Raw genomic sequence first — 72089 nt, 5'->3', positions numbered from 1 at the left:
GATTTAATGAAATATCCCAGAGAAGATGGTTTAGAATATCCTCCTACTTGAACTATCAGTTATGCATTTCACTTGAACTAATTCATCATATATTAAACACTGACATAATACGACACAAGGTTACAGTACATGCTAAAATACTGTATATAACTTGTAATAAAGCTCCCTCAGGACACACACACACACACACACACACACACACACACACACACACACACACACAGACACACACACACACATATATACTAATACATATCTATACATCTCATTATACTATATTATCATTTTGGATTCAAACATTGTTTGGTCTGAGCGTATGCACCTTAGTTTCTGAGTGAAAAAACAAACAAACAAACAAAAAAACCCAGTTATTTGCTCAAAAACTGATTTGCATAAGCTCACATCAATGAGACCTACGATAAATCAGTTCCAAAAAGAAATACAAAACCTGTGCTGACTGAAAGATAACGAGTTGATAAAAAATAATCTAATACAATATTTGAAAATAATATAGCATAACAAGAAATGTTTATGCATTTTTTTTTTGTAGGCTGGTCATGTTTGAGCACCAATAATGTAACAAATGGGGGTGGGGGTTTGGGGGGTTGTATACCATGTGTGAGCTAAGTCAGTAGGTTTTCAGGAACTAGTAACTAGCATGTTCAGGAAACAGAAAAACTTCTCCAGGTCAGAATGATCATATCAAAAATTAGGGATATATCATAAATAACCGAGTGGGCCAATTAAAATGCAAAATTATGTCAAAATTATACTCTGTTTTTGTCTTTGGGGTGCATATTTCAAATAGCTCAGTTTCAATTTCAATTTCAATTTCAATTCAAGTTTCCAGTGTATGTATTAATGAAGGAATTTAACCTTCAGCACTAATCAGATGGTTATTGTTTCTCAAGATGATGTCTGTACAAAAGCATTTGCATAGCTCTTCCATGTTCTCAGTTCTCTAAAATGGGCATTCTCTGTGCCAAATACCCAAATAACCTGTAAAAGTGTCAAATAGCAGCCAAGCGGAGCTTAGCAGTGGTCATAAAAATTTTCATACATTTAAACTCAGAGACAAATTAAATTAACACAAAGACTTGGTGTGAAAAACAGCAGGTCATCTTAAACAGTAATTTTCTCCAGCAAAAGTATTCGTATTTTCCTATTTTATTCCTATTCCTATTATTAAAAGAGACTCTGCTTCACAACAGACATTTAAATACATTACACTTATGCATTTTGGCATTTTATTTGTCATTATGCTTGTTATTGTTTGTATAATTATTTGTTGTTCCCTCTGGTATATTGCCCTTGTCAGCTGACAGTGACATCTTTCTTGGTTTATACTGCATTCTGGTTTACTGAGGAACTACATCTAGTTCTGCTCCACTTACACTAGAGGGATGACAATAAAATAAATACATTCGCAAACTCTTTGACTTTTATCACTTTCTATCTACAGAGACCATAAAAAAAGACATTGTGGATAAAAAAAAAAGAAAAGAAAAAAGAAAAAAAAAGGCATATCTCCCAGAAATGACACTGCCAAGATAAAGCAACTTTAAATTTGTATGCTTTTGTAGTTCATTACATCAAAAATTCTAGATTGCTTTTCAGCATTCCTGGCAAAGACTTACACCTAGAGACAATTATCATGAGCTCAGCTGTTATTTTAATGTTGATAAGAAAATGAAGTTCTTGCTGATTCCCATTGTTTGCATTCAATGGATATCCCCAGGTAAGACAAAGTTTACAAGCAAAGAGATGAGACAATTACATCTCCTGATGAGCACAAAATGCGTGGACACAATTTTTTTTATGGAAAGCTTTGTAGATAACATTGGAAATCTTTGTTAATGTTCTATTCAAACACATATTTTACATTGCAATATTCCATGACCATAAACTCCATAAAGTACAGTTTTATAGAAAATTATTAAACATCACTTTGTGATGTTAAGCATCACATTTTATATTTGTATTTCTTATATAATGTTATAATAATAATAATAATAATAATAATAATAATAATGTTATAAAATAAAAGAAAATGCTGAATTATTTGTTTTATTAAATTAAATGTATCATATTTAAATACATAAGAACATTTATTTAAAAGCATTCTTACTTTAAACTTCAAACTTTCTTTATTAGAGATGAAATACATTAAGTTAAATCTGAAATTTAATCTCTGACCCATGAACAAACTTTGATGTGAAAATTTGATCTTTGGGCACTAAATAAGCTAATATTTGCACAGCTTATACTTTCCACCCACACCATTCATTAATTGGAACCCAATCTGACACAAATGTCAGAAAAATTGTAGACCTCTAAACTAAAAATCACTTTTAAAAATCTTAGTTTTTTATTTTTTTATTTATTAACATAAAAGACTTACATTGTACAACAACAAAAAAAAATTAGCATTTGTTAGTGTATTCTATTGGAGGTACAGACATCTCAGCTTGACATTTGGACTGTTTCTCCTGTTTCACAAAGTTTTAAAAGCTATTGTTCTTTGAGTGCAGTTTGCAGTTGCAAAAGTTCATCAGATCTGCAATGAATAAATCATCATGCATGTTCTGGATTTGCTGCTCAGCCCTGAGGGTGATGCTCACTGAGCCTGGACTGCAGGTGTAGGTTGCTCTTTTCCTGTAAGACAGGAGGTAAAATAAAGCACAGGTCCAGTGTGACCTAGTTATCCATATCCCTGCTCTTACCATCTCTCACCCATTTTATCAATCCAGAGATCTGAGACACCTGCCACAGTTGCCCAGAAGACACAGGTGTCTCAAAGTCAGTGTAGTAGTCACTTGTGGCAGGCCAGTCCCCTGACGTATTTTGGAATAGTAATTGGACGGGGACCAGACGTGTCTCTGAGAAGCTACCACATGAATCAAGCTGTACAGGGCAGTCCTTTTAACAGGATATAACACTTTGGGTGGTCCCAGTCGCCCCAAATGTTCCATTCATCTTTCTCCAATGCTCTCTTTCTCTCACACATTTTCTCCTTCTGGTTCTTACCAAAATAACTCTGTCAAGGTTGTGAAATAACTAATTTCCTGATGTTTTCTAATGGCATTGTAAAAAAAAAAAAAAAAAAAAGAAAAACAAATGCTGTAATCCAACACAGAATCATTGGTCAAATTTACAGGCCCAAGATGAATAGACTATTATCACAGGGCCTGGGACAATGGTTGTCCCCCTGACGACGGTCCTGATTACCCCAGAAAAAGTCTCAGGAGTAGAGCTACTCTGCTCCCAGATCGAGGACAGCTCTTCCAGATGGCCTTCTGCTAAGTTCAGAATAATTAGCCTTAAATATATAAGGAGTTTCCCTTAAATTGGCCGTGTGTATTTAACAAGGGAATTCTCATAATAGAGGGAGGCCGCCCAGCCAGCCATAGTGGACAAGCAGTGTGATGGTAATTACTTTTCAGACGTGGAGAGGAGAATGCAAATCATATAGAGCAAGAAATATGGAACAGAGCCTGCTCAATATTGCAGAACTTCATTATTAAATTGACAATTAGATGTGACAATAAATTACTATGAGGAGAGGAAATAAAATAAAGAGAGTATAATGAAACCAGGGTGTTTCTTCAGCTGTTAGCACTTTTGACTGCGGAATCAAAAACCCCAAAACACACTTTTTAGACTCTCGCTGGTTTCATTTGTCCATTAAAGCAACTGTAGTTTTGTGTATTGTAGTTTGAAGTTTTGTGTATTTTTGCAACTTTGGAGCCCCCTACAGTTAAGCCAGTGGAATACAATGTCGTAAATACATTGTTTTCATAATCAACAGTGGATAGCCTATTTTTTATGCATTGTTTTCGCAGAATTTCCTACCGATTTACCACACTTACCTTTTGTAGCTCTCCCCCTTTCATGCACTGCATTCATTATCTTCTGTATTCCACTTTTATTTCAACAGCGTGAATGTAAGTTCGTACAAATTTATGAATTTAAGAACTCCAGAATAAGTAAATCATTATCTGGTTTGTTTGTCTGACAAAAATTGCAGCTTCGGAATTATGATTGGTCAGATCGCCTGTCAGTCAAACCAGAATTCTAATGATGGCTGGCGTGTTGGGAAGAAACAGAGACAATTCGCCTTATTAGAAGTCTATAAATATATATTGCAATTGTAATGGGAGGAGCCAATGCCAGACACAGTGGGCGTGGTGTCAGGCTTCGGAGAGGTTTTTATTAACAGAAAATAAAGCAAAAGAGAGTGATAAAAGTGGCCAAAAGGGGTGTGTGCAAAATAAACAGGGGACCTGGGTCCAGGTAAGGAGCGGAGTCCGGCGGCTGAATGCGCTCCCCTCTCCAGTCCGGGGCGCGAGGGGCGGCGGCTTCTTCTAGCGGCCATGTCCTTCTCGTAAAAAAAAAGAACATTATTTGGTGTAATGCCATGTGTTTATGTGGTTTAAGGTTAATAAATACATTATTTTCCACATACTGTACATTATTGTTTCTCCTCTATGCCCCATCTTTCTGAAATGCATCGATCTTTACAAAGCTCATCATTCTGAAAAGTGAGGTATATGCTGATTAGCCAGCTATCCAGAAAGTTGTGATTGGCCGAATGCTTTAAGTGTATGATGGAAATGTTACGCCACTTAACACTGTGTGTCCTGGTGCAATGAGACAAAACCAATAAAACCTATTACAAATGAGGCATTTGTTGCATCCATTGGTGACATAATTACTGATTATAATGACTTATACTGTCTTTTATGCATTACGTATCACGCTGCATAAACATAAAACCATGTCTGCATTTATGATCGGAGAAACGACAAACAACAAGATCTAACAGTTACTCTACACTGCTCAAAACTCGAATTTGAATCATCAGTGGCAAATCCTTTACATAAGAAAACTTACTTACAGACTGTGTGTCAGAAGACTGTCCTTGTAAAGTTGGAATTGCTCCATTTTACAGAAACAGACACTGGCATTGTAGGCTACAGTCACAGGAAACAGTCCTTGTCCTCTGCAAAATGCACTGCACACATCTGAATATTTGGGTTGAACTGTACTGGAACAGTTTTGTAAATACAACTTAACCATTGATTTCTAGTTGTGCCCTCTTTTGGAAGGCCAAACAAAGAATTTCTGTTTGGATTTGAGACTTTAGTCTTTGCAACTTTACAGATCTTCTTTATGCACCAAGAGTTTGTAACACTCGAAAGAGAAAGGAAAAATTGAAATCACATCATACAATTATGTTAAAAGGGTGAAGTAACACTTAGGAATAAAATACATTTGAAAAGTGGCAAAAAAAATAAATGATAAGGCATATAAAGTTTTAAAAAAAATATACAAGGTAAATATGATATTAGATTCTTATGACAAAAAAAGAAAAAGAGAAATTGTTTTAATAAAATTCACCAAGAATTTAGAAGCACCCAGTTGGTTGAGATGTGCGGGTTTATTTTCTGTACTCAGTATTTTCAGTATTTACCGAAAAAATGAGACATAATTGCAAACTTTCTGACCATAAATACAGACTCAAGACTCAAGGTGGGAAGAATAAATACACATAGGTCAACAGCAGTTAACAGCTGTAAAATAACGTATTGACAGCATCCACTATGTATAGTTGAAACCTCCCATAAAGCATCCCAAATTGGTCATTCCTAACAGACGATGTAAAAAAAAAAAAAAAAATTTTTTTTAAATGTATGGTTTTGGTTTCCCACAAACATTCTGCAAATTGTCTGTTCATTACTGTACAAGGGAAAACCCTGGAGATGGAAGTGTTTCAGCAGCCACTCAAAAATTTAGTTGTCATGGTCACAGCCTATAAATTGTCAACCCTAAAAAAGTGCAGCCCAGTCCATTAAAATGTTTCCTTCTTATGTTTCAGTTTTGCAGGAGAAACGTGACCATTTCAAGTGCCAATTAGGCATTGCATTTATCTCTCTGAATCTGGCACTAAACCCAACTGCCTGAATGAATGCCATGTGCACCAGGCTGTGTCAAGACAAGGAACCATGTGCAATCCATCTAATGCAGCAAATCTGCCTCTGATTTTTACTCGCTGTCCATTGGGGTCTGGCTTCTACTAAAAGAAACCGCAGGCACACGGACTGGCAGTTCCCTGAACAATCAATGTTGACTTCCAGGCCTGATCTATTTTAGGGGCAGTCATGCTGCAAACTATAGATCTCTAGGATTACTAGACTTTACTCTTCTCGCTTTGAAAGTACTGTCTATTCTGTGTGTGCACAGTACTCGCAGTTCCATCAAAGCTCAGCTGGTGTTGTTTGTGTGGCTACAAATTCAAATATATTGATAGATCGTTTTAAAATGCATGTGTCTCACAACGATCCCAACCATTACACAACAGTTAGTTCTAGTCCTTGAATCTGATCAAGCAGCATTCAAAGAGTGCTAATAACAGCACTTTTGACTTCACTGTTTGTATCAATGTACGGGTCTGTTTACCTGCAGTGCATAAGTGATAGGGATTTTTCAGTGACTTCCTGTAGGTCAAATTAATGCACCAGTAGGTGGAGACAAGTCACTGTGCTTATGAGTGAGTCAAAAATTTTATCATTCAGTCATTCGATTAATTTAAAAATGCTGATTCATTCAGAAACCAAACAAGTTGGGGTGTATTTAACTTCACTTTTAGACTCGCTCATAAAACTTTCCCAATCCCAGACACCATCTTGTAGTGTGTTCCACTTAATCAAGTGGATAAGAGAAATTTAAATGATCATACCCAAACACAATAAAACAAGTAAATCATTTGGTCAAATGAATCATTCAACAATGCAGAATCGTTCAATGATGAAGCATTTGGCGTTCTTTATAAAAGAGTCTTTGAATCATTTCCTTTCATTAATTCAAAAACACTGATTCATTGCTTTGTGAGTTCATAGATGCAAATTGATTCTTTGACTTTGTTCCAATGTATTTTCATGGACCGCAAGAACAGACAAAGAAATGCCAATGTGTTGTCTAAAAGGTACGTTATTCAATATTAATTTTGTTTTCTGAGCTGTTGTTTAAAAGAAATATTGCAGTCACAGTTGAACTTAAATCCACAAGTATATGTCTCTTATCCTCATGATGTAGGCTAATTTTAATCATCCGAACAATCCACACACTGTCCATGTTCAGTCCGATTTTTGTACTATTTTGTCCATGGACAACAGCACAGGTGTGAGTGAAAGTTGCTTGAAAATCAAAGCTCCTCTTGGTAGTGCACAAGCACCAAACATGCCCATCCATGCTCACTGTCAGTGGAGTGTACTTTGAATGGCATGAGACCCTATGAAACCCTATTTTTTCTGCACAAAATGTATTTCGGCAAAGAAAGAATACTGAAAGTCTTCTAGTATCTATAAGCTGACCACAGCAATTTTACTGCATATGCAAGAAGAACTTCCTCAACTCTGTAAACAATTTCCAAATAGTTCACAGATATAGAGAAAAATTGGTTTGGAAAACATTTCCTTCACAGGCTCTCGACAGCTCAGTGAAGCTGAATGATTTCTCTCAAGCACTGCTGGATCAAGTTAAATGTCTTGCTCGCAAACATCAATCCTGTTTATCGCATGGGGGCTAGGAGGTGTTTGTGCACTGCTGTTTAACACATCTCTCCCTCACAGGCACAGCCTCTGAAAAAGCACAACGGCGGAGTGGCATTTCCCTCCCCTCCCCACCACAGAGCTGCTTGCTCTCAGCACACATTTATCTGTGATTGATACGCAACTCTCACAAGACGCATGAAACCCAGCTATCATACTGTGTCAGGCCACTATCAAACAAATTGTGTTCATTTCCCGGACAGTTTCCAGCACTTTTGTCAATTGCGAGGTATATATGACTAGCGATGATGAGCTAAATCCCTCCAAAAACATCATTAGCCAGGGGTGGTCCTCAGAAACTGTTTAGACGGGTTTCCTAAAGGAGAACAAACAGTTAGCACACTAAAGTGCTATTAAAAGAACCAATGATTCGTCTCGGAAATTCTAACGTTCCATTAAGCTTTTGTAGAAAACAAACTTCCGCCTACCTTGAGTAAGTGAATTTACAGGAAGATATTTCTAAAAATATTTTTGTAATTATCCCCATCCTTGATTTTAATGGGTTTAAATGAGTAAATGACCCTTGAAAAGTTCAGTGAAGTCCTTTAATTTCACTCTTTCGATTCATTATAGAGTGTGGGATGTTGGGTCACCTCATACCAATTAACAGTGTTACATTTTGTGCCAAGCCAATTAAGTCTTATCCACTGCCTTTTTGCGTTCTAGGGAGGATCACTGGGTCAAACTGGGTAGGATGATGTTATTGTAGGAGGATTTATGCACTTTTTATCCCATATGTTTGTTGTATAGTATTTATCTGTATAGACTCAGGGGTTTTCATCTCTTGCCCTCGAGGTCCACTTTCCTGCAGAGTTTACTTTCAACCTTGATCAATCTCACCTGCCAGTAACTTTTTAGTAATCCTGAAGACCTTGATTAGCTTGTTCAGGTGAGTTTATTTTAACACTGCAGGAAAATGAACCTCGAGGGCCAGAGCTGAGAACCCTTGCTTTAGAATGACATTCGGAAGTTTTGGCAATAGCTTGACGTGTCTTTATTTTTTAAATTTATTTATTTTGATAAATAAGTAAATGTCTTGTCATAAATTTGCAGGTTTAGCCTCAGTGTAGTTGTGTTTACGCACTGCAATATCTGAAAAAATAAAATAAAAATCTCCTACACATGATCAGAGGGTCCATTTGTCTGTGTTACCTTTTTCCTGCATTATTGGTGGCATGTTGCATGGTAGATTACCAGAAGCTTGGGAAAGATTCGTAAATTCATAGTGAATCAAATTTAGAAAAAAGTTGCTATGTTGCTCAACCAGCTATAAAGCTTGAATTTCTCTTGTCATGCCCCTGTAATACTACATCGTTAATGGAGATCATGACATTTTCTGCTAGCTGCCCGACAGCCAGAGCGGCTGGTAATACTGGAGGGTTGAATGTTTCTTTTAACTCAGGCACTTTGAGCCATTTTCCAAGCCCATTTGTGGTGCCCAGATGCAGTTGTTATTTGTCCAGCTGGGTGAGAGGGACATCCTTTCAGGTCAAGCCTTTGTTGATGCAGCATCTCAGTGGGTTGGATACCTTTCAGTGCACACAAGTAATAAATTACACTTTTACTAGGAATAATCACAGCTGGCTTAACCATACAAACACTATCTTTTGTGAAAATTAATGCATTCTAATCTATGTGGTTATCCATGACTTACTCTAGTGATTATAAATCTGCAGAATAGAAAATGGTAATTAGCGGCTTTTAGAATGTGAGGTTAAAATAATAAAATGTGAAGTTAAAATAATCCCTGTACTTGGTTCACACCATTATGCTAGCTCTCTGAGTGGACATATCTCATCGTTGGAGGTCCCTGCAGCATTTAAATCTCTTCATATTTATAATTTAGATAATCATTTGTAGCCGCACTGGATTGTACATTATAATTAACTCAAATGATATATAGGGAATTTTAATAATTAATCAGGAATATGATTAATATATATATCTCATATGACAGTTACATTAAGATTATTGAAGATGAAAAATAGGTCAATTGTATATATCAATAACTCATTACAAGGCACTGTAATTTACTCATTAATATGTCAATATTCCATTCTTCATATCAATTATAGTGATATCTCTTACTGTGAATTAACGCAAATCAAACAGTGGTTTGTCCAGCAAATGGCCGTAAGATTAACTTATCGACGTTCAATCGGATTATCACTTCTTGTAATTCAAGGAAAAATAGTCTCTGGCCATGAAAACATTTTCTTATCATTATGAAATTTCGGTTACTGAAAAGTAACGAGCTTGTAGCTAAAGATCAGACATTTCATTGACTCGTGATGTGAGCGTTTTGGACAGAAGCAATCATGAATTTATATTGGTTTTTAATAATTGAACTAATAATACATCAAACTACAAATCACACAGAGTAAATACGCGTACGACAATACAGACAGTAAACTTTGTGCAAGACATAACGGAATCTAAATGAGGGAGAGAGAGAGAATGAGTGAGAGAGGATGAGAGAGAGAGGTGAGAGAATAGGCGTGATCACAGAATAATCGCTCAGTTATGATAACATCACAGACAGTAACCTTTTGAAAGACAACAACGAATCAAATCACCTTGAAAAGGTAATAGACAAACTTTAAGCAGCATTTAAATCTCCATAGAGAATGATACTTGCATGTGGTCTCTTTGTGATTGGGCGTGTTCTCTCGTGTCTTCCGGGTCTGCTGCGGAATTGCGCGATATTTGAAAGGTCCAACAAACGCAATGATCCAGCGTTCGTCTTCCTCGTGTGGAGAGGCGAATAGGAGAATAAACTTAGTAAGGAAAAGAAACTAAAACAACGGAGATGAAAGCTCCCGGAGGAGCCATGAGAACAGGCTGTTCTCAGCCGCCGTGCTGAGTTCAACGGAGATAGAAGAGGACCGAGCGGGGCAAGAGCGCGAAGAAGAGCAAGAAGAGGGAGGAACTTCCTGGTTTCAGTTCTTATGGCTTGACTGGTTCATGCCTCTGTTTGCGTGAACAACCAATGAATGTCCGCGATCTGAAGCGGTAAAAAAGTTTCTTTGTCTCTGGGGAAACACCCCCTCGCGTGAGGGGGTTTGAAAGATTGTAAAGAAAGATTGTATTTCTGAAACGATGCATCTTTTTGTAATTTGTCATCGAGATTCGAGAAAGATTGTATTTCTGAAACGATGCATCTTTTTGTAATTTGTCATCAAGATTCGACACAGTCGGATTTTTACGATTATAAAGATACCATAAATGACATATATAACTGTTAGAAACATGACGTTACATTCATATGCAGAATTACACACATTTAAAGTTTGATTAACACACGATAAAACTGCAGATACTCCAATTTATATGGGGAAACATCTACTACAAAAAAAGGCAATACTCAATACATTTAGAATACATAGAAAAAATAAAAGGGTACTATTCGCTTTTCTAAGAGTTAGCTTTTCTGTCCTGTTTCCCAGTGGGATCATAAAGTTTTATGAGCTGGTCAGGAGGGTAGGGTTACAACTCATGATTCTATTTGAGAACAATAAATTAGGAGAAACATTTCCAATTTACAAGTCAGCAATTTATAATCCTAGCATAACAGGATTAACCATTTTATGCAACACACAAACCTATTCAAAATACATCTTATTAAGGACTTACATAAAGAGCGTAAAGAAAAGTTTGTGTGTGTGTTTAGGAATGTGGGTGTTTCGTTTCTCCTTTGAGGCTGCTCACGTGACTGCGGAATTTATCATCCAGAGTGTCGTAAATAACTAAATCCAGCCAGCCAGGCTGGCGCCAGGCCAGGCATTTAGTTTAGAGAGAGTCGGGTTTATATGCCTGAATTCAAAAGCTACAAGCTTTGGGTTTGCATTGTTTTAGATTCAACGAACCGTGATTCATTAGTTCAGAACCAATGAATCGGTTAACTGCTTATCCGTTACAATTATTTAATTTTTATTTTTATTTATTTATATTTCTGACTTAAAAAGACCTTGAAATTAAACAACTTAAACAAGAAGTTGCAATATGAGGCAAGGCTATATATATATGTGTAATTATTATTATATATATTTTTTTTTACAATATATTTGAATGGTATTTCACAATGAAATCATTCATCAGAAGTCTTTGTTTTTGGTTCTTCGGAAGGCTTGTTTTATACTTGGTGCAACAATATGTTTAACATCAAACAGAATATGTCTTGAAATCAGGCCTGTGACTTATCTCATTAATGATTTCTGATTAGAAAGCTAATGCAAAACCACTTGATATAACTGTCTGCTCCTCAGAAATTGTAATATGCTGAAAATTGCTATTCCTTTGAGGAAATTTTTATAATCAAAACATTATTCTCATAACAATTATTCTGTGACAATCATATTTTCTGTAATAACATTAACAGCAGTTGCTGCCATTTGACTCAAGAGTGCATGAAAGCAAGATTTGGGATCTAAGACTGTAGAATAGGCCACGGTCTTGAAACAAAGAGATTAATGGCAAAGTGATAACTGATCTGTTGTGAAACCATAAGCTTCCACAGATGTAATTGCTCTTCAACTGATGCCACGTTTAATAATGCTTAATTCGTGTGCTTGTGCGCACTGTCCGACGGTGCACTAATATTTACAGACAGCCATTTCCAAGCCTTGCTAACGCAATAAGGTGCACATGTAAAATAACACTCTAAGTATAGGGAAGGTAATCAAGGCTGAACAAATTCCGTCATTTCCAGCATTGCACTTAAAGGAAAGACTGGTTAATACAGGGAGACTTTTTAAAGAGGGTCTGTCCTTGGTTTTATTGAAAGTCTTATATCCAATGAGGGCTTTTTTCAACTGTCAACAGTTCTAGGAAGCTTTCCAACAAAGCCAAACCTCTGTTAGCAAGTTACAGAGCTGTGAAAAATCACATAACAGCACTCTAAGCTTGCAGCTCAGAAATTACTCCCCTCTGTTATACTTTAGAGCACTGCTGATTTTGCTGAAGAGAATAAAGAGTATTCTGTTATGCTTTAAAAGTTTGTGATGGTCCTGCAATGACAGTGTCTGACAAGAAACAGGGCAACCTGGACCCTTCGCTGAGCCTTTAGTTTTTCAGACAGTTTATGCCGTTTGTCTATTAATTCTGGTCATCAAATCTGATTGACTGAACAGCTCCAAGATTACTTATGTCCAACAACACTGTCTGTGACACTTTTCACTGTTAAGCATCTGTTTGCATTCGCTTTGTAGAAAGGTCAGTCTAGTTAGTGGTGGGGATTATTTAGCCACTCTTCCTAGGTTTTATTCGGCTTATACAAGACAAAAGACTGTTTTTATGAGTGAGCCACTGATTAAGTTCAGTTAAATGATTTAAAAAATGCTCATTCATTTAGCAATGTGATAAAAATCATTGATTCATTAAAAAAATGCTGCATGAATGAGTTGTTGAACATACAATTTGTTTAAAAACAAAACAATTGAGTGTATTAGTATGAATGAGTCACTGAATCGTTTGCGCAACTGATTTGTTCAAAAAAGCTAATTCATTCTAGAACATAACAAGTGTGTTTTTGAACGAGTCATTGAATCATTCACACAAACAGTTAGCAGTTTAAAGTAAGTCTAAAGTAGATGTCATCTTTTTGTCTAAAAAGTAAGTTGCTTAATATGAACTTGAAGTTTGCTGAAACATTGTACAGGATAATGTTTTATGACAAAGGCAATATCAAACTTTTGCATTTGTCCTATTAGTATAGGCTTGTTTATGTAATAGTGCATGAAACACCATTGTTTTTACACATCATGTGCTGCCATAGGCTATAAGCTTAATATACGAGTAGCAGAATGATCAAAATAAAAACTTTTTGACATTGATTGATTCTATTAACCAAAAAGAATATAAAAAGCTATGCAAGTAAAGTCGTTAATTTAAGTGGGTATTGCAAATGATAGAGATGGATGTTCTTTTATTATTTAAATAATACTTGGACAGACTATGAAAATTACATTTGTAATTTTACAAGTCTAAAAATCTGAATATTTTCATGGTTTAGCCTTTATAAATCTCATGCAGAATTATAATAATGTAATTCTGTAATGGCGTCACTTCTGAAGAACCTGAAATGATTCCAGACCACTGGATGTCACAGTCTTCCGGTAAAGACACTCAGGTTCAAGTTTAACATTGATGAGTGCAGCATAACTAATCTAACTAGGGCAGCCAATGACATTGAATGAATGAATTCTTATCTTCCAGAGAACCTATTTTTAAAAACAACTGAACAGACTGAACAGTGCCATTTCATTATCCTGACAGGAATTGTCTCTAGAACAAATTCATCAGTGGACAAAAAAGCGAGATAAATGGCTCAATGAGAAATAGACAAGCCTATCTCCTGAGCTGATGTGGAAGACTTTTTTATACATGTATCATTATGTTAGAAGCGGCATGCTCTGTAAGAACATCTTTTTCAATTTAGTGTGTTTCAAATATTAATGGCAACGTGATTTGACCTATTCGCGAGGCACAGGCCATGCAATGAGAAAGATGGCTCATTTAGTGAGAGAAGACCTCTGGCCCTGCTTCGGCTCCCCATATGGTAGGAGATGAACAATGAATGTAAAAAAAGCCAGATCATGCATTTTCAATTCCCCCTCATCGCTCTATCTGAGCCATGGAGGAGAGCCCAAATGCTTTTTCTTTCCCCAAATGGAGATGCATGTTTGTGAGGCTATTGACTTACCTCACATGCAGTGTGGTTCCCTTTCAGTCGGTCACTCTCGACGCCACGTCGGTGACCGACGAATATGGGATATCGCTTCGATAGACCAATCTACTTCGAGTGTAAACTAAACGAGCCAATGCACATTGGCATGCAATTATTGCATCCAGCTGCCGCTGATCACTGTGTGAGTATAAGAAGGCAGCAGGTGCAATGCATTCCAGCTTTTCGCTTCGGAGCCGAGCGTTAGTATCACTCTGCTCAACTGTGTCTGCTGTGAACTACGAGTTCAGCACGCTCTCGGAAGCTTCGTGTGTTGGCGAGACGACACTTCAGCGGCGGTCGTTCCTGTGTCGAGTGGATTGCACACTTCAGGCTGCACTACCCCTGTCGTGTTGCAAACGGCCAATTCCCCTGTGTGCCTCAGCACTAAAAGAGCATTTCCTAAAGAGCAAATTTCTCTAAAAGAGCTTCACGGGTGCGTCTTTGTAAAGACGACGGATCGTCCTTATAAGGATGCCGTTTCACCCGTGCGTTTCTGGGTGCGGTCGTTACCTGGCAACGGGTGATGGTCACGATCGCTGCCTAACGTGTCTGGGCGTCGAGCACAGTGGTGGCAAACCCCGCAAATCCTATGCAAGGAGCGTACCAGCGGTATCCAGTGGGACTCCCCCCGACCAGATGTCGATCTCAGCATCGGAGGGAGAGCTGTCGGATGACGATTCGGCTGCGCTACCGCCCTTTGGGATGGTGGCATAGCCTGAGTCGGATCCCGAAATGGCAGCTATGCTTTCCCGGGCCGCCGAGAGGGTAGGGCTCGAGTGGAATCCCCCACCGCGTCCCGAGCCCTCGCGGCTGGATGATTGGTTTCTCGGGGTGGCGCGTGTTGGTTCTCGGCGCCCCACCCCAGTGCCTTTCTTTCCGGAAGTGCATGACGAGCACACCAGGTCGTAGACGGCACCTTTTACTGCCAGAAACCGGCCGGTGGGCTCCTCCATCACCACCCTCGATGGCGGTGCAGCGAAGGGGTATTCGGGAATCCCGTCGATGGAGCGGGCGGTAGCGATGCAATTGTGTCCTAAGTCCACCTCCTCCTGGCGTGGAGACCCGGTGCTTCCTTCCCGGGCCTATATGCACTCGTCTGGTCTGACCAGCAGTGCCTATACTGCTTCCGCCATACGCGCCATGGCGTTACTGCAGGTGCACCAGGCTAAGGCACTGAAGGACCTGCATGAGGGTGGTCATGATCCAGAAGTTCTAAAGGAACTCCGAACCGCCACTGACCTCGCACTCCGAGCGACGAAGGTCACTGCGAGTTCACTGGGTCGTGCGATGTCCACATTAGTGGTCCAGGAGAGCCATCTCTGACTGGGTCTGGCAGACATGAGGGACACCAACAAGGTCCGGTTTCTCAATGCCCCTGTGTCCCAGACCCGCCTCTTCGGCGACGCAGTCGAGAACTTTGCCCAGCAAGTCTTGGCTGCCCTGAAGCAGACTGAGGCGATCCGACACATCCTGCCCCGGCGGGCAGCTGCTGCTTCCACCTGCCCGCCGGCCGCAGTGCCCCAGCCTGCTCATCGCCGAGGGCAGCCCCCTGCATCCGCCCCCGCTCATGCGCTGCATCTGCAGCAGCCTCCAAGTGGTGCTGTGGAGCTGGGCGCAGACAGGCTGACCCAGAGAGAGGTAGCTGCTTTCTGGGGGATGGTGAAGGCACCTCTCCCTCCCCTGGAGGAGGGCCAGGCGGAGAATCAGGAAATCTCGACAGGAGAGCAGTTTTCTCCCTTTCTGGGTCCCAGCAGGGCACGGAGAGTTGTGGACTTACACCGCTCGGCCTATTACACATGAGACCGCTCCATCACTGGCTTTTTGGCCAAGTCCCGAGGTGGGCGTGGAAGCGCGGCACTCACCGGGTCCAAGTTACACCAGCCTGTCGCCAAACCCCTCACTCCGTGGTCAGAGCTTGCATTTCTCCGGGCAGGGGTGCCCCTAGACCAGATCTCCAGGCATGCTGTGGTTTACACGGATGCCTCCACCACCGACTGGGGGGCCACATACAATGGGCATGCAGTCTCAGGGGTTTGGACGGGCCCGCAGCTGCAGTGGCACATCAATTGCCTAGAGTTGCTAGCAGTACACCTTGCCTTGAACCATCTCAAAGGTCTCTTACGAGGCAAGCATGTGCTGGTCCGAACGGACAACACTGCGACCGTTGCGTACATCAACTGACAAGGTGGTCTGCCCTCCCGTCGCATGTCGCATCTCGCTGGCCACCTCCTCCTTTGGAGTCAGAAGGTTCTGAGGTCACTTCGTGCCTGCTCAATCGTACAGCCGACGAGCTGTCTCGAGCAATGCTCCCGGGAGAATGGCGACTCCATCCCCTGATGGTCCAGCTGATTTGGAGACGGTTCGGAGCCGCTCAGGTAGACCTGTTTGCTTCTCCAGAGACCTCTCACTGCCAGTTGTTCTACTCCCTGACCTAGGGAACTTTCGGCATGGACGCACTGGCACACAGCTGGCCGCGGGACCTACGCAAGTATGCGTTTCCCCCAGTGAGCCTTCTTGCACAGACAGAGGAGCAAGTCTTGCTAGTAGCACCATATTGGCCTACTCGGACCTGGTTCCCCGAACTACTGCTCCTCTCAACAGCCCCTCCTTGGCTGGTTCCTCTGAGGAGGGATTTACTGACTCAGAGATGGGGCAACATTTGGCACCCGCGTCCAGACCTGTGGAAACTCCATGCGGAGGTTCTAGTTGACCTACCCCAAGAGGTAGTGAACACCATCACTTCGGCGAGAGCACCGTCTACGAGACACGCTTATGCCTTGAAGTGGAACCTGTTCGTTTAGTGGTGTTCTTCTCGCCGAGAAGACCCCCGAAGATGCCCGATTGTGGTCGTGCTATCCTTTCTGCAGCAAGGGTTGGAGCGAAGGCTATCTCCCTCCACCCTCAAAGTCCAGGTTCTCGCTATTGCTGCGTACCATGACCCCATGAATGGGAAGTCTCTGGGTAAGCATGACCTCATCGTCAGGTTCCTTAGAGGGGCCAGGAGGTTAAATCCTTTCCCGGCCCCCCTGTATACCCTCTTGGAACCTGTCTCTAGTGCTTAAATCACTACAGCAGGGCCCATTCGAGCCTTTGCATTCAGTTGAGCTAAAGTTTCTTTCATTGAAAACTCTGCTCCTGCTTGCACTGGCCTCCATCAAGAGGGTAGGCGACCTGCATGCATTTTCGGTCGACGATTCGTGCCTAGAGTTCGGGCTGGCTGACTCCCAGGTAATCCTGAGGCCCCGGCCTGGCTACGTGCCCAAGGTTCCCACTACACCCTTCAAAGACCAAATGGTGAACCTGCAAGCGCTGCCCCTGGAGGAGGCAGACCCAGCCCTGGCTTTGCTTTGTCCCGTCCGAGCATTAAGGTTCTACGTAGACCGGACACAAAGCTTCAGGACCTCAGACCAGCTCTTTGTCTGTTTTGGAGGCCGGCAGAAGGGGAGTGCCGTCTCTAAGCAGAGGATGGCCCACTGGATTGTGGATGCCATAACCCTGGCTTATCAGGCTCAGGATGTGCCCTGCCCGTTCAGGTTGTGAGCTCACTCAACTAGAAGTGTTGCATCCTCCTGGGCGCTGGCTCGTGGTGCCTTGCTGACAGATATTTGTAGAGCTGCGGGCTGGGCGACCCCTAACACGTTGCTAGGTTCTATAGCCTTCGTGTAGAGCCGGTATACTCCTGTGTTCTCACCTCAAACGGGTAGTGGCACTGAGAGGCCCCGGTTAGTGTCGGCTTGCTTAAACCGCTCCAGAGTGTCCGTACTGTAGACCCTGTTGAGATCCTCCATCACCCTAAGCAGCTGGACGCGGCGGAATGTCCGGCGCCAGACCTTCATGATGAATCCGTGAGAACCATGGAAGGGTGGGTTCCATATTGACCGGTTACGTTTTCCTAGTGTTATCCAATCTCACCCAGTGAGGTAGTGCTTTGACAACGGTGAGTGGAGCTACTTGTTCTGAGCCCCGGCCTACACCTAATCGGGGAGCAGGTGGCTCGCACAGGGCACTGGAAGGGGCAGCACCCATGGCGCTTTGATAGGGATCCCATATTCGTCGGTCACCGACGTGGCGTCAAGAGTGACCGACTGAACGGGAACATCTCAGTTACGTATGGTAACCCTCGTTCCCTGAAGGAGGGAACGGAGACGCCACGTCCCGTCACCATGGTTGCTGTACCGCCGCTGAGCTGCTGGGTCCCCGACTCGGCTCCTCAGCGAAAAACTGGAATGCACTGCACCTGCTGCCTTCTTATACTCACGCAGTGATCAGCGGCAGCTGGATGCAATAATTGCATGCCAATGTGCATTGGCTCGTTTAGTTTACACTCGAAGTAGATTGGTCTATCGAAGCGATATTCCATATTCGTCGGTCACCGATGAGGCGTCTCCGTTCCCTCCTTCAGGGAACGAGGATTACCATACGTAACCGAGACGTTATTTATTTCATAATATTTTGAGGCAGATAGAAGATGACAGCTAACAGTGCAGCTAATTTGATTAGTTCACCTAAGAAATATTATGAATGCAGTTTTCCAGGTTAAATTTTCAAAAAAGAAATTTAGTTGAGAAGCAACTTTGAATAAGGTCTTTTTTATTCAAGAGAGAGAGAAAAAAATCTTAAAGGAACAGGCCATCCAAGATGTAGATGATTTTGTTTCTTTATCTGAACAGATTTGGAGAAATTTAGCATTACAAGTCACAATACATGATCCTCTGCAGTGAATGGGTGCTATCAGGATCTTAAAAGCTGATTAAAACATTACAATAAGAAGGAAGCATTATTATATATTACGGACTGTAATGCTAAATTTCTCCAAATCTGTTCTGATGAAGAAACATACTCATCTACAACAATATTTCCTTTTTGGATGAACTATTCCTTATGCAGTGCTTCTTTAGTAAATATCTTGTTTTAAGATTTTATTTGATAAAAATAATATTTTATTACATATGTTTTTTTTCCCCCCATGTTTATTTAAAACAGCTGGAAGGGGATCTGAACTGACTTTGCTGACAGTGTATATATTGAACTCAAAAGTCTAACTTATCAACTTAAGTGCATTGTAAATGTCATCAAAATCACCAAATTCTAAAGCTAACAAAAACTCTGCATGTTGATAGAAAAATATACCTTCAGTCTGATTACAGACTGTACATCTATTGTATATATCCTTACATAAATTTGCAGTTTTTCACTATATTCCATGTGAATACTATTTATTCCTTCAAAGTAGAGAGAAAATGAGATAGAAACAGCGAATGTGTTACAGACTGCACTTATATGCTCAGCTTTGTCTGGTTTGTCATACTCCTTTTTCAGTTTAATTTGGGAATTTTAAAATCCCATTACATTTTTTTTTCTGGCACCCAGGCCATCTGTGGCTGCGTATCAAGTCGCAAACAGGAAGACAACAAGGGGGCAAAGAAGTTTTTCTTGTGTGAAAGAAGTAGGTTGTATTAAACTTTCACAGAAGTGGAGCTGTGTAAAAGTGAAGGACAGTCTTATAAATTATTTAACAGCCAAACAAACAAAAATGAGAGGCTCCAAAAAAAAAAAAAAAAAAAAATCCATCTGGTTGATACAGTTTGAAACGGTCCCAATATTATTTGTTATGCTGTTTGCTCTTTGAGGAAAGCAAAAACCTCAAAAAGGAACAAGTCTTTTAACATACCACGTAAAAATGATTGCGTGCTCTTTGAAATATTATGCTGTAATACCATGAGGAGGGAGACTGTTTGAAATGGGCTATGATGCTATAACTATGGGAAACAAAGAATATAGCTGAGAAATCTGATTTATTTTTTATCGCTTGATCTACTGATCAAGGTCCTTGTTGATTTCTGACATTTAAATAAAAAGTGCCTTTATAGTGCTAAATGAATACAAAATAGTGTCTTAAATATGAGATGTAATGATGTTTTATGCTCCAAGAAATTAACATCAAGCATCTCCACTGAATCATTTAGAAAAAAGCACATGCAGCTAGTCTTGAAAAAGTGATCCTTAAAAATGAAAAGTGTAGTTGGAAATGTTGACAGTAAAATTGATTTTTTTTTTAGTTTTTCTGTGTACTCTTAATGAAGAAGAGTGTTAAAGCTTAGCAGAAAACAAGAAACACCCAATCATTTATTTGCTTTATGAGGACACTACGCAAAAATATATTTTTTAAAATCATTTTATTTCTTATGTGCTTCTTTTGCTTTTCATTGTATTGCATTATAATTAAGGGAAGGAATTAATTAAAATGCTCATACATGTACCTGATGCTGCAGTTTATGATAAGTCTGTCCTTATTGATGTAATTCTACTTTTTACTTAAAAAATGCAGTAACTTATAAAAACTATTTTAATATCTATTATTTATTTAGTTTTTTTTTATCCCCATATAATAAAAGTCAATGGAGTTTAGACTACACTGACTTTTTAAAATATCTTCTTTTTTTGTTCACAGAAGAAAGAAAGATTTGGAACGGCTGAGTGATTCATTTACAGTCCGCCTGACCCCTTACACTTTTTTTTCACTTTTGCTCTTGTGAGGATGTTGTATTTCCGAACATTCCTTTCCCGTCCCCTTCTTCGTGTCTGAGAAGCATTCTCTTTAGATCAATTACCAGCCGGAGCTATCTAGGTTGTTTCAGCATCATGGCAAACATGGGATTAATTACTGAGGACACACCAGCACCACAGTACAAGGGCGCCTCTCTGTGCGGGCCAGAGCATGTTCGTCAAAAGAGCAGTGCGAAATCCAGCTGAAACCCTCATGTGGCGCTGTCTCACAAACCAGTCATTAATTACACAGTTTCCTTCATCCAGGGGCAGCATCTCATGAGTAGCATGCTGTACCCCTATTGCTCCCAGTTTCGCCCTCTGGTGGGAGTCAAGCTCTTACAACTTTATATACTAGGACAGGCTTTCTTTTCAAGCGACAAACACAAGTTTTCTGCTTCTGCTCGCAGTGAAGGCGGGTTCTGTCTTTTTCAAGACACAATATTGAGGGTGACTTCCCTTGCATGATTATAGAGTGCAGATTATTTGGAGGTTAGGTTTAATTGTTATCCTCGTGGACCCCGGGGTTGTCTAATTACATGAATTTGTTAGTGGCATTTGCGTGGCCAAAAGGTCATTGGTTTCTCATTTTTCAAATGTAATTTTCCTCGCAGTTATTTATCAGCATTGTGAGGAGGGCAGCGACTTGCAAATGTTGAAGGAGCTCTAGGGAAACTAGCGAAGGGTCAAAATCTTCAGCATTGTCGTCAGCTGTAATTTGTGCATCTGGTGTTAACAGTAATGGTGGAACTTAAATGACCTGTGTTTAAATGTCATTTCAGAGCTGTGGCATAAGCTCGAAGTATTGTTTGTTTTTAAATGTTATTTGCTCAGGGTTTTTTTTCCCTCCCCTGAACACTTTGAATATTCCATTTCCTTCACATCATGCTTCCTTATCCGAGATCCCAGAGGTATCTTGGATTTTTAGGTAAAGTAATACATTTCTGCTCTCGGCAGGCAGCAGGTTTGTTGGGATCTGACCTCACTCGTTCTTGGCACACCTTCATTTTTCCTTTATGAAAGTCTTAATCTGGTTGGGCACCAGCATGCAGTCCCACTCGCTCTCTCTTTCTTGTTCTGTTTGAAAGACTGAATTAACGTGTTTTCACACACTGACAGCAAATCTTACTTGAAAAATTGTAATCTCTAAACTGTAACAGCATGGTAATGAGTGACATGACAATGACAAGTAACTTCAGAAACACAGCATTTCAATGTGAAGTGCTGGGTGAGTTAATTCCTGTCACAGCAGAGCAGTTGTTTTGAATGCATGCACATTAATTGTGCATAATTTTAAACAAATCTCTAAATGAATATCCATTTTTTTCATACTAAGCAGCATTATAATGTTTTGATGCTTAAATTCACTTTTTAAGTGCCAGTCATTCACAAATGATCATAGTATTTAGGTTTTTAAATGTATTTAGACAAAATAGTATATATCGTTCATATATGAATTATTTTCCAGCTTATAAATATCAGGCAGAATTTTAATATCAGTGCATCCCTACTACAGTATATTTTGTTTAATTTGAGACTGCTGGTTGCCGGTGACAAATTTTTAATTAAGCATTTATTACCGAAGAATATTTGTATACAGAATTACATGACTGTCCAATCAGAAAGAGTTTATGTGCATTACCTAATTCTGTCCAGAGTGATATATATACAGTGTTGGAAGGAGTCAAATGTGGCATACTAGCATACTGGTTGTGCCAAAGCTTGTTCTATTGGAAGATGGAGGTGTATTATAAGAAACTAAGCACAGAATGGCCAATTTAGCAAATTATTGCAACAGCTTCTGCTGGTTAGGGTGGAAATGAGGAAAAATATGAGGGAATCTTTCTTGGCCAGAATCGTAAAATATCTTCTTATCCATCTATATGCCCTACTAATGGCAGCTATTTGTGTGTTTCCAGTTAATACTTTATGAAAAAAAAAATATGAATCTATTGGTTGTTGATTGGCTGCTTTGGGGTCTGTGCATGAAGATCTCCTCACAAACACTCCATACCATGAAACATCAGCTGTTCTGCTGCATATTACCAACATACTGAAGATAAACACAGGTCACCAGTGAGATATGACAAAACATGACAGAACGTGTTCCCAAAAAGGTCATGCCATTAAGTGTTTATGGAGATAAAACTAATAGTTTGCATTTTTGGCCTTTGCATGACCTTTTAGAGACAGTGTATGATTAGAGTCAAAGTGTCTCATTATCTCTGTTCTCTGGGAGACTCTGTTAATTTAACCAGGCATCAAACAGAGTTAAGAACAAAATAGGTAACATACTTGCCACCAAATAATATATCCTGACATTAAAAAAAAGTATTCTTAAAATAATGGAATAATAGGAAACTGTGAATGTTGGCAGGCACAACTGGACCATAAATGCAAATCAACAACAGAAATCTGCCAACACTTTTTTGTTTATGAATAACTGTCTAAGATTAAACATTTTGTGGCACAACACACTGCAATTATTTTCTTAATAAGTATTTTGGTATGTTTCCAGTATTTAAATCTTTATTTGATTAAGACATTCTTAATTTATTTTTCATACACAAACACACACACACGCACACACACACACACACACACACACACACACACACACACACATATATACATATATATATATATATATATATATATATATATATATATATATATATATATATATATATATATATATATATATTGCTATTTTCTTTTAATTTTTCCACTAAATTCCACTCATTTTTCCATATCTACCAGTCTGAGAACACCCATTATTGCAATGTTTGTTTATTAAGTTACCTAAATTACATTCTGCATTAATGTATAAATAATATAAATATTTGTATTATAGTGCCAAATGTAAATTGTCCAGTTAACATGGCAAATGTATTCAAGAGTTGCATGTGTTATTTTCAAGTGTGAATTGTGTTAAGAGGATGATGCAGCTCAGTGGTCTGTACATGTTTGTTACTCTTTGCCTCATTAAGCTTCATGTGCAAACTCCATATTTCCAATCGATATTAGAGAGGATCACTGAGCAGTCGCCATCATCTTTGGAACATCACAATATATAAATATCACACAGCTTTTGTTTTGTTAAAGTAATAATTCAAAACCATATTAAATATTGGTTTTTATTTACTTACTTTTCATGCAATTCCAAACCTGTATGTTGTTGTTTTCCATAGAGCACAAAAAATATTTTCTTTATAATAAAGATTCATCACAACACTTATTAAGTCACTTTGTATAAAAGCAACTGCTATCTGAATAAATGTGAATGGTAATGATGCTTTTTTAATGATTTTAGGATACTCACAGACATGGCCACTATGAAGCATTGTTGTGGTAAAAAGCTGCATCAATATTCTTCAAATTCCTCCTTTTGTTTTCAAAGGAAAACAACAGCAGTTTGTTTTTAAAGGACATCTGCATTGCATTGTAAATGTTGTATTTCAGTATTTCATCAAGTAAATAATAACATTATTTACATTTTTGTGTGAAATATTCCTTTAACATTAAACAGCATAAGTGTTGATTGCACTGTAAATGTTGTATTTCAGTATTTCATCAAGCCTGGAGAGACGAAACAGTGGTTTTGAGGCTGTGAATGCCACTGCTCTGTGCTGCTGTGATAGTAACTCACTAACCGGTGAGAAGAAACATGCAGAGTCTCCAAAGCACAGGAGGGGAAAAAGAGCCCCTGACCTCTGCCACCCCTCCATACACATTGTCAAATTTTGATTAATCGCCGCTTGCCATCATTTATAGATGAGTCGGTTTACATTAAGATTCAAGTTCCCCCCAGCGCAGAGAGGGTCTCACCTTGGTTCAGGTAGCTGGCTGCGCAGCGGCCTGGGGGAAAGGCTTTCAGCCAGCTGGAGGAAATCTACTGTCCTAGATCCTGGGATAGTGCCGCCACACCTGCTGCAGTTCACCTCCTGTCCTTGGGTTTGTGAACCCACTGGCCATGTCGACTTCAGCCACAATAAGAAAGCTGGTTACTGTAATTCGTGGTAAATTGTTCAGCACTTGACGATGAGCATCACCAAATGTAAAAGTTCATAGTTCACTAACAGTGCATAATTCGCAATGGCGCAGCATACCCTTGGAAAGGTCTTATGAGTTAATTAAAGTCTGTGAGGCAAATGTATGATGGGTTGCCACAGCTGGCAACATATTCCAGTATCATGGAAGCTGGCGGCTGATTAACCGTTTTTTTTTTTTTTTTTTTTGGAGTGACTGTCACAATTTTATTATTTATTTATTTTTGACAGAAAATTAACCATTTTGATCGATGAGGAGTCAATTAAATGTAATTAGTTATAATTAGACAATGCTCACAATTGTGTTGCATGCAATTTTCCAGTAATGGATGATTAGGCCAGCTTGTTAAAAAAAAAAAAAAAAAAAAATCCTGTTTCTGCACAAGAGGTTCCACCCTTTAATTATTACAATTCCAAGTGCAATTTTCAGCACTGCTCACAAATGAAACAGCTCTGCTGTTTGTAGCAATCCGCTCAAGCTGAATTGATCTTACTTCAGTGTTTCATTCCATGTGCCAAAGCCTCCAATAATGATTACACATCGATTTGATGTCCAGATAAAATTAGCTGAGGGCTGCACTACAGAACATCTGTTTTGACGACGCCTCTTGTCAATAAGGGCTGTGAGAAACAGAATAAAGATTTGAACTCATAAAGTAAGCAGAAAGCTTTTCTGTATTGATGCCTCAAACATATTTTGTCTGAGGTGTTGACCACACCAAAGGCCTGCACATCAAAAGATTAGTATGTTTACAATTTAATCAAAAAAGTTTCTGAATCTGTTCTCTTCTTGAATGCAAATTGGAGCCTAACATATGGTTTGCAAGCTGGTTATAATCATAGGATATTTCCATGTCTTCCCCTTTAAGCAGTTGACCAAGTTTCTGTGTCTCCATTAACTTCCTATCTTAACCCCCCTTTTCCTTTTTTATTTTATTTTATTTTTTTTTGGGGTGAGGTATGCTTTTATTAAATTTCCATATATACTTTCATCATTGCTTTTAAAGATTTAATTATTTGCATTTTTTTTTTTTTGTCATTTCATACGATTTTGTTATTGTTATTTCGGAGCTAATGGAGTATTGTGGTACTTTTTATGAAAGGCAGTTGTTACAAGACTTCTCACAAGGACTGTATCCTGGTAGTACACAGATGTTTTTTCTCTATAATTATTTTTTTGTGAATTCTGTCTTCTAGGCTAGATTTTCTACATTTCATTATCATATTTTGCTTTAGCTGTGTAGAAAATTAAACATAATAATGTATATTATCAAAAATATAAAATGTAAATGTTTCCTTTATGTGTTTCTGCCCCATGGATGTCAATAATTTACATTTATCATAAATCTGCTATTTGTGTTTAATATAGCTGAAGGGTGACCAGGCATGGCTGATTTAAACATTTAAATATATATTACTGTTTCATTATTAGACAGCTATATGTGTTAATTTCCATATAGTATTTATACTGTATTATTCTGCATTAGAATATATACCAAGTCAACCCACTTAAAGACTCCAATAGATATTTTAAACCTATAATACAGAATTTGTTACTTTTGTTTGAAATAATTATGATCATGCAGAGCATTTTCTATTCTTAAGCAAACACAAGTAAAGCTAAATACCATATGAAGTTTATTTGACATTACAAGGAGGTCTGAAAAATTGGACATCCTTCAAAATAAATTGACAGCCATATTGTATTTGAATCTGCAATGAACTAAATTGACACAATCCATAAGTTAAAGGACAGACAGCAGGGGATTCATGGATTTTGTTCAGTAAATGGATTTACAACAACAAATGTATCTTTTACAGTAGGGCTTCAGATTTTTTATATGGATGGAATGTGTACTATATAGATACAATTTTGGACATTTGCACTATATAAAACATTTCATAATGTCAAACAAAAGGGAATCTGCAAAGAAATTGTTGTTATTGCTATAGAAATGGCGTTAAGAGAAAGTAATGAGAGAATTAACCACTTGTACAGACTTTTCTTATTAATTTGCTTTGAATCATGACTCTCGGAATAGAGCTTTTTTAAAAGTGACCACAAGCCTGCCTTATTTTACTGCCTAATGTAACATAAACCACATTATTTGCCAAGACAATTGTCTCCAGTGCTATACTTCAGTTACCCTTTTGTGGTCTATTTTCAGTACAAGATTAGTAAATCTCTTTGTAGATGACATGTAAGAATCTCAGGATTACATGGTATTCTGTCCTAGCACAATTATTTGTTTCATACTCATTTTTAGATTAAGGTCTATCATTTTAGAAACTACAATCAATTAGGTCTGATCAGCTGTAGTTCTATTTTCCAGTCTGCATTCACATGGATAATGAAAAAGGTGCTTCTGTCATTTGTCACTTTGTCAGTATAATCCCACAGTCTATAACTCATTCAAATGGGTCAAGGTTTCTCCTGTGAGTGTGTACATGTTTAATGGGTGGAGCTTTACAGTACATTTCTACAAAGTAGACAGCATCTTTTCATTTTGCTGCAGATGGAAGGACTATTTCCACCTAAAGGCGGACAAAGATGCTATAATCACAGCAGATGAAAGAGGCACAAGGTTAAACATACTACACAGTGCATAAATAGTATGTTTACTTTACGTAATATATTGAAGTTACTTAAGTGTAAAGACAGAAATCATTTAGTTCCCTTTCAAGGGAACTTCGAACTGCGTCCTCTAGGGGTCACTATCATGAACACTTCATCATGATCCATGTCTGAAGCATACATTGAAAAAACACCAACAAGTTGGCCAGCGATAGCCCCTCATGTAGAGGTCTTCCTACGGGTCCAAAAATTTGTGCCCGAACCTGAAAGAGACCCATAATGTACTACACCGAACCGACCCGGACCTGTCTAATATTTCAAAAGCTGGACCCGGACCCGTGTAGATCTGAGAAATGCCTAACCGGACCCGACCCTTATATTATTTGAAAGCTGGACCCGAACCCGCCGGGAAGACACAGACCCGACTGGACCCAATTGTCACATATTCCACCTTAAATTGCTATTACAAGTCAATAAACATGTTGCGAAAAAAAACCTATCTTACCTAATTTAGGGGGCCGTAGTCTCTCGTCCTTGTACCTGACTGCCGCTGATGCATTACAATCCTCCGACAAGAAAGTTATCCATGTTATTCCGCTCGTTATTCCAAGTCCAAGCTTAATCCACTCATTATTTCAAAGTTCCACTTGATGTCAAGGCGACGGATGACAAATGCAATTGTGCACATGTATATTCTGACTCGAGTTTACTCCCATAATAACTTCGACTGTTTGCCCTTTTGAACTATAAAAACGAATGCTCCTTCAGTGCCATGGCCGCTGACGCTATCATCTCTGTGTTCTCTGCTCTGCGTCGAGTCTGAATCTGTCCACTAAAACTTTACGATTAAACGGTTTATTTATATTAGTATAAAAATGGGAGAAAATGTAAAGCGCGGTTTGTCCCTCACTGGTTGCCATAGAATGACACGCGCTCGAGACTGCACCGAACATGTGTGTTAGCTGGATCATCCTAAAATATGATTTAACGCAATTTGAGTGTCATAGAAAACATTCATGTGACAGTTCACCTCCGATTTTGTTGCTGATTTGAAATATATTAAATATGCTGGTGTCAAGTCTGCAATTATTACCGTGCATGCACTTGCATTCTGCGCGCTCTGCCTCTAACGGCAGAGAGAGAGATCTCTGTTTTTTTTGTTTTTTTTGGTCACTCTGTTCTTTTCCTAATTTTACAAGTTGTAAGTTACAAAAAACACAAGCAGTGTCTGATCACGGCCGGGTGTTCTCTGAGTCCGATGACTCCAATTGCACGGGTATTACACACAATGTTAAACAGACCCAGGACCCGAAGTAATAGAGTCGGACCCGACCCGGACCTGGCTGATCATTTAAAATATAGACCCGGACCCGTAAGGGTCCCGGGTCGACGGGTCTCGGGTGCACTGTGAAGACCTCTGCCCTGACGTCACTACCAGTGCTACTTTACATAAAAAGGTGCCAGGAGAGCACGTTTGAAGAGTGAATATGAACGTGGTGAGAGTGATCTTTCCCTATCAAGCATGGCAACTACTAGCAAAGAGTTTAGGTAGTGTGTGCATACTTATTTGACACCTGATGACATGTTTGTTTGGGTGAAGAGCTTGCACATGATGTCCTTAACGGAGCAATCTGGGTGCATTGTGAGCGTTTTTCAATGAAAAAGCTCCGCTCTCATTTGTCTCTCTTTTTAAGGAAGGAGGGGCAGCCATCTGCTTCCCACGGTTCAGGACCATACGCTGCTGAGGCACGGAGAAGAATGAGCTCATGGGGATCACAGGTGGACCTGGCTGAGGAGTTTCACACTTGTTGGCTGTGGATGAGAGAGAGCCTCTGGAGTATAAAGTTAATTCTTTAACACTTTCTGATTCAGAGGCTAGTGCTCTGCTGGGTTCAGCCCAGGAAGAGCAGGAGATGTATGAGGATGGTGAAGAAGCTGAGCATTCTCAATCCTCTGGCCCTGCTTATGTAGAGCTGTTGGAGGTTATGGATTGTGCCATGGCAAAGTTGGACTTGCTACGGAAGCGCGCTAACAAGGTGATGCAGCGAGGTCGTCTCAACGAGCGTTATCTTTCTGACCATAGCCCTCCAACTCAGTTGAAACTTCCATTTCTGCCTGATCTCCATACAGAGATCGAAAAGGATTGGAAGAAGCCATTTTCTTCTCTCATCCATTGGTTTCAGCATACGAGTTATGCCAACATCAAGGTGATGCGCAAAAGCAGCTATGAGAAAATGCCCCCTGCAGAAGAGGAGGGGGGGCCCCCCCTGCCCCCCTCCTCTTAAATCTCCCTCTTTGCAATCTAAGCCCTTTCAGGATACATCTCGCTTAAATGGCAAGGCATACGCAGCAGCAAGTCAGGCTGTGTCTTCATTTCACATGATGGCAGTGCTTCAAGAGTATCAGGCTGATCTGCTGAAGGACTTGGATAAAGGTGAGGGCCTTTCCCCTGATCAGTTAGCTGAGCTGCACTGCACCACAGATCTCTCTTTCCGTGCTACCAAGCAGGCCGCCTCTGCCATGGGCAGGTCTATGGCGGCCATGGTGGTAACAGAGAGACATCTGTGGGTGAAGCCTTTCTTCTCGATGCTCCAGTTCCACCTTCCGGAATTTTCGGTACCTCCATTGAGATGGTAGTCGAGAAGTTCATGGAGGCAAAGGTGCGCTCCGCATCTTTTGAAAACTTTCATTCCACAAAGGTCTAGGTCTGAGCCTGAACAACATAGGGGTCTTGGTCCTTGGTAAATGGACTGCATTTATATAGCGCTTTTTCAGACCACATGGCCATCCAAAGCGCTTTACAAGTTGCCTCACATTCACCCATTCACACACTCATTCATACACCGACTGCGGGGTAAGCCCTTCAAGGCACCATCCAGCTCGTCGGGAGCAGCTGGGGTTAGGTTTCTTGCTCAAGGACACCTCGACACTTGGTCAGGTGGAGCTGGGGATTGAACCACCAACCTTCCGGTTTGTAGACAACCTACATGAACCACTGAGCCACTGCTGCCCCGTCCTTCTTGGTCTGAGGATCAGAGATGGACACAGAAGGCCAGTGTTGAGACCCATGCTCCTCCCCCACCTGCGGGTAAGGGTAAGAGGAATCACGGGTCAAAGGAAGGTAGGCAAGACCGAAGGTATGTGACCCAGATGAGGCATCAGTTCTTTCGTCCAAGTCAGAGTCATACTTGAGTATCTACTCATTCCCTTTGGGGGTTTTTACCTGTGCCCTTATCTTCCCCTTCCTAATTCCCCTCTAACCACCAGCTCTTCACCTGTCCGTGGTTATGTGGGAACTTCTTGCATAACAGTCTCCTATGCTGGACCTATGATGTGTTTGGTTGGTTCTATGGTTCATAGTAACCACCTTACTGATGGTCCAGACTAAATGGAGACACCCCTTGAGCGGGGTTCCAGCGCAGGAACCAGAGTGTGTAAGTATGATCCATTCTACATATACACACATATATATGTATTAAATTGCTGGTGGTTATATGTGTATTAATCCTCTGTGAGTTTTCTTTGTAGGGCTCAACTGCAATGTTTACTACACACGTTGATATTATGTTCTGCCGGTATGATAGCCCTGATATCATGCCCCAGGTCATAGGTTTCTGCAGGAGCCTTCTTGATCATCAGGCCCGGCACGGTACTGCAAAGAATTTCCTGTATGTCCAGCCAGGTCACCCTGAGGGGCTTCCTGGTCACCTGGACATCCCTTCTTGCTGACGCATCGAGCGGGAAGTAGAGGTGGCATCTGCGAGAATCTTTTTGTATATGCTGTCTCAGGTAATGCTCCCCTCACCAGAGGTTTGTAGATTTGAGCTTGCCCCTCCCGTATGGTTCGGCACTTCTGCGATGCTTAGAAAGCTTTAAGTACACACGCTAAGCTCTGTGTACTTTCTGAAATCCATATGGTGGTGAGTGTGCACGTTGAACTCTTTGCACACTTTCTAACATCCACATAAGTGGTAAGTGAGCATGCAAGACTCTGCACACTTTCTGAAATCCTGTACGGTAAGGGTTACGTGCTCAGCTTTGTTCCCTTTCTTTGAGTTGGTTAGACCTTGGTTCCTTGGGCTCCACTCAGCCATTGCGTCTTTATTAATACAGTTGAAGCATCGCTTCCCTCAACATGAAGGGCTATTTGGGCGGTTCTTGTAGTAGTTTAGCAAAAGGGTTGCATATGATTGCGCTACTTTCTTCCTGAATTCGGAGTTCTCCTTTGCCGTGAGACTGAAATCTCTGTATTTCCCCCAGAGCACTCCAGCATTACACCATAGATTGAATTGATGACTCTAAAACATATCGTTTTGGGATGCACCATTCCATCTATTAGCTGGTTTGAAGTGAATGACGTGTTCTCCCGGTGCCTATTTATCTATAGACTCACCGGTAGTGACGTCAAGGGCTGTCACTGGCCAACTTGTTGGTGTTTTTTTCAATGTATGCTTCTGACATGGGTCACGACGAGGTGTTCCCCATAGTGACCCCTAGAGGACGCAGTGTCTTGTTTCCTATTCAGGGTTACATGGTTACATTCTTAACCTGAGACATTTTTCTTTTAATCTGATTTTAAAAACGTAGTGAATTAAAAACATGTTTGCAGCTTGTATTTGAGTAATGACATAATTATTCAGGAGTGACATCTTTGTGACTTTATATCTTGGTACAAATACAGAAATCAGTATGATAATATCTTAATTCCAGAGTAGTGGCTAGCTCATGTTGGCAAGTAAATTTTTAATACAGTGTTTAAACAAATCAAATTATAATGTTTCATTAACTAACATTGACAATAATTAATAAATGTAAAAATACATTACACATTGTTATTGTTAATTAGCATGCATTAAGCTAATGCATTAACTAAAACATTTCTCTTAATTTCTAACTTTTGCAATGGAATATTGCAGTGATTACGCTGGCTATTGGACACTATGTCATAAAATGTCATAAAGCAGAAGTTGTATTTCGTTGCCATAAAGCAGAAGTTGGATTGGAATTTCTCTACTTAATCTGTTCTCTAAAGAAAGAGAGTTTGACTTTCAACACACTATTTTTAGAAAGTGCAACATAATTTCTCCATCAACAGGACTAATGGTAGATTCCTTTTTTTCTTGCTAGTTTTTATGAAGTAATGCCATTTTTTCCCTGCTGTATTCAGTGTTATAGTTTACATTGTGTGTGTGTGTGTGTGTGTGTGTGTTTAATGTTAAATATGACTTGCAAGTGTCATATTTAACTGTTTAAGTGTATATTGCGTATGTCAATGTTTATTTATAGAAATTTCTTTATTTTATTTTTCCATTTATTTGCAGAGAGGACACTTTAATTAACTTCCTATGAAGATAAAACAAACACAGCATTCCGAGTTCCTTAGAGTAGTTGTAAATATCAAATCTGTAAAGTCCTCCACAACCCATTAATGCATGCAGAAGCTTTTGTAAATATTCATAAGGACATTTACAAAGAAAATGAGGTTTCAGAGTAATTCCAGTGAGATAAATGAACCTGAACAGACAGCATGATATAACGAGAACAGTCAATGAATCAAGGCCATCAAAACATTCCTCCATCCTTTTTACTTTTATGTGTTTTCAGAACTCCTTTAGAATTGCATGTGGAATTGAATTACTTTTGCAAAACAAAATGAGTTATCTTGCAGAATGGCCAAGCTGATCTTTTCCATTTCAAATATAGGTGAATCTCCTAAACATCTTTTGTTTTAGACAGAAGAAAATTTCCACCATAAAAGTGTGTTAATAATGACAGAATTGGAATTTGGAGATCTTTAACTTAAATCTCCTTTTGTGTTGAAATTCAGTTATAACTTCTGCATTGGTTTTCATGTAATATATCAAAAAACCAAACAATGGAAAAACTTTCCATGCACATTCATGATGCTAAATATGAAAAAGTTTAAAGAGGAGAATTTTTTTTAAGAAGAAATAAATAGACCATTTTTCAAGCTATTAAAAGGTATTAAATAAAAATAACAACAGGAGGGTTAAATGTAAAATAACAATACAGCTGAATCTTAAAGCTTAACAGTTAGTTTTTAGATCATGAAGACTGACATTACTGCATGTTCATAATTCAGTTAAATGTTCAATGATTCCATATATTTCCATGTTCCATCTAGACATTTAAAGTAAAATGATCAGAACACCCCGACTTTTAGCAGAACAGCGACCAAATAAAATGGGTCACCATGAGAAGTCCCAGCAAAGCATACCTATAAAATCACTATGTCAAAGTCACCGTGAACAAGCCCTTTCCTCTGCCAGCATTTTCATTTACGTCTTGCAAGCGGCCTTGTAACAAATGTGGAGGCAGAATTCTCTGCAAGTGCATTTTGTCATGCTGTTTTCTTTAGGCCAGATCCCACTGGTTCACTGAGTGCTCATGCATCAACTACAATTTCACCTCTTATGTATTGCATGCAAGCAGCCCCTGCAGATGGGACCTCCGGAGGTAGAGCGCTTACAGTTTGTGCATGAATCACCAAGGCCATTGTGTCACAGCATTAAGATCACCTGCAATGGGTTTATTTAACAGGTCTGGCCACAGATGAATGTTAAACCTCTGCTAAATTGCTTTAATCCATGTAAATTCAATCATTCAGCATACAAAGACACACCAGTGACCTTTCAATACAACAGCAGAAAGCAATCACCGTATTGATTTGCTAATTACGGAGAAAAAAATCACTTACCTGTGTACTAAATCATCGATGTATGTTAATAACACGAGTCCATCTGTTGGGCTGAGGAAATAAAGTTCCAGGGTATTATGATATTGCATTATCTCCAGACATCGATGACTTTTTATAAAATCTCTGAAAGCTTTGGTATTGATTGAGTGAAGGACACGATTATGACAGAAGGATGCTGTGCACTGTGCTTGTTTTTTCCTCCCCGGGAACATATTGCTTTGTTTTTTTGCTCCAACTGCATTTGGCCAGTTCTGACACTTAAACCAAGCTGTGTACATCGACGGAGCTGCGCCTTGACATATTGTAAGTCTTTACAGTGTAGAAATCAATAGTTTTATTGAAAGTTCACTCCTCTTAGGGTTATTTTCTGTTGCCTATTGATCTGCAGGTGAATGAACTCCAAACGAACAGCTAACTGCTTTTAGGTCGGATGTCGGCGGTGCCAGTTCTGACAGTTATACACTTGTGCGATGTTGTGTCGGCAAAATTGCATCGAAATCTGTGGCTGGCAAATAGCATTCTTTTACTACATCTACTTTAAATTTATGCATTTGGGTTTTACCTGTTAACTTGCTTATTAAATACATTAATATATTGAATAAACAATGCATTATAACACACTTCTGCATTGGAACAATATTTATTATAAGAACTTTGATTTAAAAATTAAGAAACGTCTCTAGGTTACGTATGTAACCCTAGTTCCTCGAGGGAACGAGACGCTGCGTCGAAGCGCTTTGGGGAACGCGTTTAGCGTACGCGACTCTGAATATCGTGTGTAATCAGTCCAATGGAAGGGCGTGACGTCACCGACGTGGTGACGTAAGCGACCAGGAAGCTATAAAAGCACGTGCCACGCAGCTGGCGTCAGCTTCGAGTACCAGCAAGTGCCGGCAGGGGTGCCGGGGGTATGGCTCCGAGACGCAGCGTCTCGTTCCCTCGAGGAACTAGGGTTACATACGTAACCTAGAGACGTTCCTCTTCAGGAACTCGAGCTGCGTCGAAGCGCTTTGGGGAACGAGTCCTAACGCCGCCAGACTACCAAACCCCTGCCTGGTGTGTATCCGAAGAGCACAGCTCAGGACAGGAGGACAGAAGCGCCTGGAGTGACTGGCATATCTAGGCCATAGAACCTAACAAATGTAGAGGGCGTGGACCACCCCGCAGCGTTGCAGATGTCCAGCATGGATACACCTGCTAAGAAGGCCTTAGAGGCCGCCATACCCCGAGTAGAGTGAGCCTTGGCTCCCGACAGCGGGGGATGACCAGAGGACTCATAGGTGACGTTGATAGCCTCGACTATCCAACGACTAATAGTCTGCTTAGAAGCAGGAGAACCCCTCTTGGGGGGACCGTAGCACACAAGCAATTGGTCAGTTTTTCTCCACAGGGCAGCTCTGTGGACGTATGCGTCCAGTGCTCGAACCGGACACATACAGTTTAGCTTCGCCTGGTCGGGCTCCCGAAAGGGAGGAGGACAGAAGGCCTGCAGCACTACAGGTCGTGGTGTAACAGAGGGAACCTTGGGAACATATCCCGCTCGAGGGTATATGAACGCTTTAGTCATGCCTGGTGCAAACTCAAGATAAGAAGGGGCCATCGAGAGGGCCTGAAGATCTCCTACTCTCCGCAGAGAGGTAATAGCCAACAGAAAAGAGGTTTTAAGTGTGAGATGTCTGTCTGAGATATCTTGAATAGGTTCAAACGGGGGTTTGCACATAGCCTCTAACACCACAACCAAGTCCCACGGGGGAATACGGGACCGTACTGGAGGTCTCAGCCTCAGTGCACCGCAGAGGAAACGTGTAACTAGGGGGTGTCTTCCCAGAGACTGACCGTCGAGAAGGGTGTGGTAGGCCGCAATGGCCGCCACGTAGACCTTCAGAGTAGAGTGGGTCAACCCTGCAGAGAGCCTAGCCTGTAGAAACTCCAGAACTGTACCAACTGGGCAGTTTGCTGGGTCTAGCTGGCGGTCTCTGCACCATGAAGTGAAAAGCCTCCACTTCAGGGCGTACAGTTTCCTCGTAGAGGGAGCTCTGGATTGGAGTAGGGTCTCCACAACCTCAGTTGAGAGACCGGCTGCTACCAGTTGTGCCCCCTCAGGGGCCACACCCACAGCTTCCACAACTCCGGGCGAGGTGAATTATCGTGCCCTGCGCCTGTGAGAGTAGGTCTGTCCTGATCGGTATCTCCCACGGAGAGCCGTCGAGGAGCGAGACTAGATCTGAGAACCATACTCGGCCCGGCCAGAACGGGGCTACTAATAACAGACGGACCCCGTCCCGGCGTACTCTCGCCAGAACTCCCGGAAGCAGAGCGTTAGGGGGAAAAGCGTACAGATGAAGCCTCGGCCAGGTCTGTACCATAGCGTCCAGTCCCAGAGGAGCTGGATGAACTAGAGAGAACCAGAGGGGACATTGTGACGTCTCCTGAGTCGCAAAAAGGTCTACTTGAGCCCTGCCAAACACTCTCCATATCTGATCTACCACCCGTGGGTGAAGTCTCCATTCCCCGGGCCTCGGCCCCTGCCTCGACAGTATGTCTGCTCCCATATTTAACTTCCCAGGAATATATACTGCTCTTAATGAGAGGAGTTTGTTCTGGGACCACACCAGGATCTGGTGCGCCAGCTTGTACAAAGGGCGCGAATGCAGACCGCCCTGGTGGTTGATGTAAGAGACCACTGACGTGTTGTCGGTGCGCACCAACACATGGTGACCTCTCAGGTCTGGGAGGAAGTGCTTCAGTGCACGATAAACTGCTAGCATTTCTAGACAATTGATATGCCACGTTAGATGGCGATCGCTCCACAGACCACGGGCAGGGTGGCCACTCATGACCGCACCCCAGCCGGTGAGGGACGCGTCCGTCGCTAGTGTCACACGGCGACAAGGAGCTCCCAGCACCGGGCCCTGATTCAAGAACCAAGGTTTCTTCCACATGTCTAAGGCACGGAGGCAGCGCCGCGTGACCTTGATAGTGCGAAGCGGATTGCCCCTCTGGGAAAATCCCTTGGTCTTGAGCCACCACTGTAGGGGTCTCATGTACAGCAGGCCAAGAGGTATCACGTTGGACGCAGCTGCCATCAGACCCAACAATCTCTGAAATTGTTTGACAGTGAGTGACTGGCCTTCTCTGACTCTCTTGACTGAGATGAGGATCGACTCGATACGAGCAGGGGACAATCGTGCCTGCATCACGGTCGAATCCCATACTACGCCTAGATAGGTGGTTCTCTGAGCCGGAGAAAGTACACTCTTCTTGGCGTTCAGTCTCAAACCCAGCTCCCCCATATGTGCGAGAACGACATCTCGATGTCGAACCGCAATCTGCTCTGACTGAGCTAAAATCAACCAATCGTCGATATAATTGAGAATGCGGATGCCCTGCGTGCGCAGGGGGGCCAGAGCCGCATCTACACACTTTGTGAACGTGCGGGGTGAGAGTGCGAGGCCAAAGGGAAGTACTCGATATTGGTAGGCTTCGCCCCCGAAAGCGAACCTCAGAAACTTCCTGTGTTGAGGAAGGATGGATATATGAAAATATGCGTCTTTGAGATCTATCGTGACAAACCAGTCCTCGGACCTGATCTGAGCTACAACATGCTTGATTGTGAGCATTCTGAACTTCAGTCTCATAACTGAACGATTTAAGACCCTCAAGTCTATAATCGGACGCAGCCCCCCATCCTTCTTTGGAACTATGAAATACCGGCTGTAAAATCCGGACTCCCTGTCCTGAGGAGGGACCACCTCGATGGCCCCCTTCTCTAATAGGGTTTCCACTTCCTGTTCCATAACCAGACCCTGCCCGGGGCCCACTATCGTGTGAACGACCCCATTGAATATAGGCGGCACGGAGCCGAACTGAATGCGGTAGCCTTTTTCTACTATATGCAGGAACCAGCGAGATACATTTGGCAGTAGTTTCCACGCTGCTAAATAATCTACTAAGGGAATCAGTCTCTCGAGACTGACCTCTGGTGTAAGAGACCCCCGCAGGGGCGGCGAGCGTCCCAGCCCCGCTACGCGCACGGGCGGAGGATACTGAGAACGATGCTCGCCCGGGGCCGCTGCGCCCTGGAGCACTGGCAGGGTTGGCAGAACGACCCCTAGACACGCACCAGCCTGACCTGCAGCCGCATACCCTTTGCCCACCAAAGCCGAAGTTGTTCTTAGTGGCTTTGAGGGCAATGCCGGGGCCTTCAGAGACGATGCCGCGCCAGGGGACAGATAGCTCGCAAGCGTCTGTTCCACCCGGGGCATCGCTCTATAACTGTGCTCTCCCATCCCCACTACATTTCCGTAGTAATCAGACGAGGGGATGTAGAGGCGGGCCGAGAATGGACGTTTCCACGACCTGGCGATCTCTTCATGCAGGTCGGGAAAGAATGGAAGGCCCCGGCTGGGAGGTGGCTGACTCGCGCGCAGGAAGCGTTCATCCAGCTTGCTTCTCTGCGGTTCGGTAGACTTTTCGGCGGGCCAATCGATACTTAATTTGGCCACCGCGCGAGTAACCACCTCTAAGAGCTCCTCATACTGTAGCGAGTGGGGTGGCGAATCCCTATCGAGCGACTCCACATCGACCTCCTCGGAGGAAGAGAGGCGGAGCGTCGATCCCTCACCCTGAGTGGAAGGAACCGCTGTGCGTGCTTCCGACTCTAGGGATTGGGTGCCGGATCTGGCAGAAGTGGAAGGAGATAGGGACTGGCCCGTCTCCATTCCCTCTACCAGATCGACTTGCGAACCCCACGAGTGCAGCCGCCGTTCTGCCTCGGCAGAAGCGGGACCAGCACTGTGGGGAACGCTGGCGAAGGCCCCCTCCTCGAAGAGGGCCCTCCGGGAACGAAGCAGCCGCACCGACATTCGCTCACAGTGCGGGCAGTCGGCCCCCTCGAGAGCCGACTCAGCGTGCTTCGAACCCAGGCAAACCACGCACAGGTTGTGTGTATCCCCACCCGTTATATATCTCGGGCAGGGAGGAACACACAGCCTATAACGCGATTTGGAATCGCCATCTGAGTGCTTAACTTTCGCCTTGCTTTTTGGCATGTCTAGGAGCTCTTTTAACTGGACAGACAACAGTAAATAAGACTCACAAGACGGACAAATGACATTCACACACAGAGCGCTTGCTGAAAGACGCGAAGCTGACGCCAGCTGCGTGGCACGTGCTTTTATAGCTTCCTGGTCGCTTACGTCACCACGTCGGTGACGTCACGCCCTTCCATTGGACTGATTACACACGATATTCAGAGTCGCGTACGCTGAACGCGTTCCCCAAAGCACTTCGACGCAGCTCGAGTTCCTGAAGAGGAACTTGATAATTTTACATTACTCTGATAGTGGGTAGGAAAAGAAAGTGATAAAAAGTACAAATATATTACTTGCTAACAATAAACATTTTATTAATTTCCATTGACTTTGGTAAGTAACAATATAAAAGCCAATTATATATTTTTACAAACATGTTTTTTATAATATCACACTTTTTTCTCTCATATTGTGGAAATATATAGCTGCCTTTATATTTTATGACATTGTGATATTTTATGATCACCTTATTTGGGGGTCATTGGCATAAAAAACTTTGAAAAACCCTGAATTTATTATTATCTGTTGGTGTGTTCTTTAAAGATTGAACCCATGACTTTAACAGGTAATGCCATTCCTCTTTTCAAAGGACCTGTGGACATTATTCAAAGACCCCCACTAGAAATCACTATATGAAATGTACAATAACTGTACAATTTATTCATCCATTCTAAAGGCTGAGCCAAACATCTGCTTCAATTCCAGAGGCTGCTTGAGGAGATCCCTCAGGCTGGACTCACCAACAGCCCTAAGAAATGCCACTTCAGTCTGCTTGAAGAGTGTTACCAAAATTCTAGATCAACTGGGAACTGATAAAACCTTCAAAATCAGACAGAAGCACTGCAGTATTATACAACCCGAATTCTGGAAAAGTTGGGACGTTTTTTTAAATTTTAATAAAATGAAAACTAAAGGAATTTCAAATCACATGAGCCAATATTTTATTCACAATAGAACATAGATAACGTAGCAAATGTTTAAACTGAGAAATTTTACACTTTTATCCACTTAATTAGCTCATTTAAAATTTAATGCCTGCTGCAGGTCTCAAAAAAGTTAGCACGGGGGCAACAAATGGCTAAAAAAGCGAGCAGTTTTGAAAAGATTCAAATGGGAGAACATCTAGTGATTAATTAAGTTAATTGATATCAGGTCTGTAACATGATTACAGACCTGATATGAAAGACTGCGTAAAAAAATTGTGGAAAACTTTAAAAACAATGTTCCTCAACGTCAAATTGCAAAGGCTTTGCAAATCTCATCATCTACAGTGCATAACATCATCAAAAGATTCAGAGAAACTGGAGAAATCTCTGTGCGTAAGGGACAAGGCTGGAGACCTTTATTGGATGCCCGTGGTCTTCGGGCTCTCAGATGACACTGCATCACTCATCGGCATGATTGTGTCAATGACATTACTAAATGGGCCCAGTAATACTTTCAGAAACCACTGTCGGTAAAAACAATCCGCCGTGCCATCAGCAGATGCCAACTAAAGCTCTATCATGCAAAAAGGAAGCCATATGTGAACATGGTCCAGAAGCGCCGTCGTGTCCTGTGGGCCAAGGCTCATTTAAAATGGACTATTTCAAAGTGGAATAGTGTTTTATGGTCAGATGAGTCCAAATTTGACATTCTTGTTGGAAATCACGGACGCCGTGTCCTCCGGGCTAAAGAGGAGGGAGACCTTCCAGCATGTTATCAGCGTTCAGTTCAAAAGCCAGCATCTCTGATGGTATGGGGGTGCATAAGTGCATATAAGCTGCATGGGCAGCTTGCATGTTTTGGAAGGCTCTGTGAATGCTGAAAGGTATATAAAGGTTTTAGAGCAACATATGCTTCCCTCCAAACAACGTCTATTTCAGGGAAGGCCTTGTTTATTTCAGCAGGACAATGCAAAACCACATACTGCAGCTATAACAACAGCATGGCTTCGTCGTAGAAGAGTCCGGGTGCTAACCTGGCCTGCCTGCAGTCCAGATCTTTCACCTATAGAGAACATTTGGCGCATCATTAAACGAAAAATACGTCAAAGACAACCACGAACTCTTCAGCAGCTGGAAATCTATATAAGGCAAGAACGGGACCAAATTCCAACAGCAAAACTCCAGCAACTCATAGCCTCAATGCCCAGACGTCTTCAAACTGTTTTGAAAAGAAAAGGAGATGCTACACCATGGTAAACATGCCCCGTCCCAACTATTTTGAGACCTGTAGCAGAAATCAAAATTGAAATGAGCTCATTTTGTGCATAAAATTGTAAACTTTCTCAGTTTAAACATTTGCTATTTTATCTATGTTCTATTGTGAATAAAATATTGGCTCATGTGATTTGAAAGTCTTTTAGTTTTCATTTTATTAAAATTTAAAAAATGTCCCAACTTTTCCGGAATTCGGGTTGTACTTCCAGGCTTGCGAGTATGAATTATGTATGTCATTTCCACAGGCAGGCCGGTTACCATCAGTGCCTCATGCCTTGGTTTTCAAAGTATATCATCTCTCCTCTTAAGTGTGACTAGTAATGGACAGCAAGAAAAATACTATGAACATCTAAGGTAGAGCCAGCTTTTAGCTTCCTAAAAAAAACATCCAACTGTTTTTTAATGCTCCAAGCTTTAATCTACCCTTCACTCTCCATGTTCACGCTTTCCATGAAGATGATGCCATTCACTGTCTGACACCAGCATTGTACACATCTTTGAGATCACTTTACCGATTTCTTGACACATGAACAGACAGTCTTTGTCCCAGTGTTTAACACATGCCTTCAAATCAAAGCTTTAAATAACTTTTACGAAAAAGACGTTTATTCAAGTGTGCTATTAGTATACTTATTTTAAACTAAAATAGGAAAGTATGCTTTTAGTTGACTTTTTATGTACTTCTCAGAAATGGGCTTTATATACTTCTCAGAAATACACTTAAAATGACATTTAAGTATACTTGACTTTTACTTAAAAAAAGTCTAAATATATTTGAATACACTTCTTCTCCTAGAATCCGTGTTTTCATTATTTTATGGTAGAGAGCGCCAGTACACATCTTCTGTACAGAATTTCCAAAAAAAAAAAAACACAAGTGAAGAAGAAAAATAAACACCAGATACTAACACATGTAACACGATCATCAGACATGAAACAGCACCAAAACTGTAACATTATGGAATAAAATGTCAACCGATGAAGAGGTAATAATTACAGTCAAGCTCTCAGGTGTTGATCGACTCCATCTATACATTTTGATTATCATTCTGAATTCAATTCATAGACTTGTTTCAGCTTTTTGTTTAAAATGTTATTTCTTTATTACTTTATTTTTTTTATGAAACTTACACACATTAAAGTGTTTAAAAAAGAATGCTTGAAGCTAAAATAGTATGTTTTTGTTTACAAGCAAATACCCTGATCTTTATTTGGATGTTTTGTATGTTCAGATATGCATATAACAAAAGATATGAAAATTAAAACCTAAATAGGGACATAGTAGTATACTTAAAGTATGACATAAAGTTCACTTAAAGAAAAGTTATGAGTATGCTTACAGTATAAAACTACTAAACTAGTAGTTTATGGAGACTATACTACAAAGTGTAAAAAATATTTAATTAGTAAACTATCAGTATACATATAAGTTAATTTTTAGTATAATTGCATTACAAACTACAAACATAGATGTAAACTAGTTGTGTACTCAAAATTTGCTACTGTTATACTTAAAAGTATAGTTGAAAGTATATTTTTATATACTAGAAAGTGGGCCAATTTAGTCCCAAGGAGTATTGAAACAGTACACTCACAAGTATACTAGTAGAACACTGATATTTGTATACTTGCTACATAAAGTATACTTAATAACATAAACTTGAAGTATACTACTCTTTGGTAAGGGAAAGCTTCTTCAAATGCCCTTTTCAATAAAATTCTTAGTTATTTTACAAGGACCAGGTCTAAATTGTAAATGAATCAAATTAATGCAATTAATGAAATTATGGATTATAAATATTCATTTTGTATGTAAAACTAATTATTTTTATGCAAAAACAGTGCCTTTAATATTGAGCATTTTTACAGTGGCAAGGGTAACTGCTCTGTAGTTTAAAGTTGACTTTTACATGCTAAATTCACATTTTGTGTCAGAAATGTCCAAGGTGACCATTGCATTAGTCAATGTAAAATGAAAACTAAACAGCATTTTTATGTCCTAAAATATTTTTGTAATTATTTCATTTCTAAATTCATTTATTTTTTTTGCCTGCATACAGTATATGGCTCATATTTGGTTTTGTTGTTCTTTTTTTATTGGTTGTCTAGTATCTAGAACAACAGTTCTTATTTACTGGCAAACACGACATAGCCAAAAAAAACAAAAGGTCAGGATGTTGGTTAAATGTTGGCTAAGCCATCCAGGATGTAAAGTCATATCCTCCTGACACATTTCTTCTGGTAAGTTAGTTGATGTTAGTCATGCGCTGAGCTTATGTACACTGAAATGTGCTTATTTTTATGCTTTTTATGTTTTCCCTGCATCATATGAGGTCATGTTCCTGTAGGACAACAGTTCAACAGTTACTTAATGAAAAATTCACGTTTCTTATCAGAACATATTAGGTAAGTATATATTTCAGATTTATTCATATTTATCTTTTGGAATTAGGTTATTTATTTACCAAGTGCAATGTAGTTTATCTAGGCACTAAATGTGCTAAAATAGTCTTGCATCACAAAATACGTATTCTCATGAGATCACGTTGAATTAAATCACACTAATAAACACATTTGATCTTATGGGACTGATAAAAAGGAAACACGCATACTGGTGCAAAAATAAACAGCTTGAATGGTTAGGTAAAAGCATCTGTCAAATGCATAAATGTAAATTTTGTGAAGCATATTTGTGCTTTACCTGATTTGAATGATTCCAAATGAGAACTGGGAAATAAAATGTTGCAATTCATTCTTAGCAAATTCCTAGTGTTTTGAAATACTTGTTCTGAAAAGTTTTATTTCCTGTGTATAAGGTTGCATATATTTAGTCAGTGCTTCATTTATAAATGAAACTTACATAAAATGTTGCTAATGGCACTAGTTTTGTTTTGCGAATAGGATTCAAATCCATATAAAGAACACAAGAACACTCATATAGGCACAAGATGAAGAACCACTTCAATGTTAGTGCCCTCACCAGCCTGAGCGTTCCTGTGACTCTGGGAAATGCTTGTGGAATTGATTTCAGTCAAGATGGCATCTTCCTTCCCGTCCTGTATGGAATCTTCTTCATCATCGGCACCCCTTTAAATCTGCTGGCACTCTTTGGGCTCTACAAACTCATCCAGTCGGAGAACGTTCTTCCAGTTTACGTCATCAACCTTCTGATCGCAGACCTGATTCAACTTCTGACTTTGCCTTTATGGATAGATTACTATGCCAATGGACACATTTGGCGCTTCGGACCCCAGAGCTGTCAGTTCATGGGTTTGTTTTTTTACATTAGCATTTATTCAGGCATCTTCTTCATGTGTATCATTGCTCTAGAACGTCACCTGGCCATCGCTAGACCTCTCAGTTTCAAGTATCTCCGTAACTTGAAGTTTGCTCGCTGGATAGCACTCAGCATTTGGATTCTAATTGCGGTGCCACCTGCCATTGCGTTAAACAAACTCTTTCCCAAGCAGGAAAATTACACTCTTTGTATCGAGAAGTATCCCTCAGAGGGCAGTTTTATCACCTACAGGCTAATTACTCTGCTTTTGTCCTTCATCATTCCCCTGAGCTTCATTGTTGGTCTCCATAGAGAGACTGTCCGCTCGCTGATGGCAATCAACTCGCTTTTATCCGAGGAGAAGAGAAGTATCAGGGGTCTGCTCACTCTTCTGGTGGCCGTATTTGTCACGGTGCTGGGACCCTATCATTTCATCGGCTGTTTGAAGTACGTCGGACTGCTGATACACAACAGTCCGTGTGTTTGGGAAAAGGCTATGTTTATGCCCTATCAGTTAGGACGAGGCCTTCTGAGCCTTAACAGTTTGCTGGATCCTGTGTTTTACATCTTTCTCCGCAGAGACTTTCGTGCTACCGCTGGGAAGTACTTGCCTTGCCTGAGGAGAGTGAGGAACAGATCGTATCGAACAGAGAAAGTGACAAGCTCTACTCTAGACTGTTCTTAAAGATTTCCTCCTGGTTATGTATTTGAAATACACTTTGGACAAAGAACTAAGAAACTATGCCAAACTCATACAAAAGGCCCTTTATTTAGATCTATCGTGGCGCCTTCATCTAAGACAAATGAATTAGCATCATTGCTCATTCTTAATTAGAAGACATATGGCATTGCTATACTTTTAGTTAGCCTTGCTTGCTCCTGACTTTTGTTTTTCTGTTGAGCATTTCCACATCTGCACTGCTGGACTGATTTTTATTTTATTTAAATGTATCTTTTTTTTTATCTTAGTTTAGTTTAGTTATCTGTCAGTCATTTCCATGTTAACACTTCGGGATTTAAATGAACAGTTTTATTCTATTTCATTATGGTCTTAGCAATAAACTCAGTATAGTGTAAAAATTGCATTTTAAATAGAAAGTTTTACATCAGCCAAATTTGTCTTTTTTCACATTTATATTTTCATTGACAAAAAAAAAACATTATTTTATTTTATTTTGCTTTACATTTTAGTTTATTTCATTCATTTTAATATTATTTAAATTATTTACTCTCTGTTTGTTTATCTCTCAAATAGATGTACTTTATGTACGTCCTTTTTTACACGCACACACTGCAGATCCTATTTCAGGTGCAAAACTGAAACCACGGCTAGACAAATACATGTGCATCTTACTTATAACCATCCTCAACAATTATATTTCTTTTTTTATCTATATAACGTAATGCATAACTTCTGAATATTTTGATGGGATGTCTGAGACATTTGGGATTGATGTTGCTTGTATAAATCTTCCTGAATAAATTCTTATTTTAACTTAGTTTAGTTTAATCTTGTATCAGTAAAACAAATATTATTTAATTTCATTATTTATTTAATTCTATTTTTTCTTTAACTCAGGAGAGTTGCTGAAGAGTTGGGACTCTGTGCTTTCTTGTAGTGCCATCAGTCAACTAACACTGTCATTACTTTCTTTTATTTTGACTCCAATGTAATTCGTCACCAAATCTGGAATGTCAGATTTCAACTTACATACAGACAGCATTCTCTAAGTGTTAAATTTATGTAGATTCAGACAACAAAAAAAAAAAAAAAAAAAAAAGAACCCACATTATGCCCACATGAGCAAGTGTTTCGTATTCACAGGAAGCTGAGGTTTGACCAGTGAAATATGTTCCCATGAGATTTCATGATCAGTATCTGAAACCTCTATTGCCGTGTGAAATGCTAACATGTCCCTTTCCATGTATTTTTGGGATAAATTAAGTTGGCAGACTTTAGATCTCCAACTACAGCATATCTCACTGTGAGATTTTTGTGCCAGAATTAATAATTACACCCACTGCTATCAACTGCAAAAGCAGAGACAGAGCCGTGTCTTGCCAAGGGTCGCAGCTTGCATTTAGGCCATTAGAAATATTCTGCAATTCTAACATTTTATATTGATTTTTATCATTTGCCAACTCTATCTACATACTCACCTCTCAGTTTAATTCAGATGTGTATTGTTATAGGGCAGGGATCGGCAATCTGTGGCTCCCGAACCGCTTGCGCTCTTTCACCTTTCCGCGGTGGCTCCCAGTAGCATACCGCATAGAATTCGCAGGAGAGGTGTTCCCCTGATTTTTCTTAAAACCTAAACTCTTCCCCTGCACTTTTTTGGGCAAGTGTGCTTATGTAGACATTTTTCGAGGTCGAATCTAGAATGAAATTAAAAGAGACAAGATAGTCACAGCATTCTGAATACGTTTTACGTTGATTGTGACAACATACGTGTGTTTTTCAGTTAAGCAGCAATACAGGAACTGAGACATTGTGAAAGTGTTATATCATTGGTTGCTTCCCTCATGGCATCTCGAAAATCTGAACACCTTTGAAAAGCATTGCAATTCAAAGCAAACAATATGTTTACACCAGCCATGTTGTTAATGTGCTGCTTCTTTGACTACATCCTCAAAAGATGTATTGAAGTCTGCATTTGATCATATTTTATAGAAGAGTGAAGGCTGACCAACTTTAACATACCCACGTGCGGTTCTCTCGCTAAAAAAAAAAAACCTGTGGCAGTATTCCACACATCAAATTGTGAAGCTTTCTTTGTGCTTTATATTATCAGATAATAAAAAAAATTTAAAAAAATGCATTAATGTATTATTTGAGCTGCTCCCAAACCACATGTTTTATTATAAATTCAGAATTCTTTCTGACTCTTTATACTTGCTTCTGTACTATGACCTATAAAAAAATTAGAGGTTTATTAGTACAAATATAGATCGTATTCTTTGAACAAGCTTGTTATATTCATGCCGCTATCGCTGTAGCATGCCATACCCAATGGATGGACTTTTAAGGCTTCAGAGAAAATATCAGAGAACTTCTTTAGCACACACAAAATACAGACATCCTTATCATGTGTCCCCTCAGATTTTTGAGCCAAGTGGGTTTTGAACGCAGCTTCCAAAAGATAAAAAATTGCAGAATAATATATATATATCTTTAGTTTTGTTTTTGTTTTTTATTTGACACAATCACATAGGTTTGACGTGGGGCACATCACTATCTGCTAAATTCAAATCTGCGTTTGCTTACTGCCACGGAGCCAGACACATTTTTACAGCCCTGCACATTATAACCAATAACACATGATTCTGTTGAGCTTATGAATGCAGTGGCCAATTTTGAGAGGTTTGTTTATTGTGCAAGTTGCTGACTGAATGGCATTAACTTTTTTCCAGGGGTTTCAGAACAGCTTAATCGAAACTGCATCATCAGGCAGGTGTGGCCTGTATGAGAATCTGCATAGGTCACTGATCATGTGCAGTTGGGGAAAGCCATTTATTTCAAATACCAGTCCTGATCACAGAGGTTTTGTGAACGCCATTGCATAGCTTGTCAGCTAACTATGGGTCTGCATATTAAAGGGGTCCTATTTATATGCTCGTTTTGCTCTCATGCTTGCTGGTTATTATATATTTTACACATTTTTCACATAATTTACATTATTACAATACTGTTCTCCCCAGCCTGGCAAAAACAGCTCAGTTAATTCAGGGCATGATGAAGACCCTCCTTAAAAAAAAAAAGCAATGTAAAAAAATAAAAAAAATAAAACCAATGTAAACTGTTGTTGGTCGGTTCTTCTGACACACTTGCCTACTGTTAGGAATGAGAGATTTCACACACAACTGACTTTAATAGTCCACAGGATGAAACACAATAACATTCAGAACCAAAAAACACAGCCTGAACAGACTCGGGATAAACACACAGGATAATTGTTAAGGCACAGGTGAATGGGATGGGTCGCCGTGATTTTGCCAAGTAAGACATGTTCCCGGATCAACATCTTCTGATGATCCTAGAACAACATTATTGTCCAAAAATATAAACTTAACCCAATCCTTGCCCCTAAACCTAACCTTACCCTTAATGCATTTCTAAAATCAGTGGGAAATGATGGCTGATTACAAGAGTGTAGAAGCCTAAAACAGATATTTCTTGAAAAGTTATATCTCTATTCTGATTGGTTGATTGGAATGTTGTTCCAGGATCGACAAGGATGTTGATCCCGGAACATGTTGTACTTGGTGAAATCACGTTCACCGAATGGGATGACTAATTAATCTAAACAAGGACAGGAAAAAAAAACATATAAGGAAAACCAGGAACAAAGACGGGCAAAACGCAACAAAACAGGTCCGTGATCCTGATAATGCTAAGTCACAAGTAAACCTTGTAACACAAATTCTTGTGTTAGTGAATTATACTAAGCATTTGTCAGTACAACATACTATCCCTATTTCACTTCATTTTTTTAAGGCAATGGGTTTGCATGCTTTTTTTAAGTAAGCCTGACTAATTAAATTCTCCAGTGTAGTTTCTGTGCAGTGGAAATGTGCAGTGGAAATCCCCTCCTCTTGCTCCCACTTGTGCACTCTCTTTATATTCATATTAATCTAAATTAACATCAGAGTGAACCGCCATACAGCCTAGCAGCCATACTCCTTTCCATATGTGAGAGATCTTTGTCCTGTCTCATACACTATAAGACATATCTGAGAAGCAGCTGTAGTGATGCCCGAAACAGTAGTTTGACACATTTGGCCAGAGAGAGAGTGAAGGCTCTGGTTTGAGATTGTAAAATAGGCAAGTAAATAGGATATATCCCCAGTGCTTTTTGATGTCATATTGCTTTTGACTCACATTTGAAAATTTGGTAATTGTTATGCGGGCTGTATAAAAAATCTTTGGGAATTGACTGATCGTAGGTATCAGTCTGTAAAAGACTGTATGTAGGTTACTTGTTTAATTTCATAGAATGAAAAATTACAATTAAATTGTGATGAGCCAAATAATCATGTAATAAAATGTTACAAAATTGAGTGTGCGATTTATTTTATTATTCATATTAATAATAATTAATAATTAATAATAATAACAACATAATCTTTTGGTCATATTTACTATTGACTGCGCAGCTCCGCCTGTCAATGATCTAGCACCACCTCAGCACCTGCGATCAAAATTGTCTGGCTCCCGCCCCTGCTTGGCCACATGTCACTTCACTATCCACAAGCAGTTTTTTAGAGATCCTAGTTACAGTTTCAATCAGAATCCTAACTACCCAGTTAACAATTTTTGGTTTCCAGAACATTCCCTGTTGGTTAGCCAGGAAAAGTTTTCTTCTTACCAGAAGTGTTTTATGGAACTGAGTCCATACATACATATCTCTTGGTAAATAATCTTTTGTTTTGTTTGCATTCAGCGCGTTCAATATACATACAAGCGTATAAAAGAATGACCTGCTGAATTGCATAAATATAGATTTGCTATTGTTCAAAATATATGAGAATGTTCTGTCCTTTAAAGCCCTTTAAACATCACAAACACATGCGCGAGAGTGAGCTGCGGGCCACAGTCGGCCTAGATAAAACTTGCAGATGCTGAGTCTGAGCTGGAGGCGTCACAGGGCAGCCGAGCTCGGGCCAATTACTACATGCTATCTGATAAACCCCGCCCCCGGAAACATGCAACAAAGGGGCGAGGCCATGCTTCGCTACTTTAGAGAAGGGGAAGAAAAATAGAGGTGCACGTAAAAATATATTTATTTGATTCTATTAGATTCACAAGTTTCAAAATGCAATAAAGGTAAATTATGCGATTTTTTCCCCCCAAAAAAGCAGTTAGTTAGACTGCACCCCATAAACACAATCAAGCATACAAAAAAAAAAAAAAACACGTGAACCACCCCTTTAAACTATCGGTTGCCATAGAGTCACGTTTATCTGTTTCATTTCAAGCTGAAAATGATTTTAACGCCACTCAATGGTCATTTCACTTTAAATGTCACATGCTGCAAAACGTACAACAATAATATAACATTGCCAGATTCACATTCATCTGTTTTGGATAAAATGAAATGCGGTTTTAGCGTGCAAGATACAATGTAATATCATTTTGCAGAAATGTTGCCACACGTTTTTCCAATGAGTTTGGTTGTGCTTCATAGTAAGTATATCAAGCACTATAGTATTGATTTCAGTAGGAATGTAGTAGATTGTCTCACAAAGGAATGGCAGCATTTTGATTGTAGATTATCACTTGTCTGTTCCTTTAACCTGCCTTGTCAATCACTGGGTCACGCAGACCTAAATTGTCAATGAGCTCATTCTTAAACCCCTCAGTAATGATGTGGGTGGGCATGAGGGGTCTGTGCTGGTCCTGCATCAGGGCTTATTGATCCCCACACCTGAAACGCTCCTCAGATATGTATCAAGTCAGGGGTCTCTTATCAGTGACTTGCAGGCACATGCACGTCTTTAATGGAAATATTTAACACAAAACTTTAAAAAGACTCAAGAGACCTGAATATTTCAGTGAATGTTCAGCTGCTGGCGAATAACCAAGACAACAAGTCCCCTTTGAACACAACTCAAACATCCCTCCTGTTTTTTCTTTGTAACATTAATCTTGTTGCTGTGCATAACAAATTGTAAATGATCTTGCAAATATCTTGCAAATATAGCTCCTTCAACTTCTCCAATAGGAATGGGAAAAATGTAAAAGCTTTTAAACTGTCATTCAATGTTACGTTTTAATAACATATTTCCAATCAGATTTGAAATCTGATAACAATGGCATTATAAATTGTCCTTTTTTTTCAATAGCTCATATCCCTCAGAATAACCATATTTTTTTCAGGCTGGTTGAGATAATTGTTCATACTTAACTGGGTTAAGTGTGAGCAAACCGATGATTTCTCAATTAAAGAAGTAATTGGCTAATTTAACTTCTATTCCTCTATAATAAAGGCGATTGGCACTTTTAAGTGTAAGGCGGGACTGTAGATGCCATATCGAGTGTTATGGTTTCTCCTTGAAAACACCTTGTGTTTTTTGCAATTCCGGGCGAATTACTACTATTTGTTCATTACTGAAACACAATAACATGCAGTACTGTACCAGGTATTCAAAACAGTAGAGAATTCAGAGAATTTCTCTTTAAGCAAAGGACCTGTTCTACAGTAGATTCCTACTGGATTGTTAAAGAGGCATCTATATAGCAGATGTGGGTCTGCACACACTGATTAGCCTACACAAGACGATGCATAAAACCATACTCTATTCCAAAAACTATTCCTACACTTGTCCTGTATTGTAGAAATGCTTTCATCTAAGACTTTGGAAATAAAAATTATTCTTAAGCAGCACTATGTAGTAGCAATACCTAAACAGGAAGTCATGTAGGGTTGTGAAAAGTTTATCTTACACCATACAAACTTGTTACTTTCAACATAAGTGGCAGTTGGCACATTACAAACAAGCACAGGGTGATGGGCACAATGTCGTCAATTTAATGTAGCTATTTGATTTTGTTGTGCTGACATTCTTTCTCACTTCCAGTATAATTCATGTACTAAATTTCAGAAGGATGATGTCTGACTAAAACAACTGAACAAAATGCATCATATTTTGTTAGGAATCATTGTTGTGTCTGTTCCCAAAGAATTTGTTAATGACGCATCGCTTTTTGTTTTTGTTTTTTCCCCTCCAGATTTATTTAAGGTTATATCTGGATTTTTTTTCTGATCTCTTTCTGTAAAATTACTACATTCTTACACACCATTTAACCAACAACCTCATGTTTAATTCATTGCCCTCAAAATCATAAGTAATGACTGAAATATAAAACACTGATATGGTCTCACAGTGAAATTCATTATATATATATATATATATATATATATATATATATATATATATATATATATATATATATATTTTTTTTTTTTTTTTTTATATGCCTATTGTGTGAAAGGACTGTGTGTTTCCTAACAATTATCTGACCTCCTACAAAGAAGGAAACAAATTGAGCATGTTGCAAAATGTATTTAACACAATGTTGTAGCTGTTTATATAATTAAGTGTACATAACAGATGAATGCCCATGACCCTAACCAATGGAAATTATTACACTGTAAAAAATTTCCTGTAGAAATTACAGTAACTTACTGGCAGCAGTTTGCCAGTAACTTACTGTAAATTAAATTTACAGTAAAAATACTGTATTCATATTTACAGTACCATTTAACTTGCTGTAAATTTATTTACAATAATAAAAAATAAAAAAAAATAAAAAAATTGTTTTTCTCTTTTTATATATTTTAATACAATAAAATATTACTTTACACTGTGAAATTTACTGTAATTTGTTGTCCACTTTTATTATGTATTGTAAAACTGTACAACTTATTGTATTTCAACAGGTCTCAGTAGTAAAAACTATAAAAAGAAACAAAAGACTTCTTTTATTGGTTTAATTGTTAAATTGTAATACTTGAAATAACATTTTAATATTCTTGCAGATTGTACTTTGTTTTCCAAAAACTTGAAAACATTTCATTTATACATAAAAGTTTCATATTAAGAGCATTTTAAAACAACAGACATGAACCGATTCAGTCATAAGAACAATCTTAAAAATTTACAAATTCAGAAAACTCCTGTGTAGAATGTATTTGCTCTTAGTAGCTTAATAGTTTTGCCAGCTGAAATCCAGAAACTCCTTAAAGGGTTAGTTCACCCAAAAATGAAAATTATGTCATTAATGACTCACCCTCATGTCGTTCCAAACCAGTAAGACCTCCGTTCATCTTCAGAACACAGTTTAAAATAAAATAAAATTTAGTCCGAGAGCTCTCAGTCCCTCCATTGAAACTGTGTGTACGGTCTAATGTCTATGTCCAGAAAGGTAAGAAAAACATCATCAAAGTAGTCCATGTGACATCAGAGGGTCAGTTAGAATTTTTTGGTCCAAAAATAGCAAAAACTACGACTTAATTCAGCATTGTCTTCTCTTCCGTGTCTGTTGTGAGAGAGAGTTCAAAACAAAGCAGTTTGTGATATCCTGTTCGTGAATGAATCATTCGATGTAACCAGATCTTCTTGAACCAGTTCACCAAATCAAACTGAATCGTTTTAAACTGTTCGCTTCTCCAATACGCATTAATCCACAAATGACTTAAGCTGTTAACTTTTTTAATGTGGCTGACACTCCCTCTGAGTTAAAACAAACCAATATCCCGGAGTAATTCATATACTCAAACAGTACACTGACTGAACTGCTGTGAAGAGAGAACTGAAGATGAACACCGAGCCAAGCCAGATAACGAACAACATACTGACTCGTTCACGAGTCAAGAACCGTTTCTGTCAGACGCGTCCGATTCCAGAACTGAGGAGCTGATGATACTGCGCATGTGTGATTCAGCGTGAAGCAGACCGACACACAGAGCGTCTGAACCGAACTGATTCTTTTGGTGATTGATTCTGAACTGATTCTGTGCTAATTTGTGCTAATCAAGGGCAATCATCACCAATAACGCCATTACGTCGAGCGCAAAAGAACCGGTGAACCGTTTTCTTCAATGGGTTTATTGAATAGAACTCTCCAAAAGAACTACTGGTGATCCGAAAACCAATGCAACCAGTTCTTGACTCATGAACGACTCAGTGTTTCATTCATTATCTGGATCGACTCGGTGTTCATCTTCAGTTCTTCAGTTATTGTTTTGAACTGTCTCACAACAGACACGGAAGAGAAGACAATGCTGAATAAAGTCGTAGTTTTTGCTATTTTTGGACCAAAATGTATTTTTGATGCTTCAAAAAATTCTAACTGACCCTCTGATGTCACATGGACTACTTTGATGTTTTTCTTACCTTTCTGGACATGGACAGTAGACCGTACACACAGCTTCAATGGAGGGACTGAGAGCTCTCGGACTAAATCTAAAATATCTTAAACTGTGTTCCGAAGATGAAAGGAGGTCTCACGGGTTTGGAACGACATGAGGGTGAGTTATTAATGACATATTTTTATTTTTGGGTGAACAATCCCTTTAATGAAGGAGGAGACATGAGGGTTCAGGCCAGAGTTCTTCATTTGCACCATCTTCCCACTTCTTTTGATGACCTGGAACTTTGAGGACCACTTGCTGTTGTCAGGGTTAACATTTAACCTTTACATAACAGAAAAAAAAAGTTAGATCATTTGATGTGAAAAATGTCTAACAAAACAACCAAATACTCGACACACAACCAAATACAGAAATGCTCTGCAAATGGCACAGAACACAACAGAAATATTTCCAGGGGACCCAATAAGTGACGAACCCGGATGGGGCATGTTTAGTGCTCAACGTCTACTTTTTTTTTCTTGCAAAACATACAGAGATTACATGTTTATGACATACAACTTTGTATACAATATACAAAATGTAAAAAGAACATGAGGGTAAGATATTAATCTATACATTAGTAACATTTTTAAAAAATGGTATTGTTATGTTTAAATAAGTTTCATAGGTAAGAAATTTAAGGTAATGTAGGGTCCAAAGATTAAACAGTAATTTTTAAAGTTGAGACACACACAGATAAATAAAGCATATTACGATAACTTTTTTTGTATAAAATTTATTTATTTGCAATAGTTATGTTAACAGCAATAATAAGACATTTATGTAACGTTACTAAGAACAGCTATTCAGCTGATAGACACGCTGCTTATGCTGCTTTGTCACGAGAACATCTCAGGTTAAAATAATGAGGAAATTACCTTGGCTGAAGGAGATTATAATGTTATTCTCCCGATGCTGATGTACAGAACAAATGTTACATTTGAAGTAGACATATTTTTTTCTTGGTTGTTTAGTTTCCTTAACTTTAGATTTCTCTGTTTGCGGTAACGTTAAATGTGAAACTGAAGGGCGGAGAGGCTTTGGAAAGTGCATGGGCATTCAGGAACTGCACACGAAAACCTGAAGTTCGCTGTGTTTTTATGCCCTTTAGCATGATTAATAAAGGCATATAATTTCTCCACAGAGACGCCAGTGTTTGCACACTAGTGATGTCCGATTCGTGAACGAATCGTTCAATTTAACCGGCTCTTCTTAGTGAACCGGTTGAACCAGTTCACCAAATCGAACTGAATCGTTTGAAACGGTTCACATCTCCAATAAGCATTAATCCACAAATTACTTTAGCTGTTAACTTTTTTAACGTGACTGACACTCCCTCTGAGTCAGAATAAACCAATATCCCGGAGTAATTCATTTACTCAAACAGTACACTGACTGAACTGCTGTGTAGACCGAACTGAAGATGAACACCGAGCCGAGCCAGATGACGAACGAACACGCCCACTGCTGGAGCAGTTCTCGTTCTCGAGTCAAGAGTCGGTTGCATCGGTTTTCGGATCACCAGTACACTGAACCGAAAACCGTTTCTTTCGGACGCGTCCGATTTGAGAACCGATGAACTGATGCTACTGCGCATGCGTGTAAAGTATTTCGGAAAGTGTGATAAAAGATCTATATACATTTTTATTATTATTATTATTTTTTTTTAAGATGAATGTTTCTAATCAGTATATTGTAGATTATGTATAGGCCAGAGGGGGTTTCAGGGAAGTTGGACAATAATTAAGAACTCTAAAGTCTCTATGTTTAATAGGAATAAGGGATGATTTATGAAATATGTGTACTGTATTTATAGTTAATGATGACACATTCACAAATTGAGTTTGTAGTGAACAGAACATGAACACGAGTAGAGCAGCTGATTATACTGAACTGCAGCACGTGCCGGTTAGAGTGATTCTCGTTCTCGAGTCAAGAACCGGTTGCATCGGTTTTCGGATCATCAGTACACTGAACCAAAACCGTTTCTTTCGGACGTGTCCGTTTTGAAAACAGAGGAGCTGATGATACTGCGCATGTGTGATCCAGCGTGAAGCCGACTGACTCACAGCGCGTCTGAACCAAACTGATTCTTTTGGTATTTGATTCTGAACTGATTCTGTGCTAATGTTATGAGGGCGGGTAAACCGAGGGCTTGAATGAAGGGGCAATCTGGCGAAACGTAAGTTCATTTAATAACAAATACATCGCAATGGTTTATGTATAGTGGTTTCTGCGCTGATGACACCTAATTTATTTACTTTATATCTTCAAGACCTAAATCCTCATATGCACATTATTGCTGTTACTGTATTTGGGTGTGTTGTTGCAAAACTTAATTGTAAACTTTTCATGATTATGAGGTTTTTAACTGTTATGATTTATGATTACTGAATTTATATATTTGAATGTTTGATAGACGCGACGCCATTACGTCATAGCCAGTGACGTCATTATGTCGAGCGTAAAAGAACCGGTGAACGGGTTTTTTCAACCGGTTTATTGAATCGAACCGTCCGAAAGAATCGGTTCGCGGAAAAGAATCAAACTTCCCATCACTATTGCACATGACACGAACATTGCAAGTTTTACTCTAGCACTACATGCATGACGTGCATTTATATGGGGTATCAGTTAACGACTGACTTTAAACTAAATCCACGAAAGCTTTGTTGTTCGGCCAACAGTTTACATGAACACTCACCAGCTCCTAGCGTGGTCAAACCCAAGGCAGAAACCAGTTAATGTCCATATTTTGACGGTGAAACGTTCAGTATATCATATATATATTTAGTTAAACCAAAGATATAATATATTTAAAGTAAAAGTAGGAAAATTTGTACACACCTTTGCATCTGACTGGTTCTTTTCGCATCTGTGTGTCTTGTTTTCTTCTTTCTCCAAGCAGGAAATAAAACTTTTCTGTGATTGGTCAGGGTTCGCGCTAATTTTTTTTTTTTTACTGTATTTAGATTTACAGTAAATTAAATACTGTATTTTAGTGTCGCCAATGGGATATTTCCCAAAATGTAACTTTAAAATACAGTAATATGCCATATAACTGTCCTACAGTAAAATACAGTTCATTTTACAGTTAAATACTGTTAAATTTACAGACATTTCTAGAAGTGTAGTTATTATACCATAGAAGAACAATATTTATTTTCAGAATTGGAGACTGGAACATTGCATTATATCCTATATATGTTTGCTGTGCAATTTATTGCCTGTGGCGTTACATACTGCAAATGACTGAACTGTTCTCAGTCCATTAGTTTGTGCAATTTGTTGGTTTCTTCAAGCAGAGATACTATGTTGTCCACTGGAGCCAGAAAGTGATGAAACAGAAGGATATTTGTTCCTTCAGTGTGAGGTAAGATATATATATATATATATATATATATATATATATATATATATATATATATATATATATATATATAAGATATAAGATGTATATATATATATATATATATATATATATATATATATATATATATACAGGGCCGGCCCTGACCAATTTGCTGCCCTAGGCAAGATTTTACCTGGCGCCCCATGCATCACAGCCCATTTCACCCTGTCATTGTGTTCATGATTTAGCATATATATATATATATATATATTTATATATATATATATATATATATATATATATATACACACACACACACACACACACACATTACAGCAGAACTGTTTCCAACACTCATAATAAATCATCATATTAGAATGATTTCTAAAGGATCATGTGATAGACCAGATGTCACATGTGACACTGAAGAATGGAGTAATGATGCTGAAAATTCAGCTTTGCATCACAGAAATAAATGATAATTTAAAGTATAATAAATTGAAAACAAATTATTTTAAATTGTAACAATATATCACAATATTAAATTTTTTTCTGTATTTTTGATCAAATAAATGCAGGCTTGATGAGCAGAAGAAACTTCTTTCAAAAACATTAAAAATAGTAATGTTTCCAAACTTTTGGCCTGTACTGTATCCCCCCAAAACTGCACAACTGTAGAGTAAAACATTAATAAAAAAGTGTTTTTTTTTCCTGTATTTTTGATCAAATAAATGCAGGCTTGATGAGCAGAAGAAACTTCTTTCAAAAACATTAAAAATAGTAATGTTTCCAAACTTTTGGCCTGTACTGTATCCCCCCAAAACTGCACAACTGTAGAGTAAAACATTAATAAAAAAGTGATAATAAAAAATGCGTCTTAAAACTGACATGATTGTACAAAATCACAGTCTGGGGACTCAGAACTCAGAACAACTGCTAACATTAAGTTTAAGGTAAAAATAACTGCCATGAAATGATAGTATCTTACTCCTATGCAATAAATTGTTCTTTCACTACATCTCTTTACCTCTGTCTTTATCCTCTTCTCTTCTTTTTGGCACTGTATCTATCGCAGACTATGCTCATTTATAATGTGTCATGTAAATTCGGCCTTCCGTCACAATCAGGAAACTTTCACCGTGTCTAGAACTGGTGCGAGCTGCCAGGCCCGTTTCTACGAGCTGTGTGTTAACAAAAGCAGTGCTGTCTACATTCACTGGATGCGGCGTCGGGCACGCTACACAACAAATTACCAACAACTGATCGTGCGCGCATTCTGTTTCTGACGCACTTCAAGCACTCGATGGGCGGGGGAAGATTGAAGAGCCGGACTTTTTTTTTTTTTTTGCTTTATTTGGTAGTATTTCGAATTAATGGTTTTTAAATAGTAGCCTATTATAAAAAAATATGTAAAAAACAACAACAACAAAAAAAATTTACTCGTTCAGTCATTCTGGCGCCCCTATGGATGAGTGGCGCCCTTAGCATTTGCCTATACCGCCTATGCCGCGGGCCGGCCCTGTATATATAAGTTATTTGCAATCAGTTCAAATTGATTGCTAATTTCTTATTCTAGTTCTTTCTTTTTTTTCATTTCCCTAAATCCATTTTAATCCTTTATTTAATTACCTGTGGGGTTACCATTTTACACCCCCCAAATGTATTAAATTATTTGTTTATTTATTTCAGAATTAATCATACTTAATCTGTTTTGGCAAACATAATTTCAATATTTAAACAATTTTGGCAATAAGACAATGTTATATTCCACCCTTAGTAAGAAAGAACAACTGGAGAGTACTCTTTCTGCGAGGATGTCTGAGAAGAATGATTTGGGGAAGAAGCTGTACAGTTAACCGCAGCTTTGATGAATACCGAGGAGCAACAAAGAAAGCTGTTCAGCGCTGTCTAGCTAATTGGCAGGTTTTTAAAATTTATCACCAGCCAAACAGCTCAAAGCTAAGATTGTCCTGAAAAATGAATACAGAAATTATCTGAGAATGTTTACCATCAACATGCAGAATAAAATAAAGAGGAGGAAAATTACTGTTTTCTGAAACAGGCAAGACGAATGGGTTTGGTTTTAGCAATGCAAGCCATGCTCACGTCATTTTTTGACGGATTTTCAGCGGGTAACAAAATACATTCAACAGCAATGTTCAATATTAATATTATGGTCCTCAACACATTAATATGCAATCAGCTGGTCAATAAAAGAAAAGCAGACATTGCTTATGTTGGGTGTAAGCGTGGCTGGTTGGATGATGGAAGTGTCAGCATGAGTAATGGATTCACAGTGTTGTCAGTGGAAATATGGGTGACTGCCTAAATCCATTAGGAAAATGATGATGGATGAATCAACTGACTAGCATGTGCTTGCCTTTGTTGTACATACAGCTGTTGTTTAATACCCTTTGCAACCTAATCAATGATCTTGTGAACCTTCCCAAGATGTGACTCTGAATAACACATAAGTATGTACTTTAAACTAAAACACAAATTTTAGATGCCTACTCGCTTGCTTTACACGAGTAAAATGAGGAAAGACTACATAATTCATTTTATGACAAAATTCTACATGTTCCCAGCAAGCTTTGTATCAGACTGGATGGGAAGAATTAATGTTTAAATGAAGTGCTATTCTAGGTTTTTGTGATGTTTTTGAGTGTGATGGAGACTGTTAGTCGTTAATGTTCTGTTATGTTTGGATTTGAAAGAGTTTTATTTATGTTGAATTTTTAGGGGTTACCTGTGTTGATTATAAGACTTATACTGTAGGTTGAAGGTGAGATATAGCAGATAGAAAAGTAAATATTAAGTTAATTTTACTTGGATGTACTCCCCATCAACATGCCTTAGGTATGGATGCTTATTTAATTCTTTATATACTAACTATTAATAAACAGCAAATTAGGAGACTATTAAGGGAAACTTTGTAGATAATGGTTTGTTAATATTGAGAATAGGACCTTAAAATAAAATGTGATCAAGGTCAAGGAAACATTTGGTATGTTATCATACACCATTTTAAGTTAGTGACTCAAGGTACACTGTGCAGTTCTGGGCTCTCTGTTGCCATCTGTGGTTGAAGAATAAAACTGCAATTGTAGAATCTGTGTATACTCTACTATGGTAGTTGTGTTTTGGCATTTTTGTTTAGCATATATTAATCAGATGTTTTGAAGGAAACCTTGCTGTCTATAATCGGATTATCAGAGATTATTGGCTAGCTAAACCAAGGTCACTCGCCTTATTAAATTTTGAATACAAATCAAGTAAATAGTATTTGCATATTGCTTTGCACACTACACATTGTTTCAAAGCAGCTTTACAGTAAATCATGATGCCACCTACAGTAGTTGCATTTAGCAGATTAGAGCTGGGAGATGATAGTTAATATAGTATATTTTGCATTGATATAAACAAACAGTTGAGATTTTAATGAATCCCTCAAAAAGTATTAATTTATTTATAAATCATACTTACTATAAATAGTAAAAAAAATACTATTGATTAAAGACTAGAATTTTCATCGCATAAGGCATCTTTACAGTATATGCATAGAAACAAGTTGTGAGAGAGTGTCATGAAACCCCCATTATTTGGACTATATAAAATATGATCCTGTACTTCTTTCATCTGAGATAATTTGAGGTTTGGCTGGAAACGTCTGCTGATCCATTTCACCATTGTGGTGATACATTCTCATTCAGACACACGCTGTGGTTCCCATAGCAATGTCAGTTTTAATTTTCTCTTAACTTATGCCTGTTTGCATGCACTCTGGCTCCATTTCTTCTCCCTGGGCAGCTATCAATTTTATGACTGATTAGCCAAACTGATTTCCTATTCCTTTTTGTGTCTGAGATGTTCAGACATCCCATCAACTGCAATCAAATAGCGAGGTAGAATTGATGGACAGGAAAGAGACACAGAGACCCTAAGGATTTGAACGTTCTGCCCTCCTCTAAATGGATCAGATGCTTGTGGATGGACAAATGTATTCATTGTCATCTATATTTCAGCATCAGGAAGTGCTCTTAGGAAACCTAGAAATCTGATCAATTACGTTTAAGAAGATGCCTTTTAAATTGATCTATTCCCATAGTGTTCTCATTTATGTTTTGAATAAATTGACTCTATTTGACATGATGTATATCAATACTGCGCAAACTGCAAGCATGCAGCTGTGAGATTCATTGCTAATGGTTACTCTTAAGGCTGCACATTTCATCAGTGTTGGACACAGAGCTTATGATGGAGGAATAAATCCTTTGAATTTAGAGACAGTTCACCCATAAACAAGAGTTTATGTCAGTTCAAACTTGAAGACTTGTAATAAATTGTTTAAAAAAATCTAAATATAATTTTTGTATAATATTATAACAAATTTTTCATAATTGTGTTATTAATATGTATTAATATTTTGAATTCGCTTTTGTTTAAATTTTTTCTGTTTTAATTTGAATTTGAATAAGTTTTAGTAATTGTATGCGTTGTGTCATTTTTATCAGCTTTTTCAAAAAAACAAAATTGTTTTTCTTTATTACAGTTTTTATAATTTTAGGTACTTCAAATTAAACTTTATATCACTTATTTGCCAAGGCAGCTATTTTTTTATAAAAATGTTTGTATTTATTAAGGATTATGAGCATGCCTGCAAAGTGTCGATACTCTGGAATGTGCATACAGAATTTCTATTACATGTATAATATTTTATTATTAAAGGCAGCTGCATCAAATTAGCGGTCATACCCAGACTTTTAATCTAAAGGGTTAAAGCAAACACACATTTTAGTGTTGTAAAAGAAATACCATTTTCTGATTGGTCTTTTTTTCATTTAATGCAGTCATATTTGAAAATTACATTCTGTAATTAAAATATAAATGTGATGTAAAACATAATTTGAGCTTGAATCTTATCCATTCCGAACACTCAAAAAGATAGATGTGACACTTTCTGCAGTGGTTATATTGTGAGTGTAACAGTTTAGTACTGATGACATGGCCTATAAGAAACTGGTTCAGTGCACAAAAACATTGACCTCATCCCCTCCAGTTAATCTGACGATTGCACTTGTGTAGTAGCATGCTGGCCTCCATGGGACCATATCTATTTTCTCTCTGCACTTTGAAACCAATCTTGAGCGGGGGATATCAAAAACATTGGCCCTGCCATGTACCCTGGGGAGACCTGGCAGGCATGTTCTCCTCAGACTGGCAGCCAAAAGTAAATTTAGCTGTCTTTGATGTTAGACTTGTTGCCACTGTATTCTAGTACCCTCAAGATGTGACCCCAATTGAATAGAAGTGTCCCTTTTGATGCTGTTGATGAAAATAAGCCATCTGATGTAGTTTAAATAGAGAAATGTAGTAAAGTGAAGCTTTAGATGCACTGTTTAGAGAATGCAAATAAAATTATTTTCATGCTCATTCTGTGAGCTATCCACCTTTAGATGTCCTCTAAATAATTTCTGCAACTACAAGAACATAACAGATCCATGCAAACAGTCTAAACAAAGTAAGTGTAAGCATTTCTAATTATTCAAATCTTTGGCTATTTGGTAATGCCACATTCATTTGACTTGTTCCCAGGGACGAAAGGCTGCAATCGATTTTGTAGCTGTTGCTTGGAGCCTGGTATTTAATATTAAATGTGTCTTCACTGGTCTTTCAGGACCAGCCAGCTTCGCTCTCACCTTAAACCCCATATCAAACAGCCACAGCTGTTGCAGAGCCCCAAGCAACGTCTTCCTAATTCAATTCAACTGCTTGTCACTGTGGGCAATGCTAGATAGAACATTATGTGAAAGGATAAACCTTTTCACTCTGCATTAGAAGAGAGGTTTTATCATTTATTTTTGACTTTGCCAGAGAAATAAATTAATCATACTCTCCCAGCATTATTTCCACAACCATCAGGGCTTTCCACTTATCCAATTAATAATTCAGTAATGTTTCCTCAGACCGACAAGACAATTATTAATAAATACTGAAAAAAAAGTTAATTTGTATGCAGTTATAGCATTCCATTATAGCAAATTTCGGCTATGTGATTGTTTACATCAGTATCAGACATCTATATATATATAAAGTTGGATATATATTAATGGTGAATACACAATACTAACATGAACTGAAACATGAAAACTGTTCCTGAATAGAATGAATACCATACCTTCATGCAAATCCTTTCCAGCCAGTACCAAGTACCAGTTATGTGATTTATTGGTAGTTTACTTTTATTTCACACGTTGCATGCTCATAGTTTCTTTTGCGCTTTAGTGAAATGATATACAGTGTGCGCTGCTGCATTTGAAGATTGCAAGCTACAAGCACAATAATATAATTATTGTTAATTTTTCTGAGGTTAGAGACTTTTTATTTCATAACGAGTTTCAAAAATAATGATAGAATAATGAAACTGACATTAAAGGGATAATTCACACAAAAACTTAAATTGCCCCATGATTTACTCACCCTCAGGGCATCATATGCGTATCTGACATTCCTCTTTCAGACGAATCCAATCGGAATTTTATAAAACATATTTCCTGGCTCTTCCAAGCTGTATAATGGCAGTGAATGGTGCCCGTTTCTGAAGCCAAAAAAGTGCATCCATCCATCTTAAAACTACTCCACACAGCTCCGGAGTGTTAATAAAGGCCTTCTGAAGTGAAATGATGCGTTAGTGTAAGAAAAATATAGATTTTTAAAAATGTATAAACTGTAGTCTCCAGCTGGTAGCACTTTATTTTACAGTCCTGTTCCTCATGTACATACTATGTACTTATTATAGTAATTACAATAACTATGTAATAACTAGGTACTAACCCTGAACCTACCCCTAAACCTAACCCTACCCCATGTAGTTACCTCGTATTACCAGAACTTTCTTAGATAAATACACTGTAAGTACACTATAAGTACATGTTAGTACACGTACTGTAAAATAAAGTGCAACCCTCCAGCTTCTATCTATGTGTATGTCTCTCTCTCTCTCTCTCTCTCTCTCTCTCTATATATATATATATATATATATATATATATATATGATTCAATGGTCCCATTTATGACTTTATGGTCTCACTTCATATGCCATCTTGGACTTTTGTGCTCTTTGCAATATATTAGTATCTTGACGAAGTATATAATGAGCCTATAGACAAACAAGTGTGCATTTTTTGGTTAATTTTGACAATCAGCAACATGAGATCTGTCTGCTGTAATTGCACACCGAGTCTTTAAGAGAATCTCTTCAGGCTAATGTGCTTGAGTTACTTACGTGGAGCATCATAAGCTGCATATGGTTGTGGGAGCATTCAATCTTCTGAGGTAATGGGACTCTTCAGCCAGGGAGGAGGCTCAAATCATGGTTTGGCAAATCCATGCAAGCATATCAGACATCTGTCACTCCTAGCGGCCACCTGCCGTGTTGGGAGCCGTTCCTGGCAGCGTCTCTAGCAGATATCGCAAAATGTCTTCGACATGCACGACAGAATTTATCCTCGACCTCCTGTGGCAAACCATAGATCAGCCAGAACTTTTATTAAGTTTAGCTTGCAAACATATTGACTTGCAACACTCACTGTGAGATGTGGTGACAGATCAGTTCATCCCTGTTATTCATTGTTTGTGGGGAAAAAAATACATATCATTTAGGTTGGGGACATTTTGGATGAGTTTGTCCCACCACATTATGAAACAGCTTGTGGCAAGAATGTACTGGGTAGTATCTAATACAGATGAAACATCTTCAGTTGTTGAGCTGATGTTTTAATTTTGTTAATGGGTTCTATGAGAGGCAATTGGGCACCAGAATTAGTTATATTTTATGTTTTGCTGAGTGTTCATTGTGGTTGACATCAGTTGTGGAAAGCAATAGCAGCAATCTTCTCCACCACACACACACAGTTCTTTCCATGAATTGCTGCAGTATATGTTCCTGTGAAATCCAGCCACTTTGAAGGCCTGTCACACAAAAGATGATTATAATAATCATTCTAATTCTATAATAATAAAGACATCAGCACTACAATGGTAATGACAATGATGCAGAGAAATTGCATTATTCGCATAATTTTCAGAATGATTTTTTATCCAGCTGATGAAAGAAAAAAACATTGACCACCAATCAGATTCCACATGACTTCAAGCGTTTAAAGCGGCACATGACAAAACTGCAGTGCATGTTTATGAAAAACGGATCATTATTATCCATTGACATGGATGCTTACATAATTATTGTCATAGTTATCTTTATAGTTATCATTCTTCGTTTGAACTAGCTTTTACACATCTGTACATAAAATGTACAATATGGACTTACAGTAGTAAAAGCATGTTCTACAAATAAATTTTTTTAAGATTCACATATACTATTTTTATGTTACAAATATATTTGTATGGTTAAGTTTTACTATTATATTGATGTATTTTTGTCTTTTTTTAAGTGCGGATTGGCGCTGATTATTATAGTATAAATAATTAATTAAATGGATTTGTAAACATTTGTACTTTCTTAATAAAATTCTTGTTATAGATGCGGTTCATATTCTATTAGCAATTAAGAGTAGACATGAAGGACTAGAGTTTGCATTAATTCCCAATGTACCATCAGACCCAAAGAATTGGCATTAGTATATAGTCTGTCATAGTAAATATCCCATGTTGGCCTAGAAAATGCAGTACATTTCAACTCTGCATGCATCAAGTTGACTTTCCATATCTGGTACTCTCCAACTCCATACCTCCATTCTTTTTGCTGCTGTCAGCATTTTAACAACACCTCCAAACCCCCAAATGATTTTGGCAGCTGGAGGAATGCACAAACACCACAGCTAGAACATTTGAGGTGATTACTAATAGAGTTTATTATTGCCGATTTGGCAGGTCATTCAAGTGATGAGACATATTTCAATGGCAAAGCTCTGGGTTGCAGTGCCGACGATGACTGCTGCAATATCTGTGGACTCTCATGAGCAAAAAAAAAAAAAAAAACCCTATCACCCAGAGAGTTGGCCTCACACAGACTACCTGATGCTTTTAAATTCAGCCAAAAAAGCCTTTGAGCAGTTCAGTTGAATGTGGCCAAGCTTCTAAGCAGCTTCCTAGTTTATTTCCCTGAGGTGTCAGAGATAGAAATCACATAGAGTATATTTCTATGAAAATGGTGATAGTCTGCAATAAACCCCCCTTTTACATATATAAAATACAATAAGGAACAAAGGGGGAAGGGGAAGGGAGGATAGTGATTTGATACGTTGGAACACAAAAAGCTTTGGCACCCTCTGGTGTTAACTTTCTTTTCTAAGTTGATCCTGTTTTAGCTCAGCCCTGCATGGCAAACAAAGACTCCCTGTTGTTGTATAGCTATTACTTGATTAAAAGATGGTAATTCCCAGCAGCCCAGATCTGAGTCTTGGACTTCACAGAGAATATGAAGACACGCTGTAGATATGAGCATGAATGTAAGGCTTTGTGCAAATGCAAAATCTCTCCAGTGTTATGCCACACTGCTATTAAAAACTGCAAGGCTGTGTGAGTATCATGAGAGTATTATGCCCTGAAATGGCTTCATTTTTTTTCAAAGTGTTGTTAAATGGAAGAAAAATCTACATTTAAAGTAATTTGGGCGTGAATTTACTAAACAGTTTTGTGCATGGTATTTTTCACTAGCTACCCACAAACCATTTAAACCAGGCATTAATGTGATGCAATAGACATGCACAATGAATTTTCATTCTTTTCAGTGCAGACACATACCATTCTAAAGTAAATTAGCCTTATTATAGATGCAATTAGTGTGTATAATAAGCCTGATGTAATCATTGAATTAAGAATTAAAGCTATAGTTCACCTAAAAATTAAAAAGTGAAAAAGCCTGTTGTTCTCTCGAATCGAAATTCACCAATAAATTTGTTTACAACCCTTTTAGGCTGTTTTCACACTAAATGATCTGTACATATTTCTCTACCGATTCAGATGAGATAGACTTTTTATGTAATTATGTACAAAAATATATATTTTTTTAATTATTTGGTTACCAACATTCCTCAAAGTATCTTCTTTTGTGTTCTGCAGAAGAAAGAAAGTCAAACAGGTTTGAAACGACTTGTGAATACCGTAAATGAATGGTGCTTTTTGGGTGAACAGGTGGTTAAAACAGGTGAATACAATAATGCAAATATTTTATTTATTTATTTATTTTTATTTTTTGACGTAGTAAATAAAAAGATTATTTGAGTTTTTACAAGAAAATGTGGCAACACTTTAGTTTGGGGACCTGTTCTTACTATTGACTACGACTTTTGCCTCAATAAACTCATAGTTTGCTGCTTGTTAATAGTTAGAAGGGTAGTTCTTAAAGGTAAAGTTCACCCAAAAATGAAAATACTGTCATCATTTACTCACCCTCATGTTGTTCAAAACCTGTATGAGATGCTTTCATATGTTAAACATAAAAGAAAATATTTTGAAGATTGCTGGTAATCAAACAGTTGGTCGTTGGAAGTCAACGGCAACCACCAACTGTTTGATTTTTTTCATTTTTGGATGAACTATCCCTTTAAAATTAGGTATGGGGTCAGATGAAGGGATCTAAAATATGTTCATGCAAAATAAGCTAATATGCTAGTTATATGTTTGCTAATAAGCAACTAGTTAATAGTGAGAATTTGTCCCTAAACTAAAATGTTACTGAAAATACAGTTCATTCAAATCACAGGGCATTTCCTTTTTTCTACTTTAAGATTTCATGTTTAATTCAATCTGTAACTGAAAGTGGTTTCGACACCAAGGGTTTTTTTTGTTTTGTTTTTTGTGTTTTTTTAGTGCAGCTCATTCAGTTAAAATACAGCACTGGCAGGGCCAAATCATCAAAATCGATCTTTTGTAAACGCACTTGAATATTAACATCGTTGTGCTTGTATATTGCTTACATCCATTCTCCCTGGTCTCAAGCTCTCTTAGACTGAAGCGAAATATTATTTGTCAGAGCACAGCACGCTTGCACAGACCACTGCCCTGTGCTCATCCAAGGTGATTGCAGGCTGCATTTAATTGGTGGTGGTGAGCATGTCACTGGACCCTCTGCTGAGAGCAGCATGTGATATGACTCTGCCACGTTTGTCCCTGTCAACCATGCCATCCAAAATGTTCCCAGACAGCTTGAAGTTTTCATCTTTCAGTTCCTGGGTAGCATTAATCAACCTCTAAACGAGAGGACGCAACACTGCTCTGACTGATGTGGTTTCTCATGCTGCGATTGTAGGCTGGATGCGACCCTGCGCCACCAGCGACCAGCACCAGACATGTGAGCATACCACTTTTCTCGAGCCTAGTGGCTGTAATTTCAGCATTTAATGAATCCAGTTTTAGTCCAGCTGCATAAGATCCTCCAAAAGTGAGGAATGAATCCTCCTGGAGTTCTCCCGTGAAGCTCCCCAGGAGATGCACAGCACAAATTACCCCATTAATATCTCCAAACTATTCGCAGAGGGATTGAAAAATAAAAAATAAAAAATCTTTTTGAGAGCATAAATTCGCCCCAGGTGAGCAGCATGGGGCATTTATATGTTCTTCCATCTGGTTCTATTACCGTTTTTGCGCAATCACTGTAGGGCTGTATGTGGGGAGGGAGAACCTTGTCATTTTGTCAATAAAGACCAGGCAATTGATCTGCCCTCTCCAGGGGATGCAGTCTGTCGTGCTCTGTCAGAACACTGTGAAGGGAAAGAAAAAGACACATGCCAATGTAACCTCGGCTCATTTAATGAGTATTGATCATAAATAGATAAATAAACAAAATTCTGTGAAAATCATTAATATTCATAGAATTAGCATCATTAAGCTGCACACCATTGCCACTTGACTCTGTACACTTGTCTCCTGGTGATCATTAGAGAGTTACTGTTGAAGTTCTGACAGGAGTATTTATTCAATAGTCTGGCCCTTTTTTGTGACTCCTCTGTTTTCATCTCAAAGGTGCAGAGTGCCTTATCTCTGCTGGTAGAGGAAACTTACAAATGGAAAACAAACAGAAAAAAAGCCTACAAGCCCATTTGCCCTTTCCATTTATGCCCTTTATGACGACTTTATCTTTTAGTAGAAGAGCCTAGTTGAAAACACAGTGTTATTCCACTAGGCAGTTCCTTAACAAATGAGTCAAAATGTGTTATTGATAAGACAAGTGAATCTATTGAAGTATACTAATGTCATTGACATCAGGGATGAAATGTTCTAGTGACACTGATGTCAACTGGACTACAGTATAAAAGCATTCTGGTGCCATATTAACAGGAAATGTACGATTTAAAGAATAAAGTACCATTACGAGATTAAGCTATTTTGAGGATCACTTCAAAAACTCTGAAAATAAAACAATAAGAATCAAATTATGTGAATAAATTCACAAGGAAAGTAACATCACTGAGATGTCCATCAGAACAGTAAACTGGAGTGTAGGCAGTGAACACACTATCCAATATAGGTATGATTTGTTTTATATATAAATTTGTTTTATTGAAAGTGATGTGACATTCAGCCAAGTATGGTGACCCATACTCATAATTCGTGGTCTGCATTTAACCTGTCAGAAGTGCACACACACAGAGCAGTGAACACACACACACTGTGAACACACACCCGGAGCAGTGGGCAGCCCTTTATGCTGCGGCCCCCAGGAAGGAGTTGGGGGTTCGATGCCTTGCTCAAGGGCACCTAAATCATGGTATTGAGGGTGGAGAGAGCACTGTACATGCACCTACAATTCCTGCCAGCCCGAGACTTGAACTCACAACTTTTCGATTGCGAGTCCGACTCTCTAACCATTAGGCCACGACTTTATTTATCAATAAATTAAATTGAAGCGACTGTAAATGCTTTTATGTTTTTTTTTTTTTTTTAATTACAAATAAATACTGTACTTTTGATCTTTCTAATTCATCAACGCATGACGAAAAAAATCTGTTTCTACAGAAATATTAAGCAGCACAACTGTTTTCAACATTGATAATAAAAATAAATGTTTCTGGAACAGCAAATCCGAATATTATAATAGTTGTGTTCGGCGTGAAGCAGCACAGTTCTTTATAGATACATCCTATTCAAAAGTATGATTTAGCTAAATCCTCCACATTCATGCCTTGCATTGACGAAGCTGTATTTTTGCAGCCTATTTTATTGTGATTTCCACACTCCCAACTCCCAATTTCCACACTCTTAATTTTATGACTTTTTCCCCACTCTTAACATTTATGGCCATATAACAATCTAAATGCAAAGTGTAAGACGCTCGGCGGAGGTGCACTCAAGGTGTGTCCAAATCCACTTTTGCTATTTTAATGACGTAAAAATGGTCCGTGCGCCGGGGCGCATTTTTGGAATGGGTTGACCCTATTCTCTTAATGAGTAACGGCTGTAACGTTTAATAAACCAACCAGAGTGTCATCTCCCATTCCTTTTAAGAGCGATATGCGCTCGCGCCATTGGGGATCGCTATTTTCATGGCGGAATTTGTTGGCGGAAAAGCTGAACGCTTCTCAAGCGAAGAACCGATCTGCTCGTGCGTGAAGTTAAATCGCGCAAGCAGATCATCTACGGGACAAGCAGGAATCCACCAAAGCTCTGCGTGATGAGCCCGTTAATATATATGTGTGTGTATTGGCACGATTGTTCAATTAATTAGCCAATTTCATTGATCATCGTAATAGGCTGAATTTCAAATAGGTAGCCTAATTCTAATACACGCAATGACTATCCATCTTTAAATTTTTATATTTATGTACCCAACACGATAATATTCTTTTACACTGTAATCCTTTTGTTTTTAATATTTGGCATGTTTGTGTTATGCGCATCCCAGAGGCACATTTTCTACCAACGCGCTCTTTTTAAATAACAAAAAATATTGCGCCATTGACTTGAGTTGGTCTATGGCGCAGTCTATTTTCAGCTCCTTAAAATAGCAATGTGCCAGCAATGCGCCTGAACACAGCTCTTTTTTAGACCAGCACGCCCGTGGGCGC

At 38.9% G+C, this 72089-nt stretch overlaps 1 protein-coding gene across 1 annotated transcript; it reads left to right on the top strand.

Annotated features, from left to right (window-relative positions):
* Window positions 1-43868: 43868 nt before the first annotated feature.
* On the top strand, window positions 43869-45554 carry LOC132111102 (G-protein coupled receptor 4-like). The gene is made up of 2 exons (XM_059518272.1): window positions 43869-43922; window positions 44418-45554. Exon 2 carries the CDS (start codon window positions 44465-44467, stop codon window positions 45476-45478), a length of 1014 nt encoding a protein of 337 aa, XP_059374255.1. The 5' UTR covers window positions 43869-43922; window positions 44418-44464; the 3' UTR covers window positions 45479-45554.
* The last annotated feature ends 26535 nt before the right edge of the window (window positions 45555-72089 follow it).

The sequence above is a fragment of the Carassius carassius genome, chromosome 30 (assembly GCF_963082965.1).
Source record: "Carassius carassius chromosome 30, fCarCar2.1, whole genome shotgun sequence".
Lineage (NCBI taxonomy): Eukaryota > Metazoa > Chordata > Actinopteri > Cypriniformes > Cyprinidae > Carassius > Carassius carassius.
The sequence above is the reverse complement of the archived record's forward strand: the minus strand, read 5'-3'. Positions and strand labels throughout refer to the sequence as shown.

Bases quoted from the DNA above. Each gene is read 5' to 3' on its own strand.
- LOC132111102 (XM_059518272.1), top strand. From the start codon at position 44,465: ATGAAGAACCACTTCAATGTTAGTGCCCTCACCAGCCTGAGCGTTCCT.